General features: G+C 38.9%; 2 protein-coding genes and 1 non-coding gene across 3 annotated transcripts; 1 reads left to right on the top strand and 2 right to left on the bottom strand.

Annotated features, from left to right (window-relative positions):
* The first annotated feature begins 11,682 nt into the window (after positions 1–11,682).
* Positions 11,683–36,353, top strand: LOC132553325 (coiled-coil domain-containing protein 34-like). The gene is made up of 4 exons (XM_060217559.1): positions 11,683–11,756; positions 12,793–13,108; positions 21,240–21,793; positions 36,196–36,353. Exons 2-4 carry the CDS (start codon positions 12,837–12,839, stop codon positions 36,351–36,353), a joined length of 984 nt encoding a protein of 327 aa, XP_060073542.1. The 5' UTR covers positions 11,683–11,756; positions 12,793–12,836.
* On the bottom strand, positions 18,241–18,314 carry Trnat-agu (transfer RNA threonine (anticodon AGU)). Its single transcript has one exon. It is a non-coding gene; the product is annotated as a tRNA-Thr (tRNA).
* On the bottom strand, positions 26,643–33,066 carry LOC132553327 (glutamic acid-rich protein-like). The gene is made up of 8 exons (XM_060217561.1): positions 32,818–33,066; positions 29,562–29,734; positions 29,163–29,299; positions 28,641–28,760; positions 28,271–28,431; positions 27,635–27,835; positions 27,165–27,260; positions 26,643–26,807 (listed from the first exon to the last, which is right to left on the bottom strand). The coding sequence occupies exons 1-8, from the start codon at positions 33,064–33,066 to the stop codon at positions 26,643–26,645; spliced, it is 1,302 nt and encodes a 433-aa protein (XP_060073544.1).
* Positions 36,354–72,089: the final 35,736 nt, after the last annotated feature.

Below are 72,089 nucleotides of genomic sequence, written 5' to 3'. Positions count from 1 at the left end.
CCATCCAATAAACTCTATCACTAACGTAGCTGAAGGTCAGTACGTGGGCCATCCAATAAACTCTATCACTAACGTAGCTGAAGGTCAGTACGTGGGCCATCCAATAAACTCTATCACTAACGTAGCTGAAGGTCAGGACGTGGGCCAACCAATAAAGTCTATCACTAACGTAGCTGACGGACAGTAAATGGTCCAATAAACTCTATCACTAACGAAGCTGAAGGTCAGTACGTGGGCCATCCAATAAACTCTATCACTAACGTAACTGAAGGTCAGTACGTGGGCCATCCAATAAACTCTATCATTAGCGTAGCTGAAGGTCAGTACGTGGGCCATCCAATAAACTCTATCACTAACGTAGCTGAAGGTCAGTACGTGGGCCATCCAATAAACTCTATCACTAACGTAGCTGAAGGTCAGTACGTGGGCCATCCACTAAACTCTATCACTAACGTAGCTGAAGGTCAGTACGTGGGCCATCCAATAAACTCTATCACTAACGTAGCTGAAGGTCAGTACGTGGGCCATCCAATAAACTCTATCACTAACCTAGCAGAAGGTCAGTACGTGGGCCATCCAATAAACTCTATCACGAACGAAGCTGAAGGTCAGTACGTGGGCCATCCAATAAACTCTATCACTAACGTAACTGAAGGTCAGTACGTGGGCCATCCAATAAACTCTATCATTAGCGTAGCTGAAGGTCAGTACGTGGGCCATCCAATAAACTCTATCACTAACGTAGCTGAAGGTCAGTACGTGGGCCATCCAATAAACTCTATCACTAACGTAGCTGAAGGTCAGTACGTGGGCCATCCAATAAACTCTATCACTAACGTAGCTGAAGGTCAGTACGTGGGCCATCCAATAAACTCTATCACTAACGTAGCTGAAGGTCAGTCCGTGGGCCATCCAATAAACTCTATCACTAACGTAGCTGAAGGTCAGTACGTGGGCCATCCAATAAACTCTATCACTAACGTAGCTGAAGGTCAGTACGTGGGCCATCCAATAAACTCTATCAATAACATATCTGAAGGTCAGTACGTGGGCCATCCAATAAACTCTATCATTAACGTAGCTGAAGGTCAGTACGTGGGCCATCCAATAAACTCTATCACTACCGTAGCTGAAGGTCAGTACTTGGGCCATCCAATAAACTCTATCACTATCGTAGCTGAAGGTCAGTACGTGGGCCATCCAATAAACTCTATCACTAACGTAGCTGAAGGTCAGTACGTGGGCCATCCAATAAACTCTATCACTAAAGTAGCTGAAGGTCAGTACGTGGGCCATCCAATAAACTCTATCACTAACGTAGCGTAGCTGAAGGTCTGAAGGTCAGTACGTGGGCCATCCAATAAACTCTATCACTAACTTAGCTGAAGGTCAGTACGTGGGCCATCCAATAAACTCTATCAGTAACGTAGCTGAAGGTCAGTACGTGGGCCATCCAATAAACTCTATCAGTAACGTAGCTGAAGGTCAGTACGTGGGCCATCCAATAAACTCTATCACTAACGTAGCTGAAGGTCAGTACGTGGGCCATCCAATAAACTCTATCACTAACGTAGCTGAAGGTCAGTACGTGGGCCATCCAATAAACTCTATCACTAACGTAGCTGAAGGTCAGTACGTGGGCCATCCAATAAACTCAAACACAAACGTAGCTGAAGGTCAATTTGTGGGCCATCCAATAAACTCTATCACTAACGTAGCTGAAGGTCAGTACGTGGGCCATCCAATAAACTCTATCACTAACGTAGCTGAAGGTCAGTACGTGGGCCATCCAATAAACTCTATCACTAACGAAGCTGAAGGTCAGTACGTGGGCCATCCAATAAACTCTATCACTAACGTAGCTGAAGGTCAGTACGTGGGCCATCCAATAAACTCTATCAATAACGTAGCTGAAGGTCAGTACGTGGGCCATCCAATAAACTCTATCTATAACGTAGCTGAAGGTCAGTACGTGGGCCATCCAATAAACTCAATCACTAACGTAGCTAAAGGTCAGTATGTGGGGGCATCCAATGAACTCTATCACTAACGTAGCTGAAGGTGAGTACGCGGGCCATCTAATAAACTCTATCACTAACGTAGCTGAAGGTCAGTACGTGGGCCATCCAATAAACTCTATCACTAACGTAGCTGAAGGTCAGTACGTGGGCAATCCAATAAACTCTATCACTAACGTAGCTGAAGGTCAGTACGTGGGCCATCCAATAAACTCTATCACTAACGTAGCTGAAGGTCAGTACGTGGGCCATCCAATAAACTCTATCACTAACGTAGCTGAAGGTCAGTACGTGGGCCATCCAATAAACTCTATCACTAACGTAGCTGAAGGTCAGTACGTGGGCCATCCAATAAACTCTATCACTAACGTAGCTGAAGGTCAGTACGTGGGCCATCCAATAAACTCTATCACTAACGTAGCTGAAGGTCAGTACGTGGGCCATCCAATAAACTCTATCACTAACGTAGCTGAAGGTCAGTACGTGGGCCATCTAATAAACTCTATCACTAACGTAGCTGAAGGTCAGTACGTGGGCCATCCAATAAACTCTATCTATAACGTAGCTGAAGGTCAGTACGTGGGCCATCCAATAAACTCTATCACTAACGTAGCTGAAGGTCAGTACGTGGGCCATCCAATAAACTCTATCACTAACGTAGCTGAAGGTCAGTACGTGGGCCATCTAATAAACTATCACTAATGTAGCTGAAGGTCAGTACGTGGGCCATCCAATAAACTCTATCAGTAAAGTAGCTGAAGGTCAGTACGTGGGCCATCCAATAAACTCTATCACTAACGTAGCTGAAGGTCAGTACGTGGGCCATCCAATAAACTCTATCACTAACGTAGCTGAAGGTCAGTACGTGGGCCATCCAATAAACTCTATCACTAACGTAGCTGAAGGTCAGTACGTGGGCCATCCAATAAACTCTATCACTAACGTAGCTGAAGGTCAGTACGTGGGCCATCCAATAAACACTATCACTAACGTAGCTGAAGGTCAGTACGTGGGCCATCCAATAAACTCTATCACTAACGTAGCTGAAGGTCAGTACGTGGGCCATCCAATAAACTCTATCACTAACGTAGCTGAAGGTCAGTACGTGGGCCATCCAATAAACTCTATCATTAGCGTAGCTGAAGGTCAGTACGTGGGCCATCCAATAAACTCTATCACTAACGTAGCTGAAGGTCAGTACGTGGGCCATCCAATAAACTCTATCACTAACGTAGCTGAAGGTCAGTACGTGGGCCATCCAATAAACTCTATCACTAACGTAGCTGAAGGTCAGTACGTGGGCCATCCAATAAACTCTATCATAACGTAGCTGAAGGTCAGTACGTGGGCCATCCAATAAACTCTATCACTAACATATCTGAAGGTCAGTACGTGGGCCATCCAATAAACTCTATCATTAACGTAGCTGAAGGTCAGTACGTGGGCCATCCAATAAACTCTATCACTAATAAAGGTCAGTCGTGGGCCATCCAATAAACTCATCACTAACGTAGCTGAAGGTCAGTACGTGGGCCATCCAATAAACTCTATCACTAACGTAGCTGAAGGTCAGTACGTGGGCCATCCAATAAACTCTATCACTAACGTAGCTGAAGGTCAGTACGTGGGCCATCTAATAAACTCTATCACTAACGTAGCTGAAGGTCAGTACGTGGGCCATCCAATAAACTCTATCACTAACGTAGCTGAAGGTCAGTACGTGGGCCATCCAATAAACTCTATCACTAACGTAGCTGAAGGTCAGTACTTGGGCCATCCAATCAACTCTATCTATAACGTAGCAGACGGTCAGTACGTGGGCCATCCAATAAACTCTATCATTAGCGTAGCTGAAGGTTAGTGCGCGTGCAATCCAATCAACTCTATCTATAACGTAGCTGAAGGTCAGTACGTGGGCCATCCAATAAACTCTATCACTAACGTAGCTGAAGGTCAGTACGTGGCCATCCAATAAACTCTATCAGTAACGTAGATGAAGGTCAGTACGTGGGCCATCCAATAAACTCTATCATTAGCGTAGCTGAAGGTCAGTACGTGGGCCATCCAATAAACTCTATCACTAACGTAGCTGAAGGTCAGTACGTGGGCCATCCAATAAACTCTATCAATAACGTAGCTGAAGGTCAGTACGTGGGCCATCCAATAAACTCTATCACTTAACGTAGCTGAAGGTCAGTACGTGGGCCATCCAATAAACTCTATCAATAACGTAGCTGAAGGTCAGTACGTGGGCCATCCAATAAACTCTATCACTAACGTAGCTGAAGGTCAGTACGTGGGCCATCCAATAAACTCTATCACTAACGTAGCTGAAGGTCAGTACGTGGGCCATCCAATAAACTCTATCACTAACGTAGAAAAGGTCAGGTCGTGGGCCATCCAATAAACTCTATCACTAACGTAGCTGAAGGTCAGTACGTGGGCCATCCAATAAACTCTATCATTAGCGTAGCTGAAGGTCAGTAAGTGGGCCATCCAATAAACTCTATCACTAACGTAGCTGAAGGTCAGTACGTGGGCCATCCAATAAACTCTATAACTTAGGAAGCTGCAGGTCAGTACGTGGGCCATCCAATAAACTCTATCACTAACGTTACTGAAGGTCAGGACGTGGGCCATCCAATAAACTCTATCACTAACGTAGCTGAAGGTCAGTACGTGGGCCATCCAATAAACTCTATCACTAACGTAGCTGAAGGTCAGTACGTTGGCCATCCAATCAACTCTATCATTAGCGTAGCTGAAGGTTAGTGCGCGTGCAATCCAATAAACTCTATCTATAACCTAGCTGAAGGTCAGTACGTGGGCCATCCAATAAACTCTATCATTAGCGTAGCTGAAGGTCAGTATGTGGGGGCATCCAATAAACTCTATCACTAACGTAGCTGAAGGTCAGTACGTGGGCCATCCAATAAACTCTATCACTAACGTAGCTGAAGGTCAGTACGTGGGCCATCCAATAAACTCTAACACTAACGTAGCTGAAGGTCAGTACGTGGGCCATCCAATAAACTCTATCACTAAACTCTATCACTAACGTAGCTGAAGGTCAGTACGTGGGCCATCCAATAAAGTCTATCACTAACGTAGCTGAAGGTCAGTACGTGAACCATCCAATAAACTCTATCATTAGCGTAGCTGACGGTGAGTAAGTGGGCCATCCAATAAACTCTATCACTAAGCTGAAGGTCAGCGTAGCTGAAGGTCAGTACGTGGGCCATCCAATAAACTCTATCACTAACGTAGCTGAAGGTCAGTACGTGGGCCATCCAATAAACTCTATCACTAACGTAGCTGAAGGTCAGTACGTGGGCCATCCAATAAACTCTATCACTAACGTAGCTGAAGGTCAGTACGTGGGCCATCCAATAAACTCTATCACTAACGTAGCTGAAGGTCAGTACGTGGCCATCCAATAAACTCTATCAGTAACGTAGCTGACGGTGAGTAAGTGGGCCATCCAATAAACTCTATAACTAACGTAGCTGAAGGTCAGTACGTGGGCCATCCAATAAACTCTATCACTAACGTAGCTGAAGGTCAGTACGTGGGCCATCCAATAAACTCTATCATTAGCGTAGCCGAAGGTCAGTACGTGGGCCATCCAATAAACTCTATCATTAGCGTAGCTGAAGGTCAGTATGTGGTGGCATAAAATGAACTCTATCACTAACGTAGCTGAAGGTCAGTACGTGGGCCATCCAATAAACTCTATCACTAACGTAGCTGAAGGTCAGTACGTGGGCCATCCAATGAACTCTATCACTAACGTAGCTGAAGGTCAGTACGTGGGCCATCCAATAAACTCTATCATTAGCGTAGATGAAGGTCAGGGTCAGTAGCTGAAGGTGGGCCATCCAAGAAACTCTATCACTAACGTAGCTGAAGGTCAGTACGTGGGCCATCCAATAAACTCTATCACTAACGTAGCTGAAGGTCAGTACGTGGGCCATCCAATAAACTCTATCACTAACGTAGCTGAAGGTCAGTACGTTGGCCATCCAATCAACTCTATCATTAGCGTAGCTGAAGGTCAGTACGTGGGCCATCCAATAAACTCTATAACTAACGTAACAAAAGATAAGGACGTGGGCCATCTAATAAACTATCACTAACGTAGCTGAATGTCAGTATGTGGGCCATCAAATAAACTCTGTCAGTAACGAAGCTGAAGGTCAGTACGTGGGCCATCCAATAAACTCAATCACTAACGTAGCTGAAGGTCAGTACGTGGGCCATCCAATAAACTCTATCACTAACGTAGCTGAAGGTCAGCTGATCCAATAAACTCTATCACTAACGAAGCTGAAGGTCAGTACGTGGGCCATCCAATAAACTCTATCACTAACGTAACTGAAGGTCAGTACGTGGGCCATCCAATAAACTCTATCACTAACGTAACTGAAGGTCAGTACGTGGGCCATCCAATAAACTCTATCAACTTAGCGAAGCTGAAGGTCAGTACGTGGGCCATCCAATAAACTCTATCACTAACTTAGCTGAAGGTCAGTACGTGGGCAATCCAATAAACTCTATCACTAACGTAGCTGAAGGTCAGTACGTGGGCCATCCAATAAACTCTATCACTAACGTAGCTGAAGGTCAGTACGTGGCCATCCAATAAACTCTATCAGTAACGTAGCTGAAGGTCAGTACGTGGGCCATCCAATAAACTCTATCATTAGCGTAGCCGAAGGTCAGTACGTGGGCCATCCAATAAACTCTATCTATAACGTAGCTGAAGGTCAGTACGTGGGCCATCCAATAAACTCTATCAGTAACGTAGATGAAGGTCAGTACGTGGGCCATCCAATAAACTCTATCACTAACCTAGCTGAAGGTCAGTACGTGGGCCATCCAATAAACTCTATCACTAACGTAGCTGAAGGTCAGTACGTGGGCCATCCAATAAACTCTATCACTAACGTATCTATTCCTCAGTACGTGGGCCATCCAATAAACTCTATCACTAACGTAGCTGAAGGTCAGTACGTGGGCCATCCAATAAACTCTATCACTAACGTAGCTGAAGGTCAGTACGTGGGCCATCCAATAAACTCTATCACTAACATAGCTGAAGGTCAGTACGTGGGCCATCCAATAAACTCTATCATTAACGTAGCTGAAGGTCAGTACGTGGGCCATCCAATAAACTCTATCACTAACGTAGCTGAAGGTCAGTACGTGGGCCATCCAATAAACTCTATCATTAGCGTAGCTGAAGGTCAGTACGTGGGCCATCCAATAAACTCTATCACTAACGTAGCTGAAGGTCAGTACGTGGGCCATCCAATAAACTCTATCTATAACGTAGCTGAAGGTCAGTACGTGGGCCATCCAATAAACTCTATCAGTAACGTAGATGAAGGTCAGTACGTGAGCCATCCAATAAACTCTATCATTAGCGTAGCTGACGGTGAGTATGTGGGCCATCCAATAAACTCTATCATTAGCGTAGCTGAAGGTCATAGCTGTAGCTGAAGGTCACTACGTGAGCCATCCAATAAACTCTATCACTAACGTAGCTGAAGGTCAGTACGTGGGCCATCCAATAAACTCTATCACTAACGTAGCTGAAGGTCAGTACGTGGGCCATCCAATAAACTCTATCACTAACGTAGCTGAAGGTCAGTCCGTGGGCCATCCAATAAACTCTATCACTAACGTGGCTGAAGGTCAGTCCGTGGGCCATCCAATAAACTCTATCATAACGTAGCTGAAGGTCCAATAAACTCTATCATAACGTAGCTGAAGGTCAGTACATGGGCCAATAAACTCTATCACTAACGAAGCTGAAGGTCAGTACGTGGGCCATCCAATAAACTCTATCACTAACGTAGCTGAAGGTCAGTACTTGGGCCATCCAATAAACTCTATCACTAACGTAGCTGAAGGTCAGTACGTGGGCCATCCAATAAACTCTATCACTAACGTAGCTGAAGGTCAGTACGTGGGCCATCCAATAAACTCTATCACTAACGTAGCTGAAGGTCAGTACGTGGGCCATCCAATAAACTCTATCACTAACGTAGCTGAAGGTCAGTACGTGGGCCATGCAATAAACTCTAGCACTAACGTAGCTGAAGGTCAGTACGTGGGGCATCCAATAAACTCTATCACTAACGTAGCTGAAGGTCAGTACGTGGGCCATCCAATAAACTCTATCACTAACATAGCTGAAGGTCAGTACGTGGGCCATCCAATAAACTCTATCATTAACGTAGCTGAAGGTCAGTACGTGGGCCATCCAATAAACTCTATCACTAACATATCTGAAGGTCAGTACGTGGGCCATCCAATAAACTCTATCATTAACGTAGCTGAAGGTCAGTACGTGGGCCATCCAATAAACTCTATCAGTAACGTAGCAAAGGTCAGGACGTGGGCCATCCAATAAACTCTATCACTAACGTAGCTGAAGGTCAGGACGTGGGCCATCCAATAAACTCTATCATTAGCGTAGCTGAAGGTCAGTACGTGGGCATCCAATAAACTCTATCACTAACGTAGCTGAAGGTCAGTACGTGGGCCATCCAATAAACTCTATCACTAACGTAGCTGAAGGTCAGTACGTGGGCCATCCAATAAAGTCTATCACTAACGTAGCTGAAGGTCAGTTCGTGGGCCATCCAATAAACTCTATCAATAACGTAGCTGAAGGTCAGTACGTGGGCCATCCAATAAACTCTATCACTTACGTGGGCCATCCAATAAACTCTATCACTAACGTAGCTGAAGGTCAGGGTGGGCCATCCAATAAACTCTGAAGGTCACTAACGTAAACTGAAGGTCAACCTAGCTGAAGGTCAGTACGTGGGCCATCCAATAAACTCTATCACTAACGTAGCTGAAGGTCAGGACGTGAGACGTCCAATAAAGTACATTGTATTGTATGGGCAGTTTTGATACAAGAGAAAGTTCTATAATTGTTATATCAACGACACCATAAATACAATACTTCTATTCTTTGGATGATTATGAAATGTTACTTACCCACACTTACATCCTCTTCAAAAGAAAGATTTCCAAGCGCTTCGGAAATCTGTGTTTCTATTCTAACCGGGTCTTGGTACTGGATCTGAATCAGCCGAGGAAGGACAGGTAATTCTACAGGTGTCTTGTCAATCATTTCAATGTGCGCTTCAAGGATACCATTAGACTTGACGACATCATGACTCTCTACAGTTATATTGCAAGGTGTTCCGGTCAGTGACATGATGTAGGCTTCCTTTGCTTTCAGTCTGTTTCTGTTCAATATTTCAACTTGTTTGGATTGTTTTAACATAAATGTTATCTGTTTATCAATTTCCTGTTTCAACAACATTCCAGAATTTTTTATTCGATGCGTTAATTCAGTGTGGAATCTCTCGTTGTCCTTTATCTGCCGCTGAATGGCAGTTCCTGAAACACACCACTGTCGCCGAATTCTCTGCTTTCCACTGAACGTTGTAGCACCGCCGTCTTGTCAGTAACTGTATCATACAGGTCGATCAGTGTATGGCCATTATGATCAGATAACGTTACACATTTGTCACAAATCAACGTCGAACATGTCTTACAGACGAACTGTATAGTTCGTTCTGATACTAGTCCATGCGTTACCTCCATGTTGAAGAATAGTAACGCCTGTCCGAGCTATACAATCCTAATGTGCACTTAGATATGCAATAGTACTCGGCCGCTATCGTTAGTCTAACTTTGTACCCATCTATATTTCATTTGTTTTTCATGACGTACACAGGACTATGATCTCCTAATGTAACATTATCAGCCCAAACATATATACATATGTATATCCTTTTTGTTTTCCTTCAGCAAAATTGGACAGGAAATGTATTTCACCAGACTTTGATGTCTGTATTTTAACTAGACCTCGAAGTTGCTGAGCATATATTAGAGAGACAGTGTTCCCCTCGGTTTCGTGTAGGCGTAAAAGATTACTTATTCAGGTAAAGATATCGACAACTTTCGGAAAACCATATTGTACTGTAGACATCGAAAGTGATTTTGGTGTGTCATCGTTAAATGTCACCTCTAAGAAATGTTGGTAATGGAATAAAGCCATTCATTTATGAGAATATTTTGACGAATTTTAAGTTCAATCTCATTACACAGTGAATCTACAGATCCGTTGTCGATGTTCAATCTAATCCTGTTTTTAAAACTTTTGAGGACAGAACATGTGATAAAGCATAAAAATAGCGGAGATTGTTTTTCAATTCAACGCTTTATTTCTCACATACGCACAAAACATCTCATCTAACAGAAAGTGATTCCATAGTTATAGTGTTATTTCCGTAAGAAAATCTGAAAGTATTCGACGTTACGAATTAAAGGCTACACATTATTTCATACATGACAGAAACGATGACAACAAACCCTGTTTTATGTTGCATCCGGGATGCCTTTTTTCTCTCTAATTTTTCAACACATGTCTCAAGTGAAAGTTTATCGATGGAACATTGTACATAAGAAATATAGTTTTACAGGAAAGAACACGGCATCGCAAACGAAAGAAATCCCCTCGCTACCATTTATAATGAAGTTTGTTAAAGAAAATATCCCGTGTGTTGCGTCAAACAGTGTACGTATCTTGTTAAGCACACACTAGCAACTTCATCCTCTGATAACTGATGTAATTGTGTCAATATATTATCAACGCACTTATAGTGGTGACCTTGACGTTGACCCTGGCAAATGTAAACACCAACTAGTTTAAGGTATTATAATGTTTGACCAATATCTGAAGTTTGATCAAAAGTGATTGTGAAATTAAGTTGCTAGAGTAATGACAGCGATTTTCTATAAATAGTAACGGTGACCTTTACGTTGATCCTGCCACACCGAAACACTTTCAGGTATTGTGATATTTAAAAAAATATTTGAAGTTTGATAAAAATTGGTTGGGAAATGAATATCTAATTATTATTTGGAGATTTTTCCTAGAATAAAGGAATGTTGTCTACAAACTTTTTCAGAGAGTACATGTTTTAATTTAGTACAAATGTATAGGAGAGAAAAACTTGCTTGTTATAAATGTTCTCAAGCCTGAAATTTTGATGTCCTGCTGACCCTCAGACCTTGGGGGCCGGGACACACCATTTGCATAAAAATTGTTCCTCTTCTCCTAAGGATGCTTTTGACCAAATTTGGTCAAAATCACCCCAGTCGTTCATGACTAGTAGCATTTGGCAGAAAAAATTTAACTGATGACGGACACCGCTGTATCCCTAACTGTTATACTAAAAAAAGCCACTTCCGTGAAACCATGATTAAGCAGTTCAAAATGAGCATCTTGTTGGTCAACTTGAGCTCGCTTTTAGGCACTGTCTATTACATTTCATACAATTATCTAAGATCGCCTAATTGAAATGAATCAAAGCATTTTTCCTCATGGATAAAACTGGACAAGAAATCACTCCAGAAATAATTGCAAAATAAAATATCCTTAACGTCAATATACCGTGAAGTTTCTCCGAGCGGTCGCCTCCAGGGGCTGCTACTATATTGCCATGGGATGCCTTTTACGGTGTACTATTTTCACCTCACACCGGAGTCGTGTATTTTTTAAATTTTTAACCAATCGTTACTTGAGTTTGTCGACTTCCTGTTACCTTTGCGCCTTATTGAAATCTTTGTTTTGACATGCGACAGATTCAGACTTGATTTGATATTAGTTCCGACTAGCATTTTGATTACGGCTAGAAACAAGAGAAGGTAAGAGCAAGTAATTAATGAAGCAAAAAAGGGCTGCCTAGATGACGACCTTGTAAAATACTGGTCATGTTATATTTACATATAGTCTGTTTATTGATACTCGTGCATTTTGACAGCTCTCGCAAGTTGCGGAGCTGTAGTGTTAAGCAGTTGAACACTACTCGCTATTACTGAGTGTACATAGCAAATATGAACATCTTCTACAGGTTATATTATAAAAACTTCAATTCGAGTGTCACCACCCCAAACAAATACATAACAAAAACAGGTTAAGGTGGGGGGGGATGGAATTAATGTTTTAATGAGTGTATTGGTATTATGAGACATGTCCTGTTGGAAAATCTTGTGGATACAGAACAGACCATGTGGATGAGTCCATAATAATTTTTTTTTAATTTGAAGAGTTCCTATACTAAGAGATGTAGTGGGTTTTCAGAATTTGAGCACTTCCAAGAGGTAAAGCACGAGTCCTTGACTCGAAAAACTGATTTCCAACAATCACTAAGACCTTTCGATCGGTGTGCAACATGCATGTGTAAGTCACAATTTCTTTCCAGTTATCATTTGAATACTGACCAGAGAGCAGGTTGCTTATTTCCACCACTTTTAATAGGGCCAAAGATATGAAGTTCATTGACTCTGAAGACCAATACAATCAAGTCAATTTAATGTCTGAATAATTCAGATTATAGAATAGATAGTCCTATTTTGGTAGGTCTAATATAATGTCCAGGCTGAGATTTGAAAGGTTTCTTACTTTCTGATGTTGATTTTTTTAAAAAATGTTTGAAACTTAGAAAATTATGAAAAATGCCATAAAAATGAAATCTAGCTGTTCCAACAGAAGTTGTTAACAGTAACATACATAATTTATCAGAATTCACAAAATTGTTAGACTCTCATGAACTTCCTTATATCCTTTCACATCTCAACTAACACTTCTTGATGCTATATAATGGCAATTTCAGGGATACCTAAATATATATCTAGAATATAAGCTAGCCCCATTATTCATAATATTCATTATGCAATCCAGGTTTCTGACTTATGGAGAAATAGACAGCAAGGTCAGAGGTCAAAATGAGTTTGCGTCCCAGGCCGGTCACAGCGACTGTCACCAAACCAAAATGGATGGAGCCTCAAGTTTTTCGACGTCAATCCCTGTCCTTGGAGTCAGGTGGGTCTACTGCGTCCTTGACCTCTGTTCTTGACCATGACAGCTACATAAGTCCAACTCCAAGTGATGATGAGGACTGGACATATAATAAAGAAAATTGTGGGAAGAGTGATGGGAGTGAAGAGAAGGGAGACGATCAGAAAGACCACTACATAGATAAAAGAACCATTGAAAGGTAAGTAATTGCTGTATATGTCATGGACTTGGACTTGAATGATTGTAAGCTCTTTATTCCAAACATACTAATAATTTTGAGGATTCCTTGATTTTGGCCAGTATGAATATAAGTCACGTCCGGAATCTGAAGGTTTGAAGCATGGACTTATTATTTAAGTCACATTATATATCATACTAGATGTCACATTATATATCATACCAGATGTCACATTCTATCAATCATATGTAAGTTTGTTTTTCATGACATTTAAGAAATATTTGCTTTTTAAAAATTCTGCAAGGTTGTTAAAGCAAAATAATTGACTGTCAAGTTGGCTATGTCCAAGACGTACTGATTCAATCATAATGTAATGTGACATAAGGACGCTTGACAGTTTTCATTTGGAGGGTGTACTATAAAATACAGGTATAGAAAATGTACAATTTCTACAAGATGGGTTCATCAGATTGTGGGCTGGTCAAATCACCGTTTTTTCATGGTCTGTGTCTATCTTGAGATAATTCCTGTTACCATCAATAAGCACTGGATGGATAATTCTCGTATAAAGATTCCTTATTGTCCTGTAATTGTACATTGACCATTACTCATTTTGGACAGATCAGGGAGAGTTGGAATTGCTTACAGCAGCCATCTTTGATTTTGCTGGTAATAGTTTATTAAGGTTTTTTCTCAAGAATATATGGATGGAGCAATCAAGGTTTGAACTTAAGTTTTGAACGTAAAAGCAATAATTTGATGGTAGGTTTGAAAGTTACAAGCAAAATTGAGATCCAACAAGCAAAATTGAGTATTTATTAGGTTTTTTTTACATCTGATCATGCCATGAATAAAGATTGAAGCGGTATTGTGTCAGGAGTCCAAAGTTAATAATACAAGCTTAAACTCAATGTATAGTTCAAAGTTAATAGTGTTTGAAATACATGGTATGGTTCATTAATGAATTTCAAAAATACAGTACTGTTACAGTTTCACCGGTCTCGTTGTTCTCTGTCCATTTATCCACCATCTCATCACCATAGGTCTTGGAACAAAGTCTGATAGTTTTGGTCCCTCAATGTCAGTTCTCATCAACATGCCCATGGTCTCATTAGACAGCCTACACCTCAAGTCACTTTTAATTCTTTTCATAGTGCTGAAACCCCTTTCATATGAAGCATTGGACAAAGGGTAGATACTAGTAAGGTAGATAATTTTGAGAATATTTTTAAATTCCTGCTGATCAACATCCTCCTGGCTAACCCTCTGCCATACAGCCAGGTGATGAATGCCTCTAAATTGGTTCATATTCCTGATCACATACAGCTTTAGTTCAAGCCATTCCCTTAATGCAGCAACACAATCACAGCCAGCAGGATCCAGAAGAGGACGGAAGTGGTCATAGATTACTCAGACATCCTCAGCACCATACTGATGAATATGTTCTTACCAATGAAGATGTATCGATGCTGTGTACTCTACACAACTCATACCATATCATACAAACGTTTTCGTTCCCCTTCTCGTCGCTGTTTAGTTTATAACCTATGTTTACATGAAGTTCTTGTGTCCACTTTTTCAGTGTTTTGAACTGACACATGATTCCGTGCTCTGATGTTTTGATTATTTAGGGGGGATTTTCAGGTAATCCACCATCACTTCTGGCGACATCATGGCGGTCGCTTGCATTTGCACCGCCTGCTTCTGATTCTTGTTTAAAATAGTCGGTTATTTTAGGCCTAGATGAGGACATTGATGTGTGAAATAGGCCGACTACCCTCCAACTTGCAGCCTGGGCAACCTTGACCATTGACACACAACTCAGACTTTATTTGTTAAGCAATTAGAATAGTGCTACAGTCATACCAGGATATTACCTTCTCCAACACACTGTGACCGAGTGTCAAACTAACGGGAAGTGAGCGTGACACATTTACGTATTACGAAAACTTGAATTGAGGATGCAAATATTTTTATGCGAATCAGACCAGGAATAAAATTATTTTGTAAGTGCACTTGTATATGGACATCTGAAACAGCCATAACTAGATAACATGAATTCTATTTTTAGAATTCCACATTAAGAGGCAGCTGCCCTATCGTTATCAGCTAGTCTGTCGGTGCCCTATCGTTATCAGCTAGTCTGTCGGTGCCCTATCGTTATCAGCTAGTCTGTCGGTGCCCTATCGTTATCAGCTAGTCTGTCGGTGCCCTATCGTTATCAGCTAGTCTGTCGGTCTGTTTGTCCATTTTTGCTTTCCTCACAATAACTTGTGTTTTTGTTGTTGTATAATCATCAAATTTGGTATGTGGCTTTTTATTCATTATACCTTGCATGGGTTCAATAACCAGTGAATTCCCTCAATATTTGCAAGTAATGGGATTTGGAATGACGAAAACTGATAACTTTATTACCATATTTTCCAGTCTATAAACCGCACAAGAGTATTTTTCCAGTCTATAAACCGCACTCGAGTATAAGCTATAAAATATTTAACTCGATGATACCTTTAAAAAAATTTACAACCACCATATGAACATTGTAACTGAACACTTCAATTTATGAACAGTATCGCTGTATCATTTTTGTATGTATATAATCTATAGTTATCTTTGTTCCTTTTATTTTGTATAGCGTAACGATCTGTATTGTTATCAACACGTGATCAAGACAATGCGTTATTACGTCACGACTGAACCGTAATTTTAACCTTAGCTATGCCAATACTTGTACCGTTGTTCTGAGGACGGCTAATCTAGCTAGTCGAAACATGTCAACCAAATAAAACTACCGATCACAGAATCCTTGGTGTTGATGCTCCATCCTTTATTAAGTAAATATTTATCTTTGTTTGGGGCCTTCAATGATTGCCAACACACAGTTAGGGTCTGGCTTATGTACACTATTACAACCTCTCCACCAGTGTCTACTGCTAAATATTAAAGAAGGTTATTGCATGATAAAGTTCCTATAATTCTGTAAAACTTCAAAGCTGCGGACATCATAAACAAACACGGCGACCATTCTAGAATTTGACCTCTTTACCTAATGACACAAAGCATATCCATGTGTTAGCAGGCATGGTGTGGCCCATAGAGGGATTTTCCATTAATTTTCATTAATCGGTTAACATTTACGTAAATGTGTACATTATTGAAAAATAATTGAGGATGAAATCCCTTTCAACAGTTTTAGTAATAGTATATACATGTATAAGATTATTTTTGTTGCTCCCCTTGGAGGCCTCAACCTATTGATGCCAGGATGCAATTGTCTACTGGAAACATCTTCTATGTTTTCTTGCACGTACTGTTGTGAAGAAACCACACAAGTTGAGAATATATTACTTTTTCGTATCTACGGAAATGTTATTCGATTGCAATCTTCAAATCATTTAGTATAGAATTGCAATTGGTTCTGCGCAATTTGTTTCAGTCACAAACAAGTGTTACTGGTAAAATCCAGTTTATGACATCTTGTACATTTTTTTCCCTATCCTGCCAATTCTTTTGGTTTCATCCACATATAAGCTGTATACCCGACTCACGAGGAAAAAAAGTCACAGCTAATAGGCCGGAAAATACAGTACTTTCCATGTGATAACTAGCGTACTTGTAGTCAGATGTTCTCCAAATACGGTATATAGCTTCATATTGCATGGGGTTTTCAATGCTGAAAATTGACCATTTTATTACTTTTTGCACAATCACTTCAGTATTTGCTTTTGGATCTTCACCAAATTTGATGCATGGGTTTATGAGCATGAGACATAGCATGGATCGTATGACTATTGGAATCTGTTAACATCTGCAAGTGTTACTGGACTTTGAATGCTGGTTCAAATGATCATCATGATATCCCCCACAAGTATTGTTGATTTTGACGCAGATTGAAAAGTAAATCCAAAATGACGACTGAAACAATTTTTACTTCTCCTCAAGGCGTTTGACTTCTTATTTGCTATACATTTTTCTTATGGAGTCCCAAACAATTATTGATATTTCTCATGCAGATCGGAAAATCCATAATGGCTACTGTGTCTTCTGATTGGCGGAGACATTTTAAAATTTATCTCAACAATGGAGGGTGTAATGGATTCCTAACTTGGTACAAAATTATCCTTAATATGTCACAATCATGCAATGCCACTTTTCATGCTGTGCTGACATATGTCTGTGATATAAAAACCTCTGATTTTGATAAACGACTATAATATCTTTATGAAATATAGAATACACTAACATTAAAGTTGATAAGAGACATATTTGTGTAACAATTCAGGAACTAAACAGTCATCTTCATCAGATGTAAGACCAGTGTTAAGCATATCAGCATTGACATATACAGAGTTAAAGATGGTAAAGAATCATCACAAAGGTCTTTAAGATGGAAAACAGTGTGACAAAATTATGTTAAAATCGTAAACACATCAATATTTTCCATACTTAATTTAGGAAGTAACACTACTATCCGGAGAAAGTCAATTCAACTACAATTTGTTCTAAACTTGGTCATAGATGTGTGAAAGTCTATGGACCCATTTAATTTCATTGTGGTGTAGCAAGAACAACTGCTTGAGAAGGGTGTTTTTTCTATTAACTTTTTGTTACTGTCCCAGTTCTAATATTTAGATATGTCTGTTTTCTCTATTAAATTCTACTACTAAGTTAAATATGTCTGTTTCATAAAATACCTAAATTATGTAAATTCTACTACTAAGTTAAATATGTCTGTTTCATAAAATACCTAAATTATAGAATAGTATTGAAATATATCTTTGATATGATTGGGAAGAATAGACATTCTAAAGCCAAAATCAAAATATTGTCATGACTAGATATTTAGAGGACCTTGAGAAATTGATGTTGTTTTAACTCATCATTTGCCTCTGAAGTAGATAATCGCTGTCATATTTGTATGTGTGTGCCAAATATTTTGAATTTGCCGTTGTGTTTTCGTATATGTTGTGATTGTTATTTGGTACATCATGTATGTAAAAATGATGTCCTAAAGATAATTTGTCTTTTAAGAGAAAACACTGTTGGAATAAGAATAAACTTAAACTAATTAATTCATTTGATTAGTTGAAATATTTTATCGTTAAGTATAAGGGAAAAAAACATTTAATTTTGAAATTAAGAAAATTGAAAAAAGGCTCCAGAGGGAGTCGAACCCTCGACCTCCAGTTTACTAGACTGGCGCTCTAACCAACTGAGCTATGGAGCCTTGTGATCTGTGGGCTGTAGATATGTGTAAGTCTTCTTTACACAACACTGAGTGTATTGATTATCTTTTGTCTGTGCAAAAGGCTGATGTCTCTAGATGTACATTATGTAAATATCACTGATCACAAATGTTCTATGTTATATAAATAGAGGTAATATATGGGAAACTCAGACTACACTTAATATGGAATATATTGTATTCAGTAAATTGATAGGGAGAAATACATGTAAGAATCATAGAAATTTGGTTTCAGAAAAAAACTTGTGTGAAAGGCCAAGCTAAGTGAGCTTTTGCCATGGTGCAGTGTCTTTTGTCTGTCTGTCCGGCAAGCATCAGCTTTTCCATTTGAACACATTCTTCTCAAAAATAAACGGACAAGATGTCATAGTATCTGGCTGATGGGTTGCTGGGATAAAGCCTGACGAAGTTTGCAAAGGCAAATGACTTTGAACCTTATTCAAGGTCACAGAGGTCATATGTGTTAAAATTTTAAAAACAAATTCTTCTGGCTAACCAGAAGGCTCTGAAGCATGGTATTTGGATGATTTGTTCTTGGGATGAAGCCTAATAAATTTTGCAAAAAGAAATGACTATGATTTATTAGCTCACCCAAAGTGCCAAGTGAGCTTATGCCATAGCGCTTCGTCTGCCGTCTGTCGTCCGTCCGTTCTGCGTCCGTCAACTTTTCATATAAACTTCTTCTTCTGAAATACCGAAAGGTGTAGATTTATTATATTTAGCTGGAAGGTTCCTCTTATGAAGCCCAACAAAGTTTGGGAAAAGAAATTACCTCGACCCATATTCAAGGTCACACAAGTCAAATGTGTTAAAACCTTTAAACGACTTCTTTCAAAATACTGAAAGGCCTAGAATGATTATATTTGGCTGAAAGGTTTCTTTGCTAAAGCCCAACAAAGTTTGCCAAAAGAAATGACATTGACCCATATTCAAGGTCACAGAGGTCAAATGTGTTAAAACCTTTAAATGACTTCTTCGAAAATACTGGAAGGTCTAGAATCATTATATTTGGCTGGAAGATTCCTTTCTTAAAGCCCAACAATGATTGCAAAAAGAAATGACATTGACCCTTATTCAAGGTCACAGAGGTCAAAGGTGTTAAAACCTTCAAATGACTTCTTCCAAAATACCAGTAGGCCTAGAATGATTATATTTGGCTGAAAGGTTTCTTTGCTAAAGCCCAACGAAGTTTGCCAAAAGAAATGACATTGACCTTTATTCAAGGTCTCAGAGGTTAAATGTGTTAATACCTTTAAATGACTTCTTCCAAAATACCAGAAGGCCTAGTATCAATATATTTGGCTGGAAGGTTCCAATGATAAAGCCCAACAATGATTGCAAAAAGAAATGACCTTGACCCATATTCAAGGTCACAGAGGTCAAATGTGTTAAAACCTTTAAACGACTTCTCCCTAAATACCCGAAGGCCTAGAATCATTATATTTGGCTGGAAGGTTCCTTTATAAAGCTTAGCAACGATTGCAAAAAGAAATGACATTGACCCTTATTCAAGGTCACACAGGTCAAATGTGTTAAAACCTTGAAACGACTTCTTTCAAAATACCAGAAGGCCTAGAATGATTATATTTGGCTGGAAGGTTTCTTTGCTAAAGCCCAACAAAGTTTGCCAAAAGAAATGACATTGACCTTTATTCAAGGTCTCAGAGGTCAAATGTGTTAAAACGTTTAAACGACTTCTTCGAAAATACCAGAAGGCCTAGAATCATTATATTTGGCTTGAAGGTTCCTTTGATAAAGCCCAACAAGGATTGCGAAAAGAAATGACCTTGACCCATATTCAAGGTCACAGAGGTCAAATGTGTTAAAACCTTTAAATGACTTCTCCCTAAATACCGGAAGGCCTAGAATCATTATATTAGGCTACTATATTCCTTGTATGGTGTCCTAAAAAGTTGCTAAAAGAAATTACCTTGACCAGTCTTCAAAGTTACAGGGGTCAAATGTGTTAAAATGTTTAAACAATTTTTTATGAAATATTTGGCCAGTATGTTCCTTTAATGAAGTCCAAGAAAGTTTGTAAAAAGAAATGACCTTGCCCCATATTCAAGGTCACAGGGTCAAATGTGTTACACCTTTAAATTACATTTTTTGATGATCTAAAACATCTAGCTTAGTGATAAAATAGGTTCTCAAGGATGCCCGGTTATATTTGAGAACAGAAATGACCTTGACTCATATTCAAGGTCACAACAGTCAAATGTGCTAAACCTTTGAACAACTTCTGATTAAGCTGAAGGCTTAGGAGCCTAATGGACCTTAATGGTGCCCACATAGTGTGTGAAAAAATAGATTGACCCATAATGATATTTAAGGTCATTGGGGTTAGATTTGGTAAAATAGTTAATCAACTTCTTCTGATTAACCAAAAATTTATCATATTTGGCCATTAACGGCTTATATACAAATGACTTATTTTGGACTACTAAGGGACAGAACCCATATGGAGTAATTTGTCATATTGCTTTAAGCATCTACTGTGGAACATATGCACAGATATTGTACAGTTGGTCATAAAGATCCAGGTGAGCGATACTGGCCCTCTGGGCCTCTTGTTCAAAGTCACAGGGATCAAATTTGGTAAAACATTAAATCAATATCTACTGACAATCCAAAAGTCGCATGACATTTGACTAATAGACTCTTAAGATGAAGCCCAACAAAGTTTGCAAAAAAAAAAAATGACCTTGACCCATGTACATGGTCACAGGGATGACATATTGTAAAACCTTACAACAATTACTTCTGAATAGCCAAAAGCCACAGAATCATGGTATTTGTTTGACACGTTCCTATGATGAAAACTAACAATGTTGTGAAAAGAAATGACCTTGAACCGTATTCATTGATACACATATGGAAATTTTAATGTTTTGGTCAAATTTCCAGGAAATTGGCAAAGTATGATGAAAGTACCTACACAGAAGTGACAGACAGTGTTAACTCCCCGGAGGCAAAATTATCTCCATGGGAAAAATGGCTCATCTCAAAGACAAAATCAGAACGTAAGTCACGTAAGCAGAAGTCAGTGGAAAAGAAAGAACAAAAACAGAAACTAGAGGAGGAAAAACAATTAAAAGAAAAGAACAAAGAGAAAGTAGAAGAAAATCGTAGAAAATGGTTAGCAGAAAAACAAGAAAGGGCAAAAATACGCAAAAAATTGGACCAGCAGCAAGCAAAAACTGAGGAAAGACTAAAAGCTGAAAACGAGAGAAACATTGCTGAGAAAGCAGAACGAGAGTTTAAAAGGTGGAAGGCAGAGAAAAACAAGGCCTTGCGAGAAAAAGAAAGAAAAGAACAACAGAAAAGCAAGGAGAAAGAGATGGAACAGGCAGAGAAACAAAGGAAAGCAGAGGAAAAATACAAGGAGTGGTGTCAAAAGGCCGCAAACAGACCAAAATCTGTCCCTAACAGCTTTGGCTACACTTCGGGTAAACTCACAGGTAAGTGATTCAGACATCCTTTAGTGAGACTCAAAGGTGAGTGATATTTGATGATATGACTCAAAAATTAGTAGTAGGTCAGGTAAATTTAAGGTAAACTCAGTGAGTAGAAAAATTTAAGTTAAGATTGCCAACCTGAATATTTTGGAACACTCACTTCAGGTTGATAATATCAAGTTGTTACAACACAATCAGTATAAGATTAGAGTGTGACGTTTTGATGACTACATGGTCATTGAAATGTCACACTCCAATCTTCTACTTGTTGTGTTCTATTCTGCTGTGACCCTGACAGTTACTATAAAACTAGGTATTTGCGTGGTTACTCTAAAATAAGATATTTACGTGGGATTCAGATTTCGTGAATAAGCAAAGGCACAAGTACATAACATATGTCAAGTAACCTGCTGAACTTGCATATAATTATATATGTAACTTAAGTAATTAATACAATGTTACAAGTGAGGAGTTTGTTAGGTAAGCTTCAGTTAAACTCACAGGTAAATACTGGTTAGTATGTAGTATGACTGCTAAACTCAGAGTATAGGTATTAGATCAGACAATATATATTATATAGTTTTGGTACCTGCTCTTCAATGATGAAACTATGACATTGCTAAAATTGAATATTCTGATTTTGACACCAATGGTGTTGTGTGATATAAACTATGATATCTCAGTATACTTTGATAGGCTGTCAGGACATAGTTGTTCAGGACACAGTTGTTCAAATGATGGTTACAGATAACCAGTGGTTAGTGAAAATTATGAAACATTGATGAAACAAGATATGAAGCATTATTTATTATTTCATAACTTTAGATTTGTCAAGATGGCCAGATTGATATATGGCCAAGAATTTAATGTCAAGGAATTTGTGATACACCCAAATTACAAAATGTCAATATTTTCAGAGTGAATTGAAACATTATATGCCTACTGCATATTATTGTGCTATGATATGGAAGACTTTTCTCAAAATGAAAAGATAATCTCTTTCTTCAAAGAAGAGAAAAATCATTTCAAAATTGCTGAAAATTCATGGTGTAACATGGACATGATAAACTTTTTAACCCTTCAAATTACATTTCTTTGCCAGAAACTGAAATGATTTGAGCAAATATGAAAAATATGTGCATTAACTTTCATAATGATTTATGAATATTAAGTCAGTTGAATAATACAACATCATCAAATTTGGGTGTAACATTGACAACACAAAATGCCAACTTTCATGAATAACTAGCTTGGTGGCATAATGTTCAGCTACGGTATGTTCATTTTAGGATGATGTCCAAAAGACAAAAGCACACATTTTCCATAAAGTGAAAAGAAAGATGAGATGAGAAAAAGAAGATAAATTAAAAAGACAGAAGTATATGTGTATAGACAAACAGACGGATAGAGATCAGCACAATATTTATATGAATTTATACAGACAGATTATTCATTGATATTTTTAATGCTACCTGGCATGTATATGTCTGAAGGGCTCAAGCTCTTGTAAAAGCAGAGGGAAAAATATTAAATAAATAGTGACTGGTCCTTGGCAGGAACACTGGACTGTCTCAGAGCTGAATTTAATACTCTTGAACTACAGCCTTAAGTACAAAGAACAAAAAAATCTGTAGTGTCCATTTCATTTTATTTTTCTTTTAATCTTGATTTTCTTGATCATGACTTGTCCATATCCAAGCTCTTCTACAGATCTGTAAAAATAAAAAGTTGTAGATCTATATAACTTTTTGTTGTACAAGATAACTTTGATGAAGTTTAGTATTTAGAATAAATCACATTGGGTAACAGTGGACATGAAGAAAAAAAATGATTGTTTTTCAATATGGTTACGTTTCATGGTCTTTTTCTCTCACCTAAATAACGTGATAAAAACAATTGCCATATGATGTCCCCTAGAATGTTCTTAATCATGTGATATATTGCTTATTTTTATCAAGTAAACACATGCAATGTAATCTTTGCTAATTGTGCTGTCTAAACCCCAAAAATAAGGGCGTAACACCTACCCAGCTTCGTCAGCATTGGCCCCCTTCCACGGCCATCATTTAAAACCACTGGAATGAGACTATCACATGAGTCGACAATCGTTCTGGTTGTCACAAAAGGTGGTTAATCGGTGTCGATGCCGTAAAGATTTGACACTGAAGCATTGCCACAATGAGAATTTCCCTTTGCGTTATTAGCCAATGGAAGTCAGCGGTATTCTTGGCAAACATTTCGGGGTCAAAATCTGCCAATATTGACATGACTGTCAACAGCGGTTATCAAAATATAAAAATTGAAGCCAATGTATGGGCGCAACAATGTTGACACAAAATGTTACATCCAAATTGATTTATAATCCCTTTAATTACTAAAATTCTATTTCTATACTACAAATTTAGTTATGAATTAAAATTTTCTTGTACATGTTTGCCAAATTGACTGTAGAGGAAACTGATAAAACGATTTAGAGGGAGAAACCATTATTTATTATAGTCAGACAGGAAGGACATGGTCACTTTTGTTCCGATCTCTGACGTATACATTACTTATTTGCTGGAAACTTAATTCAATTTGAACAGTTTTCCTATTTTGATTATCCCCCCAAAAGAAGTAAAACACAAAACACTGAACAAACATTCTAATATGCTTTTAATTCTGAAGTTATTAACACATTTTATGGGTGTAACTGAATTTCCTTGACTTTAAATTCTTGGCCGTATTTTAAAGTGCTAGTTTTGCCTTTATTGTTTTTTTTTTTTTTTTTCAGTGGCAACAATTTGAAATTTTTACTTACCTCAGGTTAACTTTAATCACCTTTGAGTAACCATGGTCTGATGTACTTAATCTGTATGCATAGTTACGGTAGGATTCTGGTCCAATGTATGTAACACCATAAAATGTTTTTATATAAACCCTTCTTTAAGCTAAATCAACTAAAGCCAAGTCAGGTAATCGGATGGACGTTAACTTTTGTTTTTCATTCCGTTGTCTATTTAGTGATATATTTTAAAACTGAAGTCCTGATAGTGAAAATGTCTGTTTCTGTCAGGATAAATGATATGTATGTTGAATCATATTTTTTTGTGAGTCTTAATTTTTGTGATTTTTAAAAAAAGATACTATTAGGTGGACATTTAATTTCATTGATTGATATATATGTGAATTGATGGATTAAGATTATCCACAAAATCAATGAAAATAAATTCCCCACAAAATGAATGATTTCACAGTACACAAATTTTGTGTTTCCTTTCACCCATCATTAAAGATTGTCTCCATGACAACGTGATATGTATGATGTCTTTCATTACTAAAAGACAATTCTTTAATCTATCACGGTACATATTGTATATAATGATGGGTGAGAGGAAACACAAAACCTGGTTCTATTTAGATCACACCTCCTCTTCTCATTTTAGAGGAGGAAATCAACATCATAAGAAAGTCTGATATGCTGTAAATGGAGTAATGACTGCATGGTCTCAATAGATTGCCTTTAAAACTTTCATTCGGAAGTGTTTAATCTACTGTGGAGGTGTGACAAATTCCTACCGACCCATTTTAATTTTCAAATAGTTGTACATCTACAAAGAAATTGAAAAATTATTAGGAAATCTATCTATTATAGAATTGTAGTAAAAGTTTGTTTTCATTTAAACATCACTCATTAAGCTAGTAATATAAACAAATGATTTATTCTAATTAAATTAAATACTTTATATTCATTTTGTCACTTTACCAGATAGAATAAGGTCTTTTTGAAATACTTTGATTACTGAGGTAGAGATATACCCAGATGATAAATCTAGGAAAATGTTTGTTTTACCAAAGTTTAATTAAAATATGTCTCAAAAAATGAATAATATATGTTTTGCTTAACATCACATGCCAGTAAAAAAATAGGGCAGGTTGATTGGGAAACTTGAAACTTGTCAAAAACATTTAAGGCTCAAATATATTGAGTTGGAAATGGGCATCACAGGGAAAATAGCAAAATAATGAAATAAAGTTGTAATGGAAAGTTTTTAACAATTTTGTGTACACATAATGTAACAGGTGCTTGTGTTGTTGATAAGTGGATTGAAGTGGTTAAAAATTTTTAAAACACAACAAAAGGCATATACAGGAGTACTTTACCATGAAGATATTTTGATTTCAGTCCTAAATAACACACAGATATCGGATGTTGGTGCTGAATATCTACTTTATTGCTACAGATTTGTGCACAACAGGAGTTTTGTAAAAACGTTTTGTACATGTAACGTTATTAAATATATATATAAAAAAAAAAAATATCCCTGTGTAAAAATATTGAAGAAATACACCATCAATTAATTTTAAACTTCAGCTATAACATATCATTCATGCCAACAGTACAACATTTCCTTGAAGAATTGGCAAATCTAATGGAAGTTTATACACATGTCTTTCAGTACACTGACCAAATGCTTTAATTTTGGTATTTAGTTAAAGAATAGCCACAAGGAATAAATTTGAAACCCAAAAACTGGCTGAACTTTGAAAATGGTATTCTAATTTCTTCTGTTTGTTCAGTATTATGATGCATAATATAGACAGAAAATTGTTACAATAACTGTTATAACTTGGTCAGTATGCAGAGCCATTTACATAGACTGGATGCCTTCTTTCTTTTGTAGCCATAATGTGCATTCTTTCTTATAAAAATAAATTCAGCTCTTCAAATATGTTTTGAAGTGCTGCCATCACATTGATGATAGATATATTGAGATCGCAGTATTTTCCTTCACATGAAATGTATTTGAGTCAGCCAGCGGCTATTGCAGTAGTTTATACTCATTATAGAGTTGTACAATCTATTGAAATTCTATTCTGTTTCCTCTTGTCCTTGACCCTGTTCAGTTTGTTGTGTAGTTTCCATTTGACCTTGACCTTCCATTTGATTTTGGCTTTCCTCCATCAAGGGAAGAGAACTCTGTAGAGTTTCAATGTCACTGGGATTTTCTTTGTAATATGCAGCAACTTTTTGTTTCTGAGAAAGAAAAAGATACACCAAAAGTTTCAGTGTTTTTGAAATTTGAATTCAGAATGTGAAAATGAAAAAAATATTGTAGATTGTGAGACTTGTTTGAGTTCAAACATTTTACATCTTTTTAAGTGTGGGAAAGATTAACCATAAAAGTTAAAGTGTGGGAAAGATTAACCATAAAAGTTAAAGTTTAAAGTTAGGTCAAAGAGATTATCAAGTATATGGAGTTTGAAATACTAAGTCTATGAGAGATTAATGCAAGTTTGCATTCAGCTTTGGATAGACCCAAATAGTGGGTGATGATGAGACTTGTAGTCATCTTCAACGGTAAACCTTTTAGTTGGTATAAAGATAGCTTACTGCATCTTTGAATTTTACATCGGCACCGTTCTCTGTGAGTATTTGGGCAAGATCTTCTGACAAAGCCATCGCATAGTGTAGAGGCGTGCGATACATCTGAAAAGTAGGAAAGAAGTAACATTAATATAGAACTCAGTTTGGTGAGGTAAACACTGTCAGTCATTCCTTTTATGGATAAACATTTTTAGTCACACTGCACAAGATCTTCTGTCTGTTGTGGCTGCCACATGGTCTTAGTATCCCTGATGTGGATATCAATTTCAGGTTTCAAGATTTGGAAAGTTTATGTTTGCAATAAAAAACTTGTATGGAGTAATATAGAAATCTAAAAGGCAAGTGGTATAATTCCCACACACCTCTGTTTACAGTTGAGAATACGTATGATACATTCAATTATTTCTCAGTTTTAGTGTCAGCTGTGTTAAATTTTCCACTAACATTATCAGCAGTTTTGGGAGTTTCTCACTTACATTATCTCTAGCCTTGAGAGTCTCGGGGAAATTTGAAATAAGGTACTGGACAGCATCTGATTGGTTGGCGAGTATTGCTACGTGTAAGGGACCCCGCCCACTTCTGTCTCGCGCTGTTGCGAGGCTTCTTCGTTCGAGTGCTTGTTGTAAATTACGTACAACACCAGTCTGGGCTGTTTTCAGCACTGTGGCCATTCTCTTCTGTATCAACAACAATGAGAATATTTGAATAGTGATAATTGGTTCATTGGTTTGTGTTTAAGTCAGATTTAACAGCTGATAACAGATTATACTTAAGTTACACAATCCTATCTTTGCCCATGACCATTTACCAGCTCTGAAGATCAGCGGAGTAAAAATGTATGAAACTATTTTGTGGATATTTGTTAGTGATAGAATTATTTCTGTAATAAATATGTATTTTTATAGCTGCAGTGTATATTTTAGTGGAAGTTAGCTATAGATTTTCAGCTAAACGTGGGTTATTTTGAACTAAAAGTTCAGCAATCAGGTTTGCATATACTTAATATTAATTAATGGTATTTTATTTATACATCTCAAGTTATTGGCACAGTCCCTCTCTAGTATTATTTTTATTTACTTTAAATACATATCAGTTTTATTTCTAGATTTTACCTGAAAGTCTGGCACTGAGTTGATAAACCTTACGATGCCCTCTGATGGTTCTTTGGTCTTGACATTTTGTAACACAACCTCCCATTGGTCATACCCATCCAGCAGGAGCTTCTCTAGTTCTGCAAACTTCTCATTCTCAACCAGACTTTGTACAAACTTATCTGAAATACAAAATGTATTTTGGATCATGAACATATCAAAACTGAAAAAGTATGTGTCAGTTTTATGACAATAATTAGTAAGCCAGCTCTGTGGTGTCTGATGTACATGTAGTAGCAACAATCATTGATAAACGAAAACAATCTGGGTTACATGGTTTTTTCCAAGTTATAAAATTTTCAGATGATTTAGTATACAGCTGTTGTCATACCTATAGTATCCACATGATCCTGAAAACCTTTGTCCATAGCTACCTCCCGGGGAGTTTGGTTATCTCCATTTCTCTCTGCCAAACTGTATCCCATGTTCAGCACTGACAATAGGGCTGAATCTGAAAGAGATTGCTGAGGAAATATAATTGAAGTCAAAGCATGTAGGGTCTATATAGTCTATTACACCTTCCCTCCAATTTTCTTCCTTCTTATCCTTATTTCATTACGTTTTCAGTTTCCACATAATTTCCAACCATTGCACCTCTGTGCTTTCTCCATCCCTCAAACCTTCACCTCTTCTTTATTGTTGAATATTTTTGCTGATAAGGTCTCTCCTCCATCTCCTTCCCCATTACCATCACTACGATCAGCTCCCTTACACTTGTTGGTGTATCCCCAGGTTTCTGTCCAGTTTGCCCCTATTCCCACCGTGCCACCCCTTCAGTCTCTCCACGCCCATTCTCCGGAGGTTACAATCACTTTAGCTCTGAGCATTGAGAATACTCCACCCCTATCATTACCTGGCATAAGGGCCAGTCTGTGTAACTCTGTCTGTCCTGTAAAGTCCTTCTCTCTGCCTCGTTCTGCATCTTCCTCACCCTCTTCTTCCTTTAAAGTCTCCAGGTTAGGTCTCTGTGCCAGGGCAGCTTCCTTTGCTCTTAAGAAAAAAATTGGATATGATCATGCTTTGTTGAGTAAAGTACGAGATATCTTAATTGACATTTTAATGAAAACATATGATTGAGATGTGAATGTTTTGCAATATGAAGGATACAAAAGAAGAGCTATCCAGGAACTAAACAGTAGTAAAGTATTTAAAACATGTCATTCATAATTCATGTTGTTTCACTTTATGACCTCAGTCTTTCGTAGTGACTTCTGTTTCTTTATTGTATAACTTCCTTTACCCACACACTCACTTCCTCTGTAAGTCCTCCTGTTCTCTCTTCCTTCGTTCCTCTTCCTCTTTTTCTGCCTTCTCCCTTGCCTCTGCCTCCATCTGTCTTTGTTCTGCCAGTCGCTTTTCCTTCCTTTGCTGAGCCCTGACCATCTCTGCCTCCTCTTCATCCAACTGTTTGGCTTCGGCCAGTTGCTGTAAAGATCCCGTTATGTCTCTCATGATCAAAGTATGTAGGTTGACCAATTGTTACGATGACTTTTAATCAAAATATAGATAGTTGTGGCAGTCTTATTGGACATGATAGTAAAAGCAAATTCCTTGTTCTTGGTAGAGTTGTAGTGCATATTACTAATAACAATATATATTTGTATAAAACAACTGACGAAGGAAGACAATACTTGACTTGTGCCATGTGCGGGCCACGAACTCAAGACCTACGGCACCAAATTGCAGACCAAGAAATTATATAACTTTCTGACCATCATACCACCAAGACAATCTTCAAAAAGGAGGTTTGGAAGTTGTATTGATAGACTGCTAGACATTCTGTCCATATATATGTGTCCTTCACTTAACCCAGGCTACCAACATATGACCTCTTAATCAAAATCAAAGGGTAGGCTTATTAGTGAATTAGTATTTGTTAGTTTTACAAACTGCAGACATATGGAAGGGATTGATACACTTTTTTATTCTCCTTTTTGTCCAGTGAATAAGATCTTGGATGATGTAACAAAACTGCATTACTCCAAAGAGCCCAAATTGTATAGATACTGCCCAGAAAAATGTCTCAACATTTTATGAAATACATGTTCATAAATGTAACCATATTTTCATCTCGTCTTCAGTTCAGCCAGCTTTCTATGGTGAGTATAAAACTAAAATGTATACCAGTTATATCTATTGTAGTGATAGTCTTGCTAGAATGATATACAAGTTGGTTTGTTAAGTACTGGAAAACAGCTTTGGACGAAGCCACCACTTTTGTTTGGGGTTCAGAATGTTTCGTGTTGAGTTTATGTGATTCTGTGTGAATATCAGTGAGGATAAGTTGATTTGCTGGCTACTGAGGTAGAGGGAAGCTGTATAACCACCTGTTTGCTTTTTGTTTCTGTTTTTACTGAGAATTTTCTGACATGAAATAATTGACATAATTTTTTCATGTTTAAAAGGGACAAGTTTAATCTGTATTATTAACATACCTCTGCGAGAGAAAACCACAATACCCGGTGTCATCATATTTGTATCCCCCATCATAAATGTATCCCCTCTGTAGGATTTGTATCTCCCTCAACATCTTTTTACATTAACATCATACAAGATTAATTTGAGGAAGACAATCACTAGTTATAGGTAAGTGCAGGTGTCATGGTGACATAAGTAGATAATTTGTTAATGACACTGATGTATTATATATATATAGGGGGATACATATATAATGGCCGTCATAAACATATCCCCCTGATATATCAGATAATTGTCCCCTAGATACTATTCTGATGGCCGTCATAAATGTATCCCCCTGATATATGAGATAATTACTGTTATCCCTATTTACTATACTTTATGCCTTATTTCATCATTGCTATTAACTAATGTATGTATAATTCTATATAGAATAAACTTTCTCCTAGAGTCACAGGATAATATTTTCTGATTGTTCCATTTTTTCAATCACCTGAAGAGCTGCCAAACAGCAAGATTCATTGATATTCTGGATCAGTATTCTAACATTCCAAGCTCTCATCCCCTGCCCCTGCAAGCTTATCTATTAAGTGTATATCATTGTAACCTTTAAATTTTGAAATAATATCTTATAGGTTTCCGTACAGGTATGTAATTACCTACACTACATGTACACTAGTAGTTATAGTCTACTAATATTGACTATATAAATACAACTAGGTAATCCCTGCCCCACCTGGGTACTGCCTACAGATGTTATATAATACCTGACCAGGAGTAATCAGTTAATTGGACTCCTGTACAGGTACCCTTGGAGTGGCGAGCTGACTGACCATGGCCAACAACTGAAGTATAAACAGCAAATCTATAAAACAGATAAAGTTATAGTATTTTTCTCAAGTGGGATACAAATACTTAGGGGGGATACTTTTTGTGTCGCCTGCAGAGCTGGTGGACACTTAGGGATCACTTTGTCCTTCGTCACGCGTTGTCGTCGGCAGCGTCGTCGTCCGTACGAAAGCTTTCCAGCCTTTTTTCGGTAATGCTTAGAGTTGTCAAAATGAAATTTGGCATATGGCTTTTTGTTGCATGGGTACAGATTAAGTTTAATTCCCAGCTGTCTGTGACCCTTTTTGGCAGAGTTATGCCCCTTTCAACCTAGAAAATTTCCTGGGAATATTGTTTTCTGGACTTTTTTGGCTTATGCTTTGAGTTATCGAAATGAAATTTGGTATATGGCTTCTTGTTGCAAGTAACAGATTAAGTTTGATTTCCGGCTGTCTGTGACCCTTTTTGGCAGAGTTATGCCCCTTTCAACTTAGAAAAATTCTCAGGAATATTGCTTTGCGCAGTTTTCCCTTTATGCTTCAAGTTATAGAAGTGAAATTTGGTATTACAACTTTATGGTTGATCATTGCACATCCAGTTGAATTTCTGGGTGACCGTGACACTTTATGCAGGCGATACATACAGTTCCGAGGAACTCTTGTTTGATGGGTAAAAAGTACTTTTATGATAGGGGATACAAATATGATGAAATATGATGGAGGGAAAAGAGTTTGGGTACTTTAATGATAGGGGATACAAATATGAAATGACATTGGGTAAACCTATATGTTAGAGCAGGTGATCTCATACTGCCTTTTCATATCTGTGTGGTAGATCCAACCCTTGACCCCCTGAACACCCAGGGAAAACCTACCTGTTAGAGCAGGTGATCTCATACTGCCTTTCCATGTCTGTGTGGTAGATCCAACCCTTGACCCCCTGAACACCCAGGGAAAACCTACCTGTTAGAGCAGGTGATCTCATACTGCCTTTCCATGTCTGTGTGGTAGATCCAACCCTTGACCCCCTGAACACCCAGGGAAAACCTACCTGTTAGAGCAGGTGATCTCATACTGCCTTTCCATGTCTGTGTGGTAGATCCAACCCTTGACCCCCTGAACACCCAGGGAAAACCTACCTGTTAGAGCAGGTGATCTCATACTGCCTTTCCATGTCTATGCAGGGAATCGTCTAAGGTGAGCGTGTTACCATCTGACCATAAACTAACTGATTAACTTCAACTAGTTGTCACATTTTCTCACCTGTTTATGGTGATCCAAGTTTGCCTTGTATTTGTAGAGCCAGTGTGCTAAGTATTCTATTGGATCATTTGGTCGACATGTGGCTATTTCTGACAGCGCCAAGGTTAGCGCACCTCCTAGGTGCTCAGCAGCATATTTCCCATCAATGGTGTTGGGGGGTGGAGCTGTGATGTTGGGACCCATTGTGGGGGCCACAAATGGTTTCTGTACAGACACAGGATTGGTGGAAGTTTGCTGTTCCTGTTGCATGCTGGGAAATACAAATAATGATATTCTATTAGATAATTGTTTATACATGTACTGTATGTGTTTTGTATTTGTTCTAGTTATCTTCTATTTGCTGTCTAAAAATACCAGTCAAGAACTGCTGATTACACTCCTCAGTCCTAAGCCAAATTCCTGTTCAGATTGTAAATTACAAGTTGTTATTTCTTTGAGGTCAAGAGTTGTTGAGGAAATAACATTTAGTATACCTGTAGCTAGAATATCAATACAGCTGGCAGGCAGATTTTCACTGAATATCAAGGCATAAAAAATTCATAAGCTGGAGAGTTCGGTGGTATAGACATTGATAATGATTTTCCTTTTTATACACAAAGATAATTCAAATCTGCATTTTGTGATCTTTTGAAAAGAATGTCAGTGTCCATACATAAGCATTTTGTTTTTAACATAATATTTTCAAAAAAAACTATAATTATAATATAACTGGGTATATTAATGACACCAACCAGATGAATATCATGCCAGTAAAGGAAAGATGTACCAACCACTTGTACATATAACCTATAACAGACTATTTCCTACTTGATATTTTCACTTTTCTACACCTCATTTCAGGCAGCTCCCCCATGACTACCTGTACAATAGTAATGAATCAATACTCAGCCAGGGAGCTATACAACACAATGTAGATTTTTGCTTTGCAGTAATATATATTGTAAAGCTCATTTAAACAATACTCAGCCAGGGAGCTATACAACACAATATAGATTTTGGCTTTGCAGTAATATATATTGTAAAGCTCATTTAAACAGCTCCTCACATAAAGGAAAATCAAATTAAAAAATGAAAGTTTCAGAGGTGAATGTGTATGGAGATAATTGATTTAAAAGTCAATAGAAAATGTTTGCTGTAATTACGGGGGTATAAACTGTGATATCCTGTCTAGACTGGCACACTGTTGATATAGGACAATTTGGTCTGGTAAATTGGTTTGCCTGAAGCTCTAATAATGGAGAATCAATGGTTCCATTCAGGGGGCTAGCCTGTCTTGTATAGCATGGGAACATGTTTATAAATGTTTACTGCATTGTAGTGTCACTGTTAATCAATATTGGAAGTTTTTAGCTGTTTTAATTTGTGATATTGCTGGAAAATTTTCTTAAACTACTACTAGCCTTTTTAGGGAGCGATGATTTTTTCATTCTGATAGCTATATCGGTGACCTTGGTGCTAATTCACCTCCAATACAAAAAGTAAATTGTGACCAGTATAAACCTTCAGTAACACTGGTTAATACATGAATCTGTGTTTTGAACTCTGTGACTCTCAGTTTTTGTATATTTGTATGCTAATTGCCCAACCCAACTTGTCTTCAATATGTAATTTTGTACTTAGGTATAATCCAACTTGTATGTAGTTCATGTTATACCTACATTTAATTATACAATACCTGTATAATCCAACTTGTATGTAGGTCATGTTATACCTACATTTAATTATACAATACCTGTATAATCCAACTTGTATGTAGTTCATGTTATACCTACATTTAAGTATACAATACCTGTATAATTCAATGTGTATGTAGTTCATGTTATACCTACATTTAAGTATACAATACCTGTATAATTCAATGTGTATGTAGTTCATGTTATACCTACATTTAAGTATACAATACCTGTATAATTCAATGTGTATGTAGTTCATTTTGTACCTATATTTTATAGATTTATATTATCATTCCTTACAATAATATATAGCCTAGCTATCATCATCATCATCATGAATCATAATTATTTAGAGAAATATACAAATAATTATATATGGCCATGCGTTTTGTCTGACTTATCAGTGTAGTTTTCACACAAACATTGACTGCGAAGTTTGATAATTTGTAATGTCATAACTGATTATATGTACAACATTGTTAACTGTAACTAATGGTCCACTTACCTGTTAAGACGGTAACACAGTCTACCTTATATTAAACACAAGCTGATATCTCTTAAGTAAGCCTGTCCAATCACATTTCTGTCGTATGTTAGCAGGTCATGCTCGTCCTGACCGTCGCTAGGCATACTGTTTACGTTGGTGACAGTGTTGCCGTTGAAGCGTGACTAGAGAGTAAGAGTGATTTGTGGTGTCATTGATAGGTTCCAGGTCAGCTATGTACTCCGCTAGACATGTTATTGAGGTGTTAATATTAGAAATGTATGCATACCCTCCACTTCAATAACATCAGATGTGATTAAAGAGTATAGTATTATGTATATGTGTTAGATTTAGAGATGAATATGACATGTGGATTTCAAGGATAACAAGGCTTTCAATTGATGAGAACTTTTCCGGGTGTTTTTCAATAGAATTGAAGGTGTAGTGTTAGTATTGACGGTAGTCTCAGGTGGTAGATGTCTTTAGAACTTCAAATATTGTGTTGAGTGCCTTTAAATTATGTTTACTTTTGTACAAGATATAAATAGTGTGACTAAAAATATGCCATTTCCTACATAATAATTGTATATTTCTTACATGTTGGTACTAGTCCATGTAAGAGGAAAGATGGATTTTTAAGAAGATACAGGTTCCTAAGGCCACTGTTGGCAGCTCTTCAGGATCATCTTACATAGTTCTTTTTTAATAGATTAATGTACACTTATTTTTATGAAGAATTTCAAATGCCAGCTGCAGTCTCAACAAACAATTACAGGTCTTTTCTTCAGTTTGCTATAGTAAAGCAGTAAAGAGTATGATTGTGTAATTACAATCTGTGTTTCATCTTTCATTTGCCTGTATCTTAAAATATTATTGTAAAATCTACATTCTAAGCCCACCATTAGTTATGGAATAACTTTTCACCTATGATCTAGGATCTGTCCATTTGTCTGTGCTGTATACAACTTCAGTTTCAGGTATTTTTTAAGAATTAGATAGTTGATCTTCTTGAAACTTAAAAACGTGTAAAATACGATTCCAGGTCACACATTTACACACTTCAGGTGCTAGGTACATTGTATTTCATTAGAAAGGCATTAGAATGAAAGAAAAAAATTGTAGGAAGAAGGTAAATGATTAGTATTTCAAGTTTTTGTCACCTCTCAATGTGAACGGTTTAGCCAGTAATTGAAATCCATTTCTTGCTCTTTATATTTGCAGGTTACCATGACACGAGTGCCTACCCTCCCCCATCATTCTACAACCCAATTCCATGGCACCACAATCCAGTCCCGAGACAGAGAACAGAGAAGAACAAAACAAAGACAAAACCAAGCAAAACAAAAAACTATGTGTGGAATCCTAGCAAGTATCTCTGAGAAGGATATAGCAGACATAGCAGTTATATCAGATACAGCAGATACGGCAGATATATCAGATACAACAGATACAGCAGATACAGCAGATATAACAGATACAGCAGATACAGCAGATATATCAGATACAGCAGATCCAGCAGATATAGCATATATGTCAGATACAACAGATATAGCAGATACAACAGATATAGCAGATATAGCAGATACAACAGATATATCAGATACAACAGATATAGCAGATATAACAGATACAACAGATATAGCAGATACAACAGATATATCAGATATAACAGATATAGCAGATATAACAGATACAACAGATATAGCAGATACAACAGATATATCAGAAACAACATATATAACAGATACAACAGATATATCAGATACAGCAGATATAGCAGATATAACAGATATAACAGATATAGCAGATACAACAGATATATCAGATATAACAGATATAGCAGATATAACAGATACAACAGATATAGCAGATACAACAGATATATCAGATACAACAGATATAGCAGATATAACAGATATATAGTAGATATAACAGATATAACAGATATAACAGATACAACATATAACAGATATAGCAGATATAACAGATACAACAGATATAGCAGATACAACAGATATATTAGATACAACAGATATAACAGATACAACAGATATAGCAGATACAACAGATATAGCAGATATAGCAGATGTATCAGATATATCAGATACAGCAGATATAGCAGATATAACAGATACAACAGATATAGCAGATACAACAGATATATCAGATACAACAGATATAGCAGATATAACAGATATAGCAGATATAACAGATACAACAGGTTTATCAGATACAACAGATATAGCAGATATAACAGATACAACAGATATAGCAGATATAACAGATATTGCAGATATAACAGATACAACTGATATAGCAGATATAACAGATATAGCAGATATAACAGATACAACAGATATAGCAGATATAACAGATACAACAGATACAACAGATATAGCAGATACAACAGATATAACAGATATAGCAGATACAACAGATATATCAGATACAACAGATATAGCAGATATAACAGATATAGCAGATATAACAGATACAACAGATATAGCAGATACAACATATATAGCAGATACAGCAGATGCAGCAGCTAAAACAGATATAGCAGAAACAGCAGCTACAACAGATATAGCAGGTACAGCAGAAACAACAGATATAACAGATACAGCAGATACAACAGGTAAAGCAGATACAACATATATAACAGATACAGCAGATACAGCAGCTACAATAGATACAGCAGATACAACAGATACATCAGATATAGCAGTTATATCAGATAAAGCAGATACATCAGATACATCAGATACAGCAGATATATCAGATACAACAGAGACATCAGATATAACAGATATATCAGATATAACAGATACAACAGATATAGCAGATACAACAGATACATCAGATATATCAGATATAACAGATACAACAGATACATCAGATACAACAGATACATCAGATACAACAGATACAACAGATATATCAGATACAACAGATACAACAGATACATCAGATATATCAGATACAACAGAGACAACAGACACATCAGATATATCAGATACAACAGATACAACAGATACATCAGATACAACAGATACATCAGATATATCAGATATAGCAGATATAACAGATACAACAGATACAACAGATATAACAGATACAACAGATACAACAGATATAGCAGATACAACAGATATAACAGATATAGCAGATACAACAGATATATCAGATACAACAGATATAGCAGATATAACAGATATAGCAGATATAACAGATATAACAGATATAGCAGATATAACAGATACAACAGATATAGCAGATACAACATATATAGCAGATACAGCAGATGCAGCAGCTAAAACAGATATAGCAGAAACAGCAGCTACAACAGATATAGCAGGTACAGCAGAAACAACAGATATAACAGATACAGCAGATACAACAGGTAAAGCAGATACAACATATATAACAGATACAGCAGATACAGCAGCTACAATAGATACAGCAGATACAACAGATACATCAGATATAGCAGTTATATCAGATACAGCAGATACATCAGATACAGCAGATATAGCAGTTATATCAGATACAGCAGATACAACAGATACATCAGATACATCAGATACATCAGATATATCAGATATAACAGATACAACAGATATAGCAGATACAACAGAGACATCAGATATAACAGATACAACAGATACAACAGATACAGCAGATACAGCAGCTACAACAGATACAACAGATACAGCAGATACATCAGATACAACAGATACATCAGATACAACAGATACATCAGATACACCAGATACAACAGATACACCAGATACATCAGATACAACAGATACAACAGATACATCAGATACAACAGATACAACAGATACATCAGATACAACAGATATATCAGATACAACAGATACATCAGATACACCAGATACAACAGATACATCAGATACATCAGATACAACAGAGACATCAGATATAACAGATACATCAGTTATATCAGATACAGTAGATACAACAGATACAACAGATACAACAGATACATCAGATACAACAGATACAACAGATACATCAGATACAACAGATACATCAGATACAACAGATATATCAGATACAACAGATACATCAGATACACCAGATACAACAGATACATCAGATACAACAGATACAACAGATACATCAGATACAACAGACACAACAGATACAACAGATACATCAGATACAACAGATACAACAGATACAACAGATATATCAGATACATCAGATACAACAGATACATCAGATACATCAGATACAACAGATACAACAGATACATCAGATACAACAGATACAGCAGATACATCAGATACAACAGATACATCAGATACATCAGATACAACAGATACATCAGATACAACAGATACATCAGATACAACAGATACAACAAATACAACAGATACATCAGATACATCAGATACAACAGATACATCAGATACACCAGATACAACAGATACAACAGATACATCAGATATATCAGATATAGCAGATACAACAGATACAACAGATACATCAGATACAACAGATACAACAGATACATCAGATATATCAGATACAACAGATACAACAGATACATCAGATATATCAGATATAACAGATACAACAGATACATAAGATATATCAGATACAACAGATACAACAGATATATCAGATACAACAGATACATCAGATACAACAGATACAACAGATATATCAGATACAACAGAAACATCAGATACATCAGATACAACAGATACAACAGATACAACAGATACAACAGATACATCAGATACAACAGATACAACAGATACATCAGATACAACAGATACAACAGATACATCAGATACAACAGATACAACAGATACATCAGATACAACAGACACTTCAGATATATCAGATATAGCAGATACAACAGATATATCAGATACAACAGATACATCAGATATATCAGATATAGCAGATATAACAGATACAACAGACACATCAGGTATATCAGATACAACAGATACATCAGATACAACAGATACATCAGATATATCAGATACAACAGATACATCAGATACAACAGATACATCAGATATAGCAGATATAGCAGATATAACAGATACAACAGATACATCAGATATATCAGATACATCAGATATATCAGATATAGCAGATATAACAGATACATCAGATATATCAGATACATCAGATATATCAGATATAGCAGATATAACAGATACATCAGATATATCAGATATAGCAGATATAACAGATACAACAGATATAGCAGTTGTTTTGTTCATTATCAATATCTGTCAAATTGAGCAGTTTTAGATTTTCTCTCATCTGTTTATATCTGTTTATCTTAGGATTTTGATAGAGAGCTCTGTTTGCTTTCTTTATTTGAGTAGAGAATATGGCAAAATATCTGGCTAAAATCTTAGACAAGAAAAATAACATTTTAATTACCTCTCCCTTGTAAGATACAATAAAATTTACATTTACTAAATAAAAGAACTTGTGTCAATTTTAAAATGTCCTGTATTCAATCGTTAAAACAAAATATGTTAAATTTGGAAGTAAGCTTTTTAGTGATTTTAACCAAGCTTATTGTTTTAACTTACAGAAATGATGATGCAGTTATTTTCTGTCACTTCATGATGACCTATGGCGATTACCTTTTGTCCGGTGTCATGCGTCCATAAACCTTAACATTTTTGACTTCTCAAAAACTCCTGAGCTGATTTCAATAAAATTTTGCAGAAACCTTTTTCTGGCTAAAGATTGACCAAAACAGTGAATAATATGGTCCCCACCGAATAGGGGCCTGAGGGGCGGGGCCAAAAGGTGTTAAATTAACTCCAATTTCTTCTGAACATCCAGATATGGAAGAATCAAATGCTCTTTATGGATGGAAGCATCCTAAGGTGCTTTACCAAAATTGTGAATTTGATGGCCCCAGGGTCTCACATGTCCCCATGGGAATGGGTAACATTTACTATAGTTTATATAGGAAAATTAGATATTTGAGTTTAATTTTTGTTATTCCATTGGAAATATTTCAAACTTGGTTAGAATTATTAGCAAAGGATGACAGCTTGGTGGCTTGCACATATTGATCCTGGCTGACCCCAAGGGACAGACAGGCAGGGCCAAAAGGAGTCAGTCAAACGGACTCTGCCTAGGTAATTCCAAAAATGTTCTTTCCAATACCTCAGCTATGGTAGACTGAAATGCTTTACCAAGCTTGTGAATTTCATGACCCTAGGATCTCACATTTGTTCCCAAATAGGACTGAAGTTTACTATGCTTTTTTTTATAGGAAAATTGCATTTTTGAAATAAGGTTGTTGATTTTTATTGCAAATGATTCATTTAGAATTATTGGTAGATATAATATGGCAATTTTGAAGGTATGCATTTACTGACACTGGCTGACCCAAAGAGTATAAAACATATCACTTAAGTCTTGTTATCATCAATGTTGTGATTTTCTTTTCATGACATTTGAAAACTACTTACTCTATAACTTTGTATTCAATATTGCTTACATCAGGTGACCATCAAGGCCGCTAGGCCCAAGCTTGTTTACCCTGATAGATAACTGAAGTACATGTTAATATCAGAGGGCCTAGCTAGTCAGTACTTTGGATTAAGATATAGTATTCACATGTACAGAGCTTGTGTCAATCATTTGTATTGTGACTTTCTGTTCTGCAGAATAGAAATTAGATGTTCTCTGGTAATGAATTCTTTATGTAGTGTAATGTAATTGTTACTCTTGTAGTCAACTGGTGTTAACAACGAAATCTGTCCATGGTATTTGTAAAGTTTGTTAAAATTGTTTGGTTTCAGTGTTTGACATGAATTATTTGATTCTTGACTTGACTTTTTTCACCATTATTCATACCTTGATTCTTCATCATTTCAAACCCAAGGAGTGGTGCCAATGCTGTGGCTTTCATGTTGGATGAAAGTGTTCTTGATACTTGTCGCTTGGATACTTACCTGGTATGTAGGCCAGTTTGGGAGTAGAGATAAACTTAAGTAGGACATCAATGTGCTCACAGTCAGCTGGGCTTTATCAGTATAATGGGGGTTACGTGACCTTCTGTAACCGGTACCAGTCAAAAATATGGTTGAATTGTATCAGTAATTATGATAAATTAAAGAAATGATGTGTCTTAAATGAATATAAATATCACAAATCAGTTCAATTAACCATAAAATATAAGACTTTTCATCTGTACTGTGTTGGCTTATTCTGATTGCCGTATTGATTTGTTGTCGACACTAACATCTAGTTCCACTACATTAGTAGACTCTGATTGGTAACCTAGTGTCTTGTAATCGCAAATGTCCGCATTAGTGGAGTTGGGAGAGGAAGCACTGTCCTCACTGTTTGACAGAGCTTAATCTTCCATCAGTAATTCTAATGCCATATCCAATACTGTTTGGTACTTTTTATGAGGTGGACCAACCATGCTGTCCAGTTTAATTCTAAATTTCACTTGGTCTAGTTGTTCCTTGGTGAGTGATTCAAAAGGACGTTTGTTGTCCTGTTTGTTCGTATGATTTCATGTGTTAAATGGTCTGCTAGTCCTGATTTGAAGTGATAGATTTGAGGTATTAAACATTCAGCATTGTATAAAGCTTACATTTGTATGTTGTGATGTGTTTGAAAATGACCAATGTACACCAGAAGCCAATTGTTTAAATGTGTAAATGTATTGATGGCTACAGCCAGAAGTTTAGATACTTATTATCTGTGATATGTATTTTTTTTAATACAGAATAAAGGTTACAGAAAAGTCTCTGTTTTCACTATGACTTTTATTTACCTGTAAAATTTCTTTGCTCTCCCTATGATGTCTTGGTTCATTCTCAGTTGGCCAACATGTCAAATTTTACATCTGAGTGATTTTCAGCTATAGTCTGTTCCTACTTGACAGAAAATATAAAAAATGACAAGTTGAATATGATTTATAAAATAAAGATTTAAATCAATTTATGTCGAAAATCATATTTAAGTCTTAAATGTTTGCTGCAATTACTTAATATGTACTAAAATGTACATGCATTATCTAATAAATTCTGAAGTCTTAATCTCAAGAGTTTAAATTGTGATATCAATAAGAAATGTATTTACAAGTGTTTTAATCTATATTTTTTTCAAGATGACAGATTTAGAACTAAAAACACAAAAAAATCTATTCCATGCTACCAGTAATTCTAAAATATATGATATCCTATTAGATGTTGTTGTGTCTTCTGTTAATCACTTACATAATTGATAGAATTGTTAAATATAACTAGATATTGTTGACATGAATTGCTTAAATGCTGTTTTATCATTTGATAGTCTGTTCGTGAAATAATGGCAATTGTGTACCTAAATGTTTACCTAATATACTAGTGTTGTTGTAACTTATACTGATTAAAACATGGATGTGATGACAGAAGACATCAAAGCTTGGATGGGTGTTACCAATTCTTCTCGACTTGGATGGGTTGGAATTAGAATAAAACATATCAAAGGTCTTGCGCTAATTTTCATATTTTCAAATCATTTATATTCAATGATGGCTAATGCACAGGCTAACATCAACTTCATAGAAAATGGAAGGGGTGGATACTATCTTCTTCATGCAGGCTACAAGTTTTCCGTGAGGACCAGGCGTATTGATAGAGTTTTATTCAGCTTCTGAAGAAAATTCAGACTACTGATGAAGCATAGATGATCAAACTTTCAACAGGAGGTAAACCAAGACCAAAGAAGAGGAAATACTGCCACATAGACTAAAGTCTTAGTCAACTAAAGAACCAATACAGAAATGGACGAATTGGTGTGCTGATGCTGCTTCCCATTGACGGCATTTACAGTAAAATAGTGAAATAAACTGCATGTGTTGCATCAAAAAAGAAATATCAGTTATGAAAAATTTTGCTGTGAAAAAACATTCTAGTACTGAATTGAATTAATTCCTTTCCTTTGTGTAGGAACACCTTTTCTAAGCTTTTACCATTGAATTACTAATAAGTAATTTTAATCCATGATATAAAGGATGCTTTCTGATTTTTCTATGTTTTTCTATAATTCTATAATTGAAAATAGTAGCTATATTCTATAATTCTATAACTGAAAATAGTAGCTATATGTGTACTTTATGATATTCCGATGTTTTTCTATAATTTAAAATAGTAGCTATGTTTCTTATATATGGGGTATATAAGTAAGTGAATACTGTAAATGCATTCAATGTTAAATAGAAATACATGTTATTCTTAAATAGAGTTATTTTTCTCTTGAAAGTAGGAAGTTTTATGAAGCAGTCTATAGCCTTACCTGTAATTATCTCCTATTGTTCTACCTTTCACACCTAGTCTCACCTGGCCAACAAAATACCTTACCTGCATACCCTGAAAATCAAAATGTTGGCTAAGTGAGAAGACACCGGTGTCTTCCCACTCAGCAAACATATCCTATTTTAGTATAGGGCACAGGTAATGTTGTTACAGGGGGAGAACAATAGGTACTAATTACAGGTGTTTTGGGAAAATGGGCATTTCTCGGGTAAAAACTTACCTGTAGCATTATTCTAGTAATATATTTTAGAGCTATTACTTATTAGTGTGAATCTTTGTGGGTCACGCAAGATAAATATACTGAGAGGAAAAAAGATTTGATATAGAGGATAAATACGGTAGTGGATACTTTATATAGAGGATAAATATAGCAGTGGATACTTTATATAGAGGATAAATATAGCAGTGGATACTTTATATAGAGGATAAATACAGGAGTGGTTACTTTATATAGAGGATAAATATAGCAGTGGATACTTTATAAAGAGGATAAATATAACAGTGGATACTTTATATAGAGGATAAATACGGTAGTGGATATTTTATATAGAGGATAAATATAGCAGTGGATACTTTATATAGAGGATAAATACGGGAGTGGTTACTTTATATAGAGCATAAATATAGCAATGGATACTTTATATAGAGGATAAATACGGTAGTGGATGCTTTATATAGAGGATAAATACGGTAGTGGATATTTTATATAGAGGATAAATATAGCTGTGGAAACTGTAGTTAGAGGATAAATATAGCAGTGGATACTTTATATAGAGGATAAATACGGGAGTGGTTACTTTATATAGAGGATAAATATAGCAATGGATATATACTAAGAGGAAAAAGAAACGCAGTTAGCAGAAAGTTAATATTGTAAAATAAATCCTTGACGTACACCCTTGAAACTTGACAAATGTGTGCATTTGAGTAAGGTCACTATGGTACCATATTAAAATCACTGATGCATAACTAAATTGGCACACCGCTTGTACAAAAGAATAAGAGACAAAAGCATGATATCTCGAACCCAGTATAAAAGATTGGTTCAAAATCTGTGTTTGCGAATCTTCAGACATATCTGTCTTGATTTCCCATATTTTAAGGATAAACAGTTCAACATAAATAATGCCACGAATGTCCGATGTTGACAGGGGTCGTGCCATTGCAATTCTTATGCAAGGTATCCCTCAAATTCAGGTCGCCAACCAATTTGGATTCCATCCATCGAACATTTGCCGTTTCATCCAAAGACTAAATGTATTGGAAGGTTTGCAGACCAACCCCGAAGCGGTCGCCCTCGTAAGACGACGTGTCGGCAGGATAGGACAACGCGACTTTCGCACCTACGCAATAACTTTCTGACTGCCACGAAAACAGCAAGAACACAAATGGGTGTCATCATGTTCCAATTGATCCAAAGACAGTGCATACTCAACTGCATGCTTTCTGCTGCCATATGTTGGTCTACAGCTTAATGCGCGGCAACGTGCCAGACGAATGCAATGGCTGAACGCACATTCCGTAAGACGCTTCCTAATACAACGTTGGTGAAGGGTCCTGTTCTCAGACGAGTCAAGGTTTTCGCTTTACCAGGCAGACGGCCAACGTCATGTCTATAGACGTACCCACAAGCGCAAGGCAGATGCTTGCGTGATAGAGAATGACTGCTTTGGAGGAGATCGGTCATGGTATGGGGATTGATTGCCCATGGTATCAAGACTGCTCTGGTCGTTATTCAGGGAAATCTCACGGCCGTCCGCTATAGAGATCAAGTCCTAGCGCCGCATGTTGTTCCTCTAGTACAGCAGCATCAAGTGACGTTTCAGCAGGACAACGCCTGGCCGCCACTGATAAGACGTAGGCCGAATCCTCCAGTCAACGTCGCTCAGTTAGCGTTGGCGCTGGATGAGGAATGGAATCGTATACCAATGAGAGGGTTAATACCCCGATCAATTCAAGGCACAAAAGAGTGCGTGCAGTTACTGCAGTTCGATATTGATGGGTCCAGAACGCACTTCATTTTGAGTGAGGTACTCTTGAATCAACGTCAAATTTGAAAGGTTTACTTAACGTACACGAATGAAATTCTCGTAGATGACATATAGTGATCAACTATTTTCCAGTTACACCATAATTACATTCTAAAACCCTTTTCTATTTCTCGTAGTTGACCTGGAAATTTCTAATTGCCTTTCTTTTTCCTCTCAGTATATTTTTGTGAATCTCAATGAAAATATTGACAATTTATTATAATTTATTGTTTTTACAAATACATTTGAAAATATGAAAAATGCCTTTGGAAAGTAATTGATGAGAAAGAAAGAAGTTAATTTATAAGAGTCAATATCTTCATTGTGATACACAAAATATAAGCCCATATGACATACATCATTTAGACATATTTCATATTTTAGAAATAGATACCTCAAAGTTCTACAGTTTGTGCTATTACACTTTACAATATTTCACAACACTATGAAATATACATCCAAACTCGTTTTCAGAAATGGTACACAGTTGAACTAGTTATGTTGTAACACTTGAGTATTTCACAGCACTATTGAATACACAGATATTATATCCCAGTCAGATATTACATCCCAGTCAGATATTATATCCTAGTCAGATATATCCGAGTCAGATATTATATCCTAGTCAGATATTATATCCCAGTCAGATATTACATCCCAGTCAGATATTACATCCCAGTCAGATATTATATCCTAGTCAGATATATCCGAGTCAGATATTATATCCTAGTCAGATATTATATCCCAGTCAGATATTACATCCCAGTCAGATATTATATCCCAGTCAGATATTACATCCCAGTCAGATATTATATCCCAGTCAGATATTATATCCCAGTCAGATATTATATCCCAGTCAGATATTACATCCCAGTCAGATATTATATCCCAGTCAGATATCAGTCAGATATTATATCCCAGTCAGATATTATATCCCATATTATATCCCAGTAAGATATTATATCCCAGTCAGATATTATATCCCAGTCAGATATTACATCCCAGTCAGATATTATATCCCAGTCAGATATTATATCCCAGTCAGATATTACATCCCAGTCAGATATTATATCCCAGTCAGATATCAGTCAGATATTATATCCCAGTCAGATATTACATCCCTGTCAGATATCATATCCCAGTCAGATATTATATCCCAGTCAGATGTTATATCCCAGTCAGATATTATATCCCAGTCAGATATTATATCCCAGTCAGATATTATATCCCATATTATATCCCAGGCAGATATATCCCAGTCAGATATTATATCCCAGTCAGATATATCCCAGTCAGATATTATATCCCATATTATATCCCAGTCAGATATATCCCAGTCAGATATTATATCCCAGTCAGATATATCCCAGTCAGATATTATATCCCATATTATATCCCAGTCAGATATATCCCAGTCAGATATTATATCCCAGTCAGATATATCCCAGTCAGATATTATATCCCAGTCAGATATTATATCCCTATCAGATATTATATCCCAGTCAGATATTATATCCCAGTCAGATATATCCCAGTCAGATATTATATCCCATATTATATCCCAGTCAGATATTATATCCCTATCAGATATTATATCCCTATCAGATATTATATCCCAGTCAGATATTATATCCCAGTCAGATATTATATCCCTATCAGATATTCACCATTTGAGATGGCCAATACAAAATGATATAATTGATTAAACTTTCATGAATATATATTTTGAACTTTGTCTCTATAATGAAAAATATATAAATGTATCTTAAAAGAAGTTATTTCTTCTTCCTCATCTTTACTACCCGGGTACTTTTTTTATTTTTTATATAGATTTTTTTTATTTCATTCTGAGTTGAACAGGTAATTTGATTCGCTCATAAATACTGAAATAGACTATAGCCAACTTTGTACAGGTAAAGACAGGTAACTACAGGTAATGTTTTTTTAAGATGTTGGCTGAGTGGGAATGAATCCTCCCTATCTTGGCTTTGTCCATCTGTTCGTCTGTTTGTCAATCTGTCATAATTTTGTCATGAGCATAACACAAAAACTGTAGGGGGTATCAACATGAAATTTCATAGGTAGATAGATCTTAACAAGGACAAGAGCATTGTACCAGATTCAACACTCTCTTTTGCGAAATTAAGGAGTTATTGCCCTTTGTTATTTTTCATACTTAACTTTTATTTTTCAGATCATTACACTAAAAGTATAAGAGGTATTAACGTGAAACGTCTTAGGTAGATAGGTCTCAAGGAGTAGGAGGGCAGTGAACAAGAATCATAACTCTCTTATTGCATACTTAAATGTTGTCCCATTCGGAGAGCATAATCCGTCTCTGACAGCATATGTTTTTAATTTTGGAGAGAGTAATGTACAGTGTATATTATAGTATGGCATTGTACAACTTTTGTCGATTCATCTGCCTCTTGTTGTTCTCATAATGATTATCTTGTATGAAGGTCTTTCTCAGCTCTGAAGCAATCTTAAACTTGCTAGGATCAATTATCATGAAGTAATGTATTTAATTTGACTATATTTCAAAGAGTTACTGCCCTTTATTTGCATCACAATATTGATATTGAAATTTCCTCTGTCGTTTTCAACTGATTTCTTCCAGTCTTTGTAGATTTTCAAAACTACGAAGTGGAATTGTGCTTTCCTCCACGCCAATTGAATGCAACAATTTTGGAGGAGTTTTTGTAATCTTACCTTGTAAGATTGGGGGTACCTTACTCTCATGATTATGTTCTGGTGTGGTGCCGTCCTCTCCTCGTGTCAGTAAGATGATGTTCTGGTGGGTTGCCTTCCTCTCCTGGTGTCAGTAAGATGATGTTCTGGTGTGCTGCCGTCCTCTCCTCATGTCAGTAAGATGATGTTCTGGTGGGTTGCCTTCCTCTCCTGGTGTCAGTAAAATGATGTTCTGGTGTGCTGCCTTCCTCTCCTGGTGTCAGTAAGATGATGTTACTGTGTGGTGCCTTCCTCTCCTGGTGTCAGTAAGATGATGTTCTGGTGTGCTGCCTTCCTCTCCTCATGTCAGTAAGATGATGTTCTGGTGGGTTGCCTTCCTCTCCTGGTGTCAGTAAGATGATGTTCTGGTGTGCTGCCTTCCTCTCCTGGTGTCAGTAAGATGATGTTACTGTGTGGTGCCTTCCTCTCCTGGTGTCAGTAAGATGATGTTCTGGTGTGCTGCCTTCCTCTCCTGGTGTCAGTAAGATGATGTTCTGGTGGGTTGCCTTCCTCTCCTGGTGTCAGTAAAATGATGTTCTGGTGGGGTGCCTTCCTCTCCTGGTGTCAGTAAGATGATGTTCTGGTGGGTTGCCTTCCTCTCCTGGTGTCAGTAAAATGATGTTCTGGTGTGCTGCCTTCTTCTCTTGGTGTCAGTAAGATGATGTTCTGGTGGGGTGCCTTCCTCTCCTGGTGTCAGTAAGATGATGTTCTGGTGGGTTGCCTTCCTCTCCTGGTGTCAGTAAGATGATGTTCTGGTGGGTTGCCTTCCTCTCCTGGTGTCAGTAAGATGATGTTCTGGTGGGGTGCCTTCCTCTCCTGGTGTCAGTAAGATGATGTTCTGGTGGGTTGCCTTCCTCTCCTGGTGTAAGATGATGTTCTGGTGGGGTGCCATCCTCTCCTGGTGTAAGGTGATGTTCTGGTGTGGTGCTTTCCTCTCCTAGTGTAAGGTGATGTTCTGGTGTGGTGCCTTCCTCTCCTAGTGTAAGGTGATATTCTGGTGGGGTGCCTTCCTCTCCTAGTGTAGGGTGATATTCTGGTGGGGTGCCTTCCTCTCCTAGTGTAAGGTGATATTCTGGTGGGGTGCCATCCTCTCCTAGTGTAAGGTGATGTTCTGGTGTGGTGCCCTCCTCTCCTAGTGTAAGGTGATGTTCTGGTGTGGTACCCTCTTCTCCTAGTGTAAGATGATGTTCTGGTGGGGTGCCTTCCTCTCCTGGTGTCAGTAAGATGATGTTCTGGTGGGATGCCTTCCTCTCCTGGTGTCAGTAAGATGATGTTCTGGTGGGTTGCCTTCCTCTCCTGGTGTAAGATGATGTTCTGGTGGGGTGCCATCCTCTCCTGGTGTAAGGTGATGTTCTGGTGGGGTGCCTTCCTCTCCTAGTGTAAGAGGATGTTCTGGTGGGGTGCCTTCCTCTCCTAGTGTAAGGTGATGTTCTGGTGTGGTGCCCTCCTCTCCTAGTGTAAGGTGATATTCTGGTGGGGTGCCTTCCTCTCCTAGTGTAAGGTGATATTCTGGTGGGGTGTCATCCTCTCCTAGTGTAAGGTGATGTTCTGGTGTGGTGCCCTCCTCTCCTAGTGTAAGGTGGTGTTCTGGTGTGGTGCTCTCCTCTCCTAGTGTAAGATGATGTTCTGGTGGGGTGCCTTCCTCTCATAGTGTAAGATGATGTTCTGGTGGGGTGCCTTTCTCTCCTAGTGTAAGGTGATGTTCTGGTGGGGTGCCTTCCTCTCCTAGTGTAAGGTGATGTTCTGGTGGGGTGCCATCCTCTCCTGGTGTAAGGTGATGTTCTGGTGGGGTGCCCTCCTCTCCTAGTGTAAGGTGGTGTTCTGGTGTGGTGCTCTCCTCTCCTAGTGTAAGATGATGTTCTGGTGGGGTGCCTTCCTCTCATAGTGTAAGATGATGTTCTGGTGGGGTGCCTTTCTCTCCTAGTGTAAGGTGATGTTCTGGTGGGGTGCCTTCCTCTCCTAGTGTAAGGTGATGTTCTGGTGGGGTGCCATCCTCTCCTGGTGTAAGGTGATGTTCTGGTGGGGTGCCTTCCTCTCCTAGTGTAAGAGGATGTTCTGGTGGGGTGCCTTCCTCTCCTAGTGTAAGGTGATGTTCTGGTGTGGTGCCCTCCTCTCCTAGTGTAAGGTGATATTCTGGTGGGGTGCCTTCCTCTCCTAGTGTAAGGTGATATTCTGGTGGGGTGTCATCCTCTCCTAGTGTAAGGTGATGTTCTGGTGTGGTGCCCTCCTCTCCTAGTGTAAGGTGGTGTTCTGGTGTGGTGCTCTCCTCTCCTAGTGTAAGATGATGTTCTGGTGGGGTGCCTTCCTCTCATAGTGTAAGATGATGTTCTGGTGGGGTGCCTTTCTCTCCTAGTGTAAGGTGATGTTCTGGTGGGGTGCCTTCCTCTCCTAGTGTAAGGTGATGTTCTGGTGTGGTGCCCTCCTCTCCTAGTGTAAGTTGATGTTCTGGTGGGGTGCCTTCCTCTCATAGTGTAAGATGATGTTCTGGTGGGGTGCCTTCCTCTCCTAGTGTAAGGTGATGTTCTGGTGTGGTGCCATCCTCTCCTAGTGTAAGGTGATGTTCTGGTGTGGTGCCCTCCTCTCCTAGTGTAAGGTGGTGTTCTGGTGTGGTGCCCTCCTCTCCTAGTGTAAGATGATGTTCTGGTGGGGTGCCTTCCTCTCATAGTGTAAGATGATGTTCTGGTGGGGTGCCTTTCTCTCCTAGTGTAAGGTGATGTTCTGGTGTGGTGCCCTCCTCTCCTAGTGTAAGGTGATGTTCTGGTGGGGTGCCTTCCTCTCCTAGTGTAAGGTGATATTCTGGTGGGGTGCCTTCCTCTCCTAGTGTAAGGTGATATTCTGGTGGGGTGCCTTCCTCTCCTAGTGTAAGGTGATGTTCTGGTGGGATGAACTGGTTCTTTGATCATGGTAGATTTGATATGAACTGGTTTTTAGATCATTGTACATGCGAGGTTTGTTGTGAACTGGTTCCTTGACATGGGAGATATGTTGAGAACAGGTTCCTTGATTAAGAGCAATTTGTTGTGAACTGGTTCCTTGATCATTGCAAATTTGTTTTGAACTGCTTCTTTGATGATGGTAGATTTGTTGTGAACTTGTCCTGTGATCATGATATATTTGTTGTGAACTTGTTCCTTGATCATGGTAGATTTGTTGTGAACTTGTCCTGTGATCATGATAGATTTGTTGTGAACTTGTTCCTTGATCATGGTAGATTTGTTGTGAACTGGTTCCCTGATTAAGAACGATTTGTTGCGAACTGGTTCCTTGATTATTGTAGATTTGTTGTGAAGTGGTTCCTTGGTCATGATAAATATGTTGTGAACCAGTTCCTTGATCATTCTAGATATGTTTTGAACTAGTTCTTTGATCATGGTAGATTTGTTGTGAACTGGTTCCTTGATCATGCGAGGTTTGTTGTGAACTGGTTCCTTGATTAAGAGAGATTTGTTGTGAACTGGTTCCTTGATCATGGTAGATTTGTTGTGAACTGGTTCTTTGATCGTGGTAGATTTGTTGTGAACTGGTCCTTTATCATTGTTGATTTGTTGTGAACTGGTCCTTTATCATTGTTGATTTGTTGTGAACTGATTCCTTGATCATGCGAGGTTTGTTGTGAACTGGTTCTCTGATTAAGAGAGGATTGTTGTGAACTGGTTCCTTGATCATGGTAGATTTGTTGTGAACTGGTTCCTTGATCATGCGAGGTTTGTTGTGAACTGGTTCCTTGATTAAGAGCAATTTGTTGTGAACTGGTTCCTTGATCATGGTAGATTTGTTGTGAACTGGTTCCTTGTCCTGGTTTATTTGGTTGTAAAAACGTCAATTCTCATCTGCGTTATTTGGTTTTAATTTAGGAGGAAACTCTGACGGTCAACAGCTCGCATTACAGTATTTTATAGAGAAAATGTGAAATTGAAATGTCGAAAGTTAGGGTAGCGTTTTTATTTTATCCGAGAAGGGAAATTCCAATGAAACACATAGGTAATTGTTTTGTATTATTTTGACTTCGTCATTTCACAACGTGTGATTGTGGTGGGATTCTAACCTCGTCTATCTCGTGTCACTTATATATTCACGTTTGTGTGTCTGCTTGTGGTTTATTATGTAAATCTCGTTCCAGAAATACTTGTGGTTTGTCATATTCGTACTATATACAAACTTTGCACCTCTACCTTTCACAGATTAGTACTGAAAAAAAGGACAGACAGACTGTTTTTTTTCCTAGCCGGTTATATGATCATAGGTGGGACCAAGTATCCGATTTCAGCGTCAAAAGTTACAGAGGGATAAAGCGTGTTAGTGTAGGTAAAAGACATTGTATCCTTGCCTTCGTATTTGGAGGCCTCAAGCTCGTTAGCTTACTACCTAACCTGGTGGAAATCTGTTAAACATCGACGCAACTAAACAACCGTGCAAGTAATATCAGCTAACGGCCATAGATAAGACACAAAATGAAACAGTGAAAATGTAAGTTCGGGGGGAGAATCCGATAACTGTGACAACTCCTTAAATCAGAGACAAGCTGAATGTTATAGACAATCAGTGGACTATCCGTTCAGTGTGTGAAACCTTAAAAAAATTGTGTGATACTCATGTTATGTTCGCCCAGTTAGCGTATCAAATAAATGGGTGCCCTAACATACTCAAGATACTAAGGACGCTTTTGTATTGACATCACGGTTTTCATACACCGTTTAATATTATGACGGCTTTCAATCTATATATATCTTGCGATGTATATCTACACGTCGTCACCGATCGATTGCACATATCTTGGTCACATACCACCTCAATCGCTGTGACCTAGTGATTAAGCCTACGAGGAAGTGTTTGTGTGTTATAAAGGGGGAGGACTTGCGTGGGGAATCCCCTTGTCTCGTGAGCAACTTGCCAATCCGATCCATTCCCTACTTCCTGGTTGTATCACAGGCAAACTAACACGAGCTGTACATACATTGCGCCCGTGCGGAGCTGAACCGTTAAACAGGTAAAGTGAAAGTTGTTAGTGTATGAATAGTTGTATTAGGGAGAAGACGTATCATTGATAATATTGAATACAGTTTACAATTTAAAGATAAAGACTATTTATCAGACTTACCGGTGTACGTAACGTATCAGTTTGACTACGGAACAGACAACCGGTCAGTCTACAGGAAACATCGAGGACCTCCCATAAATCTGTCGACATCTATATTTCGCTTGACAGACAATGCTTCTTACATTAAGGGAGTAATTTTTTTGAAATCATAATTATGTTCCGCCGCCAACATTAGCTGTAAAACTTAAAGAGTCACTTTATAATTATCGCACTTTACCAAGAAAGAAAGTAGCTTTAATTACATATAATTCTAAATATAGATACATCTTAGTTTAACATGCCATATAGCAATAATAACATTATTGCAACTTATTTTGTCTTCTACGGGAGTTCAAATACGCGAAGCGACGCTTACCGTTACACCGGTGGTCGTACTGCCGTCTACAACGCCTTGTACTGACGTCAAGTGATGTCAACTCTCCATTAGCCGCATAGATGGTCGTTCATTATGATGGAAGGGTCACTACGAGATTTTGAATACTAAAAGAAGATTATGTTTCCCTAAAGTCGTGATTTTGCTTATACCATGTTTGGTACCATTGAGTTTATATGCAAAAAAGCTATTTTCTTTACGGATAAAGTATGACAAAAAGAAATAGGATTAATTTCCATTGAAGAAAACGAATTTGGCTCTACTCTATATCTAATGTATCATCTGTTATGTATGCTACATTTAGTATTGTCATTTACGGCTACAGTATCCACAACAGCAATTTGGAACCATAGCAAAGCCCAGGTAAAGCCTAGTGTAGATCAACTGTAATGTGTTTACATTTGTAAATCCGCACATCTTCAAACGTTGCCTTCTTGTAAAGATACGCGAGAATGTATTCTCTTCCTTTATTAAATAATTCATTTTATGGGAATTTGATTCAACCGGATCAGTGAAAGATATATTTGAAAAAACTCGTTCTAGAAGTTTTTTTTTTAAATTTACGTGGATGTTATACTTTGGGATATTTTCCAACAAGATTGATTTGTATTTATTTACATAAACGTGTATACATATATACAAGTATGTAAACACGTATGTTTGTGTGTCGTTAATCAGCACTGGAAAGGCAGTAAATATGTTACCAAGCTGCTGGGCCTGCACACTGTGATAAATGTGTCATAAAACCACTATGCTACAGTAAAACCAGACTTTGGATCTTTGCCACGAAGAAATAATATTTTTTTTCTCCGAACTGATTCGTAACTGTGCTAATATGGAATTTAAACGAAATCCTGGATGATTTTAGTGCTTTCAAGGAAATCTTCCAATATCTTACAGGTAAGGGCGCACTTTTGTAAAAAAAAAAAAAAAAAAAACACATTTTGTTTGTTGCTGCTGTAGATGATTTTAAATGACGAATACAGAATATTTTACTATAGAATTTAATGATGGTATTCCAGGCACACTCGGTAGTTCAGAAACAGCTGAATCAAAGTGATAATTTGAGGATATGTTGCTCTGGTTCTGTTTATTTTTGTATACATTTCTTTAATATTTCTTTCTATTGTAAGTCATCTACGTAAGACAAACCAATATGTTAGCTTACTAATAGGAGAAGTGTCCACACTGTTCTAATTTGATTATCGTGGTCCATCTGCAGACCACAAAGGTCGTGATGGATTAATATTTTCCAGATAAACCAAATTGTGTAAAACAAACCCTTCAGATAAAGTATGTCATGATAACCACAGCTGTATACTGTAAGTGCGATAGCATAGGACTGTAATGATATAGCATTGGTGGCCGTTTAATATGACAGAGCCTAAAAACAAACGTGCTGGCGCGATTTGGTACAATACATGAAAAACGTCATTTATAACGACCATAATTGTAACAACAACACAGTTGTGATGCCATATTGACAGTGAAATCCGTTTAATAAAAACCGTTATTTTGCGGTGTTTTCTATCTTAACAGTAATGACGCCATAATAGTCACGCACCGGATATCGTATGGCGGCACAAACGCCGAAACTGAATGGCATTCCAACAATCAGCTGTTACCATATATATTGACTATGGTGGCCTACATATCAATTAAGCATTGTTAAGACGAAGCGGGTATGTTACAATATGGCTGCTGTTTAAATAATGCATACTGTTGTTACAGTTATGTAGTTTTCCTTATAACAGACGTAAAATTAATGTAATCAACATACAAACAGTAGCGTTTTCTCCCAACATTCACAGCCGTGTCTCCCGTTTTAGCCAGGAAAGATCAGCTTGTCACTCCCTGGAGGGAGATAGCCTCGTGCCGATTAGCACGTGCTAAACCGGAAAATAGACCGGAGCTACTTCTGGATTGTAAACAAACATCGCCTGCTAGCTATCGGTATCCTAAAGCAAATCCAACCGGGTTGTAGATTTCTCTGTCACACCCTTTGAAGGTAGGGGAAGATTCTTTTAATCATCTCTCCAATAGTTTATGTGCTTAGTTTGTAGTTACTTGCTTGTCTAAGCTTTATGTAGCTGGATCATTTCAATGCAATTTTCTCACGATTTAAGTATACTACATTTTTTTGTTGTTGTTGACGTCGTGGCGAAATAACGGGGTGGGAGAACAATAATCATCCCCAACCATCAGATGGTGTGACACAGAAATCTTCAACCCTGGGGGTGATTTTTGTCCAGTCCTATTGAAACTGGAGCACCCGGGGAAAACCCAAATGTTCTGGCAGGTAACCTCATGCCTTTTCACATCCATTCTGGAAATCGAACCCCGGACGGCTAGGCGTTACCACTGCGCCACCCGACCATGTGATGATGATGATGATGATGATGATGATGATGATGATGATGATGATGATGATGATGATGATGTCTGTTTACATAGATGACAATGATGGAGATAAATATGTTGATAATGATCAGATTGAGATGATGATGATGATGACGATGATGATGATGATGATGATGATGATGATGATGATGATTGATGATAATGAGAAGGCGAGGAGGATGTAGAAGAAAGGAGGATGAAGAGGAGGCAAAGGATGATGTAGAGGAGGAGGAAGATGTAGAGGAGGAAGAAGATGTAGAGGAGGAGGAGGAAGGGGAGGATGTAGAGGTGGAGGAAGAAGAAGATGTAGTGGAGGTGGAGGATGTAGAGGAGGAAGAAGAAGATGTAGAGGAGAAGGAGGAAAAGGAGGATGGAGAGAGGAGGAGGAAGATATAGAAGAGATGGAGGATGTAGAGGAGGAGGAGAAGGAGGATGGAGAGATGAGGAAGAAGAGGATAAAGAGGAGATGGAGGATGTAGAGGAGGAGGAAGATGATCACAAGATCACCTTCATCTATTAACACAACCAGTAGAAGATTAAGGTGTGACATTGTTACAATGTGTAGTTTTGTTCAATACTTTGTTTACCATCTTGCCTAACTATTTTTGTCATTACCTCTACATAAGAGTATGGTATGTACATCTCGGCAAGTTTGCAAGCTATGCCAAATTTCTTTAGTTGATGAATTTGGTTTAAGGGTATTTACTGACTCAAAAGAATTATAAATACTGGCCTGTTTGATAGGTTGACGTAGTAAAGTATACAATTTTATTGGTCAGAATACTGACGTGTGGAGTTTTAATGATGATGTCTGTATATATGTAACATTGTTCCATTTTATGTCATCCTTGCTAGAAAGAATATTTCAACAACACGCGAGACTTAATGCATGTGATTGTATTGTGAGGCTTCTACGACCGCTCTTTATTGATATCTTGTGAGGTTTCTACGGTCGCGCATGTTAGATTTGTGAGGTTTCTACGGTCGCACATGATAGATTTGTGAGGTTTCTACGGTCCACATGATAGATTTGTGAGGTTTCTACGGTCGCACATGATAGATTTGTGAGGTTTCTACGGTCGCACATGATAGATTTGTGAGGTTTCTACGGTCGCACAAGATAGATTTGTGAGGTTTCTACGGTCGCACAAGATAGATTTGTGAGGTTTCTACGGTCACGCATGATATATTTGTGAGGTTTCTGCGGTCGCACATGATAGATTTGTGAGGTTTCTGCGGTCAAGCATGATATATTTGTGAGGTTTCTACGGTCGCACATGATAGATTTGTGAGGTTTCTACGGTCGCGCATGATAGATTTGTGAGGTTTCTACGGTCGCGCATGATAGATTTGTGAGGTTTCTACGGTCCACATGATAGATTTGTGAGGTTTCTACGGTCCACATGATAGATTTGTGAGGTTTCTACGGTCGCACATGATAGATTTGTGAGGTTTCTACGGTCGCACATGATAGATTTGTGAGGTTTCTACGGTCGCGCATGATAGATTTGTGAGGTTTCTACGGTCGCGCATGATAGATTTGTGAGGTTTCTACGGTCCACATGATAGATTTGTGAGGTTTCTACGGTCCACATGATAGATTTGTGAGGTTTCTACGGTCGCACAAGATAGATTTGTGAGGTTTCTACGGTCACGCATGATATATTTGTGAGGTTTCTACGCTCCACATGATAAATTTGTGAGGTTTCTACGGTCCACATGATAGATTTGTGAGGTTTCTACGGTCGCGCACGTTATGGATTAGTGATATTTCTACAATTGATCTCTATTGTTTTTTTGTGAGGTTTCTACTTTCGAACGTGATGGATGTATAAGGTTTCTGCATGTACGAACGCACGTGATTGATTTGTTTAGTTACTGCGATCGCACGTTTTGATTTGTGAGGCATATCTTTCTACGTTCGTAAGTGATTGGTTTCTGGGGTTTGTAAGATTGCATAGGATTGGTGTGAAAGGCTTCCGGAATGGATCACATTAGTTTTATCATTATTTTCTACATTACACACATTGACTGAAAGGTTTCACTAGGATGTTCCGGCATTTTTCTCCAGTGTAACGTTATCATCAAGTTTACCAGGCTTAGATTACCATAAAATGATTCCTGATTCGAACAAAGAATAATGTGAATATAGTTGTGGCTGTATTATAATGAATTGTTGTGGCCGAGTTAAAGTGCAAGTCATCCAAAATATTTACATAGCGCGTGGATTTAGTGTGAATTCCAAACACGGTCCATACATATGTATCATTATACTGATAGGATATTACCCGAGGTTCCATTTGATATGTAAATTAATGAAACGAGCCAAGAACATTATATATTTGCGAGCTTTTGGCGAGCTAGAATTCAGTAAGAGTTTCATAAATCACATATCAAATGAAAGCATATTCAAAATCATTTTTTATCACATGACTGATTTTTCAAACAAATATGGTAGTAAACGGTGATTTCCACGTCAGATTTTGAAGTGATGTCTGATGTCTGCTCTGTAGTTATGGTCTCCATTACGTCACAATGTCATCTGTAAATGTGTGATGTCAATTGATTATCTAAAATGACGTCACAAGAGAGTATATTACACGTGTGTCATATTTAAAAATATGACATGGGTATATCGTATTTTTGTAACAATAACACAATACATCATGCGATACGGAGGTACTGTGGGTTGAAATTCATGCCGAGTACCTGTGAACATCACTGTAACGATACCACCCCTATTGAGTCAAACGTTCTAAGTATGTAGAAATATCACGTGAGAGAAAATACCTAACCACTGGCTATTAATGGGGCTCAATTTCTTGAGGCTGACGAAACTGGGGATAATTCTTAAATTATAATATATACCTGATATCTCTCTGATTCTACAGTATGCTAGTTATCACATGTGTATTTTTAGTCAGATTTATTTAAATGAAAGTAATGTTTTAACACTCTTTTACCCGATGACCTCCACTCATGTATTCGCCGACCGCTAAATGTGTACTTGTTGACCTCAACTTATGATCTCGATAAAGATGTGCCTTAAAACAATTATAAAAACAATTCCACTTGTGTACCGATATTGAACATCTTTTAATGCGCTGTATTACGAAGGCCGTGTACTCTTTTCACTGCTATTGGTCGGAATACTGTTCAATGAAAATGCACATACAAAAAGTTGCTAAATTAACTTGGGTCTTCCTATGAGGGACATAAGTAATCGAGCTGCATACATACTTGTTATAATAGTAAATACAACTGAGATATATTTACTAACCAGTACTATAACCATTGTGTATTAATGTCACTTCATTTGATATGTCGTTTCATTTTTAAATTCCAATTTCCTTATTTATAAATAAGATGCAATACGGCTAAACGTGTCATTACCACTAAATAGCTCTTTCTCCTCCACCATCTTGAAATGTCCCCTCCTGTCCATATACACAAAGATGAGAAATGTACGTTAGAAAAGAGTATGTCTCTTTATGTATTTTGCATCTAATTATAAAATCAATGGTGATTATAATATACTGTATGCTTATTTTGTTCGTAAATTGTCTGCACAGTAAATAAATCGCTTGTTCAGGTGCAAGTCTACAAAACAAGCACCGTTTTAACTCGAATATATTCGTTCCTAGTGTTTGAAATCTGTCCCTGGTGTATGTTATGCATTTCAAATAACTAGATAAAATGTTACATGCTTAAAAAAGTCATCATTAATGAAACAATTACTTCCTGCCCAGTAACAATCTTTATCGGACAGGCGCATCCGGGTAACCACCAGGTTTTCATTGGCTAGCATTGGCCAATCAAATGACAAGCATTTAGCTATAGTCAGCAGAGTACATGGCATGCATATTTGTACATAGTGTCAAGATAGGTATGTAGGTTGTGTGTTTGTGTCGGGGTAACTAAATAACTAATGACACGCTTTAGAAATATAAGGAAAATATTACAATAGAGCTGCATGCTTCGAGACTATTCACCATGTTCAAATAATTATTAATCCCCCCCCCCCCCCCAAAAAAAAAAAATAAATAAATAAAAACAGGTTTTTATATTATTAGAATATCTATCTATACAATATATATGGCATATCAAATGAAACCTGCGAAAATGGCAGTTATATCAACATTTGTTCTATTCAGAAAATACTCTGTACTTGCATAACTTAATCTTTTAGGGCAAAATGAATTATACATCGATAACATTTCTAGTTGACAAAATCGTCCTTCCGAACTCTCTCGGTTACCAACTTGTGACATATTCCGATATTGATATAGTTGTTAAGTATTATCCGTGACATTCAACAGCATACCGTCAGGTGAACGTTTGCATCGAACTATTTACCATCATTCCCGAAAGTAACAAAAGTGTCAAAATGACACTGATCACATCTATCATATGGTCAAAGAAAAAATCTGTTGTCGGTATAAGCGTGTAAAATGTTAATGCTTAGGGCGTTTTAAGTCAGCTAGCTGTTGGCAATGGCTTTTGTGCTGCCTGATCATCTGTTGATGCACGTGACATCATGTGACGTCTGCTGTCGGGAGGACGAACAACTCCATCAATGATTTTCATCATATGCCGCAGCGTCAGGGATATCCTATACAGACGGAAGTTGACGGGGAACTTAGAGAACGTCTGATTGGCCAACATAACTGCGGCATATGCGAGCTTTGTGCTTTTGTTTATTAAAAAAAAGCCTTGAATTTAAAAAAAAACACATTTATATTGATTTTTTTTCCTATTCCTTCTTTCTGCGAATCCATCAGAATTACGTGCGATAAAACACGCACAACCTCTCTGTTTCGTTTTTAAACGGAGCAAATTGTTGTTTATTTCAATAATACCTCACCACCATATAGACAATAGCGTATTTCCACCGGCAGCCCATAATTTACATAACAAAGAAAATAAATATCCCGTGAGAGGACCCTTAATGCTTGGTACGAACGCACCGCGCATGACCCAAAACCTCACTTCCGCTTATGGCAGCCATCACCGACTGAGGAGCGACATTTCTTCTACGGTTTTCAGGCATTTCTTAGTGTTTCACGTGTTATTTGTGTTGTACAGTATCTGTATTTGGTTCTTACATTTATTGTTGACAGGTCTCTTCTTCGTGGTTTGTGTTGTCAGTCCCTGTTTTTGCCGTTTTCGGCCTTTCTGTGTTGGTTGGTTACCGCACACGTGGACTGTTTTACGCTACGATACCGCTGTGTAGAAGGCCCTCTCGGTGTCTCCTACTGTTTGTTTTGTTACCATTTACTTCTGTCAACTATTCGGTTTTTTCACTCGATATTTCTTTTTCTCGTGCGTTGCTGGTCGCTGCCCGCCGAGCAGTATGACAGGTAAGAAGGGGCAGAGTGCTTCTAAAACTCGTCAGGGAGATTGCGGTCATGTCATCCTCGATGGGGATGACCATGACCTCTGTCTTTCCTGTCGAGACTGCTCCCGGGATAGACCTTGTTCCGTGTGTTTGGCTTGGCCACATACTTTGTGGGACAAGGTACTATCCCATAAGTCTGTCACCCGAAAAAAGGGTATTAAGGCTGGGGCAGACAGTAAGCGTCCAAAAGCACAGAGTGGAGCTGTAGTCAGCCTTCCACCTGGCAGTGAGGCCATTTTACCCCCGGAGGGGGAAGTAATTTTGCTTCCTAGTGGTAGGTCCTCTTTGGCTACAGAGGAGCCTACTCACGATCATATTTCTGGGACGGTAGGGTCCTTAGGGTTTCCTATCGTGCTCCAGAAGGGCACTCACCCGGGAATTTCCGTGGAGGTCGAAGGGAGCGAGTGTCCGGGTACCATTTCCGTTAGCGGAATGGCTACCGAACAGGCCAGTCATGCGACCCGGGCCCCATTGAGGGGTGCCGGTGTACCCACTGACAGTTGGCCGGCTGGCACTGCCAGTTATGACGGTGTTACTGGAGAGGCTGCACTGGGAGCAGGGAGTGACTCGGTTTCACTTCCTGGTGTTGGGGTTGACTACCCACTATCTGGGTTTGGGTCCAGGGTATTGCACCCTTCGGTTCCTCAGTCTTCCTTACCTCGATCTGGTCCTCCACCAGTTCGAGCTCCTGGCTCAGTGGGGTTCTTGGGAGCGCCTGTGCACCCCCCACCTTACCCCTTTCCTCAGTCTGCACCCAGGTTTGGTGGTTATATGCAGTCTCCTGACAGTGTTGGCCATTATCGGCCATACTTGACAGGCATGTCTCCAGTAGGGAGCAGTTCATTTCCCGGTCCTGTGGGTTCCGGTATGTTGCCTCCCCCCCCCCTAGTATTCTGGCTATGGCCAATGCTGGGGCCCTTCCCAGCCTTTGGGATTTCCATACTCTGGGTATGGTCAGACCCCTTTTGGTTACCCAGGCCAACCTTGGGGTACCTCAGCCTTCTGTCACCAGCCTGGTGTTGAGTCGGGTCCCCCCCCTTCTCGCTCTCGCCAACACAAATCTAAGAGGCTTAACCGTCCCTCAAAGATTTCGGCTGACACCCATAAGACCTCGCTTTCCCATAGGTCTAAGCGTAAGGTCAACTTTGCTAATCTTAGTGCTGGCCTTTCTTCTACCTCTAAGGTTAGAAGATTGGAGACTCCGGACCAGTCTGTGACTAGGTCTGTCTCCAGTTTAGGCCAGTGCCCTCAGTCTGATCATGATGAGTCTGAGGACATGGATTGTGAGGAGTCAGAGGCTGAGGTTGTGGGTCAGCAGGCCTTACCTGATGATGGGGACACTCTGTCACTGGATGCTGGGTCTGATGTTGAATCGGAGACCCGCTCTTGGCTCCCAGCAGTCCAAGTTGAGGGTTCCTGTCAGGAGTCTTCAGACTCCGAGGTGGACTCTCCTGACACCGAGTCAGTCCTTGCAGTCTCCCAGGCTGAAAGGAATCTGGATTCCTTCCGCAGCCTGCGTTTGGAGGTTGCGTCACTCCTCGGCGTGGAGTTTTGCCCTCCTCCCTCGGCTTCGGGTCTTCCAGAGAGGACTTCTACTTTAAGTGCCTTTCTTCCCTCAGAGCCTGAGGTTAGGGCATCAGGTAGGTCATTGGCGGAGGGTACTATGGTTTCCTCAGCATTGGCCCAGATTCAGAAGGTTCTTCAAGCCAAAGGTTCTGCTAATAGGAAGCAGGATCTTTCCGGTTTGCTTTTGGGGGTGAATGATATTGAGGGGTTCAATCCTTCTCGATATGCAGTTCACGACCCCTCAATAGAATCTAATCCAGCTAAGGTGGACCTTCTTTTGGACCACTGCTGGCCTGGAAGATCAAATGACATGATTCATTTGTCTCCCAAAGAGCATAGTCGAATAGAAAGACTGCTTCGCCTTGCCATTCACGTGCTGGCTTATGCAGATTCTTTTTCCTCTGCTTTGTTTGTAGCTTCTTCTCGTTCGGAGGAGAGCCTACCTGACAAGACTAAGCTCTTGGCTGAACTCAGCAAGGCTATGAACCGGGCCCACATGGATGGGACTGCGCTCATTCTGGCAGTTTTGACTGATTTCATTCTGGCTCGTCGTGCTTCAGTCTTGAAGCCAAGACTAACTATTGGAGAGCCTTTTATATCGGATCTCATGACTGCTCCCCTGTCAGGCTCTGAAATGTTTGGAGGGGTTCTCTCCTCTGTCATGGACAGAGTCAACAATGACAAGTCAGCTTCAGCTCGGTTGGAGAAACTTAGGGCTAAGCCTAAGCCTGGACGGGTGCAGCGCCCAGGCAAGCCTAAGAAGGGCCCTAAGACGGCTCAGCCTCAGGCTCAGTCGTCTGTTACCTCGACTTCTCGAGGGGGGCACTCTTCTCGGGGACGGGGTGGTCGGGGTCACAAGGGAGGAAGGGGAGGCAAGCAGAATGCAGGTAAGAAGGGGCAGAGTTCCTGACTCTTTCAGTCCCTCGGTTCCACCCTGCCCCTTGTCCTGTCGTATGGACGATCCATGGGAAGGTCTCGAGCTCCCAAGGCCAGATCTTCCCGTTGGGGGTCGCCTTTCTCATTTTCTGCCCGATTGGCAGCAGCTTACCGAGGACAAGTGGGCAATTTCGGTGGTGTCCGAGGGTCTGGGTATCCCCCTTCTGAAGGATCCCCCTCTATCGGCAGATCCTGTTTTCTTTCCCCCTCCCGGCGATGCAGGAAAGGCTCAGGCCCTCCTAGACGAGGTCGACTGCATGTTGGCAAAGGGTGCCATAGAGGAGCTCCCGAGGTCTCTCTGGACACCAGGCTTTTACTCCCGTATGTTTCTTGTCAAGAAGAAATCCGGGGCCTGGCGTCCAATCATAGACCTCAGTGCCTTCAACAAGTATGTGGACTCTCCACATTTCAAAATGGAGACTCCTCGAGGCATTCTGGCGTCAGTTGCACCAGGCATGTGGGCAACCTCTATAGACCTCAAGGACGCTTATTTCCACATTCCGATAAAGAAATCGGCCAGGAAATTCCTGAGATTTACATCCCAGGGCAGAGTGTTCCAGTTCAGGGCCATGCCCTTTGGTCTTACCACAGCCCCCTTGGTTTTTACCAAGCTGCTTCAGGTGGTTGTGGGCTATTTACACAGTCGCGGAGTAGATATCCATATTTATTTCGACGACTCCCTGATGCTGCATCTAGATCCAGAGTCTTTGAGTCGCAGCACCAGGTCAGTCTTGACTACCCTTCTTCGCCTGGGCTTTATCCCTTCTCGAGAGAAATCCGAGGTTTTCCCCTCACAGGACTTTGTGTTTCTGGGAAACCGTTTCCTTACGGATCTCGGCCTCGTTCTTCCACCTCCGTCCAAGTTCCAGAAAGCCAAGGAATTGGTTCTTCTGCTCAACAGTTTGGACTCTATTCAGGTCAGGTGGTTTCTGAGGCTTCTCGGATTTCTCAACTCCCTTTCGGATGTTGTCCCTCTGGGTCGGCTCCATATTCGACCTCTTCAGATGTACCTACTGTCCAAATGGAAACCGGCCTCTCATCAGTGGGAGGTTCACATTTCCTTGGACAATTCAGTGAAGGCGTCGGCTATGTGGTGGGCATTGGAGAGCAATGTCCTGAAGGGCGTCTCTCTTCGGAGATCATCCCCTACAGCTACCCTGTATACGGACGCATCTATGACGGGTTGGGGGGCCTACCTCGACGGTCATTGTCGGTCGGGTGTCTGGCAGGGAGATCAACTCCAGGAGCATATCAATGTGCTGGAGATGAGGGCAGTTCTGCTGGCTATTCAGTCTCTGCGTCTGTTGCTTCAGGATCAGTCCATCTGCCTGGCTACAGACAATGCCACAGTAGTAGCTTATCTGGAGAATCAGGGAGGGACAAGGTCTCACAAACTTTGTGCTCTCGCTTGTCAGGTCCTGCTCCTGTGTCGTTCCATGGGGCTTTCCCTAACAGTGAGACATCTTCCAGGTCATCTCAATGTGTTAGCAGACACCCTCTCCAGGTCTCGGAGTCCAATTATCACAGAATGGACTTTGGACAGGTCAGTTTTCAGAGCCATCTGTATGGTGTGGGAGACCCCCCTAGTGGATCTGTTTGCCACAGCTCTGAATTTTCAAATTCAGACGTTTGTGTCGCCTGTCCCAGATCCTATGGCATGGGCAGTAGATGCTCTGTCCCTAAGCTGGGACGGTCTTCTGGCCTATGCTTTTCCTCCCTTCAATCTGTTGGGCAGAGTGCTGCAGAAGGTCAGGGAGCACGACTGCTCAGTTCTTCTGATAGCACCTCTGTGGCCCAGACAGCCCTGGTTTCCTGCTCTGCTGGACTTATTGATAGACCTTCCATTGGCTATCCCTCCCAAATGGAATCTTCTCAGTCAACCCAAATCCAGACAGTTCCATCGGAACCCAGAGCGCCTCCACCTTCACGCGTGGAGGCTATCTCGGTCTCCCTCCTCCAGGCAGGCTTTTCTGAAGAGGTTACAGATTGCATCACCAGATCAATACGATCTTCCTCATCTGCCGTCTACCAATCAAGATGGTCAGCCTTCTGTGATTGGTGTCACAGCAGGAAGATTGATCCACTCTGTTCCTCTATTCAATCGATAGCTGAGTTTTTCCTTTATCTTTTTAAGGTTAAGAAATTAACTCCAGGCACTATACGTGGCTATCGTTCTGCCATTGCCAATGTTTTTTCCTACCGAGGGCGTTCAGATATCGGAAATTGTTCCTCCTTGTCCAATCTTCTCAGATCCTTCTCTTTGGAGAAGCCTCGGGTTAGACTGCTGATGCCACAGTGGGATTTGGCTTTGGTCTTAGATTCTCTTACTAAGCCTCCTTATGAGCCCTTGGCTTCTGCTCCTTCCAAGTTTCTCTCTTGGAAGACAGTTTTTTTGATAGCGTTGGCTTCTGGGAGACGGAGAAGTGAAATCCATGCTCTATCCTCTTCTTCTTCTTGTCTCAGGTGGTCTCGGGACTATTCCTCGGTTACCCTTCTTACTGATCCTTCTTTTTTGGCAAAGAATCAGGTTCCTAATTTTTCACCAGAGCCTATCAAGATTCCTGCCTTAAAGGAGGTCTCTGGTGCTGAGAATCAGAATTTGTTACTCTGTCCTTGTAGGGCTTTGAGGTTTTATCTCGATAAAACCAAGGGGGGGGGGGGGGGGGGGGGGGGTGGGAGTCTAGATCCCGTCTGTTCTTGCCCATTAAATCAAGGCAGACTGATATCTCTGCTCAGACTATTTCCAGGTGGATTTGTGACACCATCAGGACTGCTTATGAGGGGTCTAGTGCTGACACTTCTGACAGGGTTAGAGTGAGGGCACATGAGGTTAGAGCTCTTTCAGCATCTTGGGCCCTTTTCAATGGTGCCTCATTCGAGGATATCATGGCGTCAGCCTTCTGGCGAGGCCGTAACACCTTTGCGGATTTTTATCTTCGGTCGCTTTCCGCCCATGCAGATGGGTTGTACTCTCTGGGTCCTCTTGTCACTGCTCAGACAGTCTCATGTCCCCCAGTCAATTCTTAGGAAGGCTACCTTGCGGCTCAGAAGGATTTTTAGAGTTTTAATTGTTAATATCCTTTACCCTTATGGGTTTTTAATGCTGTTTTTTGCTACGATTAGTGATTGTCTGCGAAGACTCCTCTACGGTAAGACAAATTCGCTATTGTCTATATGGTGGTGAGGTATTATTGAAATAAACTTGAGGTTTTTGTAGTAAAACCAATGTTTATGATATAATACTCACCACCATATATTGGAGGTCCCTCCCTCCTCCCCTTGTCTTCTCATCCAATTTGTTTGGGTGCGGAAGTGAGGTTTTGGGTCATGCGCGGTGCGTTCGTACCAAGCATTAAGGGTCCTCTCACGGGATATTTATTTTCTTTGTTATGTAAATTATGGGCTGCCGGTGGGAATACGCTATTGTCTATATGGTGGTGAGTATTATATCATAAACATTGGTTTTACTACAAAAACCACGTGGCGTGTTCAGTGTAGATAGGGCACCGGAAAGGGTTGTGAATCAAACAACACTCGGTTCAGCTCGATAGGAGGACCCTGAGGTGCGAGGTAGAGATGCAGAATTTGGATTCGAAACATTAATTTTTGTCAGAGAACATATTTCAATTTAAAATCAGTGTTAAAGCTGGGCTTGAGAAAATGTTTAAACCTTTACTGGATAACCATGTTAAATTGAGGCTGAATAACCATGTTAAGTCTAGGCTGGATAACCATGTTAAGTCTTGGCTGGATAACCATGTTAAGTCTTGGCTTGATAACCATGTTAAATCTAGGCTGGATAACCATGTTAAGTCTTGGCTTGATAACCATGTTAAGTCTTGGCTTGATAACCATGTTAAATCTAGGCTGGATAACCATGTTAAATCTTGGCTTGATAACCATGTTAAGTCTAGGCTGAATAACCATGTTAAATCTTGGCTTGATAACCATTTTAAGTCTAGGCTGGATAACCATGTTAAAACTTGACCGCGGATAGCTTCAGTCAAGGTGGTGGGGAAATCAATTATATTTTCTTTAAAAACGAACTGCATTACGAATCCCCGAGCTGTGGAGCAAACGGATATCGGCGTGTATTATAAACAAATGTGGGTTTTTTTTCGATTCATTTTCCCCATCTCTTTAAAGACACCAGGAAACAAACGCTGATGCACTAATCGTCGTAGAATTATCTATAACAATAAAACAGACACATTAATTCTAAAAGATGTAATGAAAAAAAACCCAAACAAACAGGATAAACCGCTCGATCACAAATTGATAATGATAGCTTTCTACCGAGGAAACTCTCTTATCACCATAATAAAACGTCGTTCACGGAACTAGATTCGGTCAGATTGCTAAGATAAACCATGATACATTCTAGATTCTAGTTTTTGTGTGTTAAATGCAGGAGATGAAAGGCGATATCACTCTTACACAGTTTGACACCAAGCTATCGACAATGTATCGTTCTATTGTTGTAATATCTATATACACGCAATGATAACATGTGATCGGAATATACTTTAAAAGACATTAGCAAGATCTAAACAAACATATTTCACTTTATTTTGAAGTCTATAAACCAACAGCCACCGACTGGTACACACATGGGAATTTGCATGCATTGTTGAAGTGAACTGTGCAGTCCACTGATTTCACTGTCTTCATCGAAGCGAAACGAACCGAACCGGAAATGTAAATATACATTTGGCAAGAAGTTGGCGACCACCCATACCTTAGACTGGGTTTATTTTTGTTCCCTGTATGTAAGAAAAATATTCAATGACAGCTCAACAATTATAGAGAAATGTTTAGACATCCAACGAAAATATACACAGTCGATATGAAAAGAAATTTAACGACCTGGAAGTATTGTATTCTTTTAAAAGGATGTACTCAAGAACATGTTTCAAAGCCTAGAATAAATTTTGGCTTTAATGCTCTCTTATTAACAGATCAAGGAAATATACAATGAGTTCGACTGTGTATGAATATATCGGGTATAGCCACCACAAATTTATTGCCCCATTGTGTCATAAAATTGACCAGATGCGTAAGCTTGTTCTGAAGAAAACCTGTCACTTCTGTTTGTTTGGCACTTTGGATCCCGTGCGATCCGAGACAGTCCCAATGTTGACAATGTAAACGATGGGAGCGTCTCCTTCACTTATTGTAGAAGGTAGTCTTGGACTAGGCATGCTCTGTGTGGTTTGGCATTGTCATTCATTAGGATGCGGCAAGCTACCAACAGAAGGGCATCTAAACACCACCACTACCAAATGCTGTTATCCCAGAATGGGGAATCTTATGATATGCCGTATTTCTAGACTTCCAAACGCGGACCCTGCCGTCTGACGAACAAAGTAAAAAGCAGCTGTCATCGGACCAGTGGACTCTTCGTCAAGACCTCGTATTCTCTGTCCGGTGATCACGTTTCCATTGCAGTCTTGCTTGTTTGTGACAACGCGAGATCGAAGTCCCCTATTGTTCTAACGTCTATTGGCAGTACGTCGGCTACCGGCAACGTTGAACTTCTACTGTCCAGAGGCTGTTGGCAGTGGTGAATGGAGCTCATATTACTTGTCTACACGAAAGTCTATCTCCTATCTTAGTCTTTAGAGGTCTGCCAAACGTAGGACGCTCGTCAACATTAACAGATAAATAAGTGAATAAACGTGCAGCTACTCGCCTGTATGTCATACCACGTTGAACCATTCAGAAGCTTACTTATATATACTAAACAAAAAAAGAAAGGTAACACTACTTTATTTTGTGATTGATTAATCAGCTCCTTCATAAATCCTTACCAATCATGTACGAATAAAGTATTTGATCAATTCTGATAAAACTGCAGTCATGGTTCATTATAAAACTTTGCGTTCAGTTGATTTTATTCGACTGTGAAGGACGTTAGGGTCAATTTCAAAGGTAACACCATTAGTAACGGGTATGGCCACCGTTTGCGAGTAAACAGCATTGTAGCGTCGTCGCATGGAACTCGTAAACCGGCGGATAATTCGAGGAGAGATGTTGTTCCATTCAGCGATCAAGGCTTGGGCCAGCTCCTGCAAGTTTGACGACTGATTTTGACGTTCTCTTACGCGTCGCCCAAGAACGTTTCAGACATGCTCAATCGGTGACAAATCAGGTGATTTAGATGGCCAATCTAACACCTGTACGTTATTCTGCTGCAAGAAAGTTCTGCTGACGCGACTGGTGTGCGCTGGTGCGTTATCCTGTTGAAAAATGGCGCCAACGCCATGGCGTCTTAAGATTGGCAGAACCACTGATCTTAAAATTTCGTCCCGATATCGAATGCCAGTTTAATTACCATTTAACACAACAAGCCTGGTACGAGTCTTCCCACAAATACCACCCCAAACCATTACACTTCCGCCGCCAAAGCGGTCCCGTTCTGCGACGCAGCAGTTCGCAAAACGCTCCCCCTGTCGCCTCCACACTCTGCACCTTCCGTCACCGTGTTGCAGACAAAACCTGGACTCATCTGAAAATAGAACATTGTTCCATTGTCGTAAGGCCCAGCGACGGTGAACACGGGTCCAGTTACGCCGATTATTACGGTGACGCCGCGCTTTCAATTGGTAGGCCCTCAACCTGTTGCGGACTGTTTGGGGAGACACACGACGCCCAAACAATGTCCTTGTAGTCTCTACTGCGGTTACGAATCGATTGCGCAAGTGTATCAATCGTATACGATGGTCATCCCTGACGGTCGTTTTACGGGGTCGGCCGCTTCGGGGACGATCGGATGTTGACCCAGTTTGGTTTAAACGACTTACCAACTGGCAAATTGTCCTAACACTGCAACCAAAATGCCGTGTAACTCGACGGCGAGACTCCCCAGCCTGGATCATGCCTACAGCCCTTTCTCTCTGTACTTGTGACAGTCGGAGCATAATGACAACGTTAATAGATAGCAAGATTCGGTGATTTCTAAGTCCTAAGGATCCAAGGAACAGTTGTCAGTTTGAATGTTTAATGAAATTCAAGCGAAGGTACAAGTTAGTCGCAGAAAACCTTGTGCAGCTCTTTCGCTAATACAGACTTTCACGCTTGAATGATTTTGGTAACCCCCTTGGATTTTGTAATGTAAAACATTACCATTTTCTAATATTGCATAAACGTCATTTTGTTTTCACTCATTTACAGGTATTCGCCAAGGAAACATGTTAACCTTTCTTTTTTTGTTGAGTATATATAGGGAAAATCCCGTTTTGATGAAAATTTTCAT

Source organism: Ylistrum balloti, unplaced genomic scaffold, assembly GCF_031769215.1.
Source record: "Ylistrum balloti isolate Yb309-2 unplaced genomic scaffold, AGI_CSIRO_Ybal_v1 Utg370318, whole genome shotgun sequence".
Taxonomy (NCBI): Eukaryota; Metazoa; Mollusca; class Bivalvia; order Pectinida; family Pectinidae; genus Ylistrum; species Ylistrum balloti.
This window is presented reverse-complemented; position numbering and strand designations above follow the sequence as displayed.

Coding starts and splice junctions, on each gene's coding strand:
- LOC132553325 (XM_060217559.1), top strand. CDS start 12,837: ATGAGTTTGCGTCCCAGGCCGGTCACAGCGACTGTCACCAAACCAAAA. Junction 13,109..21,239: donor GATAAAAGAACCATTGAAAG/GTAAGTAATTGC, acceptor TCAAATTTCCAG/GAAATTGGCAAAGTATGATG. Junction 21,794..36,195: donor CACTTCGGGTAAACTCACAG/GTAAGTGATTCA, acceptor TTATATTTGCAG/GTTACCATGACACGAGTGCC.
- LOC132553327 (XM_060217561.1), bottom strand. CDS start 33,066: ATGCAACAGGAACAGCAAACTTCCACCAATCCTGTGTCTGTACAGAAA. Junction 29,735..32,817: donor ACTTGGATCACCATAAACAG/GTGAGAAAATGT, acceptor GGATCTTTACAG/CAACTGGCCGAAGCCAAACA. Junction 27,261..27,634: donor CTCTCAAGGCTAGAGATAAT/GTAAGTGAGAAA, acceptor CCTACTTTTCAG/ATGTATCGCACGCCTCTACA.